Source organism: Haliotis asinina, chromosome 14 (assembly GCF_037392515.1).
Source record: "Haliotis asinina isolate JCU_RB_2024 chromosome 14, JCU_Hal_asi_v2, whole genome shotgun sequence".
Classification (NCBI taxonomy): domain Eukaryota; kingdom Metazoa; phylum Mollusca; class Gastropoda; order Lepetellida; family Haliotidae; genus Haliotis; species Haliotis asinina.
The window spans coordinates 13,095,331-13,167,419 of NC_090293.1; the positions used below are offsets into that span (position 1 = coordinate 13,095,331).

General features: G+C 39.9%; 3 protein-coding genes across 3 annotated transcripts; 2 read left to right on the plus strand and 1 right to left on the minus strand.

Annotated features, from left to right (window-relative positions):
- The first annotated feature begins 588 nt into the window (after window positions 1-588).
- LOC137260646 (uncharacterized) lies at window positions 589-44,855 on the plus strand. Its single transcript, XM_067798248.1, has 4 exons — window positions 589-686; window positions 2,683-2,770; window positions 5,624-5,761; window positions 43,247-44,855. The coding sequence occupies exons 1-4, from the start codon at window positions 589-591 to the stop codon at window positions 43,292-43,294; spliced, it is 372 nt and encodes a 123-aa protein (XP_067654349.1). The 3' UTR covers window positions 43,295-44,855.
- On the plus strand, window positions 12,811-53,976 carry LOC137261258 (beta-1,3-galactosyltransferase 5-like). Its single transcript, XM_067798981.1, has 2 exons — window positions 12,811-12,844; window positions 52,772-53,976. Exon 2 carries the CDS (start codon window positions 52,792-52,794, stop codon window positions 53,974-53,976), a length of 1,185 nt encoding a protein of 394 aa, XP_067655082.1. The 5' UTR covers window positions 12,811-12,844; window positions 52,772-52,791.
- An 8,904-nt stretch (window positions 53,977-62,880) lies between these two features.
- On the minus strand, window positions 62,881-66,308 carry LOC137260647 (beta-1,3-galactosyltransferase 5-like). The gene is made up of 3 exons (XM_067798249.1): window positions 66,231-66,308; window positions 65,496-65,666; window positions 62,881-64,080 (listed from the first exon to the last, which is right to left on the minus strand). Exons 1-3 carry the CDS (start codon window positions 66,306-66,308, stop codon window positions 62,881-62,883), a joined length of 1,449 nt encoding a protein of 482 aa, XP_067654350.1.
- Window positions 66,309-72,089: the final 5,781 nt, after the last annotated feature.

A 72,089-nucleotide genomic window follows, 5' to 3' on the forward strand; every position in this document is an offset into this window, starting at 1 on the left:
GTATGTTTGGTGATTTGTACTAATGTCGAATTTTACGATTTAAAAAATGTCATTTTGTCACGGTGACATGACGTAACGTTTCTTTTGCGACGTTGCGTTCTACAGGCGGCGATGTCGGACAGCCAGCCCAGTTTTGAAAGTAGATATGCGCTTATTTTCGTCAATTTAGCGACTTCATTATTAAACAGAGGATTATATTCGCGCCCATAACACGACATCCATGCCTAAGTATCGGTATATTCCTCGCTTGGGAAATGCCAACATTTAGGCATTCGTGTCGTAAACCAAAGACATATATTCACAGGATAGGAAGCCTTAGGCTATATATACGCCGCGGAAGCTGGCCTTGTTCACTCGTAGAGGGTGAGAACGTTCCTCCAACAGCGACTCACGATTGGTCAAACTGACAATCTGCGCTTGCCAATGTTTCCTTAGTTACCAAAATATCCGGATAACGCAGCTGTCAAACTTTCACGACGCTAAACGTCATGTGTATGTGTGTGTCCCACGTCTTATACCTGCATGGATGATTTACTCATCTATTTCCGATAAACGCGATCGTTATCCATCTACCAACAAACAAAGACGATGTCAGATTATTTGTACTGGGACGAATCCGATGTCGATTTACCGGCAATGTTGGGTGAATGGGCAGACTACGGATTAGAATTCGGCTCGGATTCATGGTCTGAGGACGAAGACCAAGACAAAAAGCACAGACACATCCTCACTAAAGAAGACACGTCACCAGAATGTATGTCTCAGCGTCAACGTAGTATGACTTGGGCATCCTCTATGAAAGATTTTGGAAATTGTTATGACGTCATGAACTTGATGACGCCAGAATGCCATGACATCGCTGCACTGCAAATCTAATGTGAGTGAGTTTAGTTTTACGCCGCACTCAGCAATATTCCAGCTATATGACGGTGGTATTTAAATAATCGAGTCTGGAACAGACAATCCAGTGATAAACAACAGGATCATCGATCTGCGCACATTGGGAACTGATGACATGTGTCAAACAAGTCAGGAAGCCTGACCACCCGATCCCGTTAGTCGCCTCTTACGACAAGCATAGTCGCCTTTTATGGCAAGCATGGGATGCTGAAGGCCTATTCTACCCGGGGACCTTTATGGGTTTAATCTAATGTCAGTAGTGTGTTCAGAGATTTGCGGGGGTTTTGGGGTTTTTTTGGGGGTTTTTTTGGGTTTTTTGTGGTTTTTTTATTGAAAACTAATGAAGAATGATTTTGGATTATAAATAGAATCTCACCCTAGTGTCTTCTGGTGTATCAAGTATATCAAGAACTGTATCAACTCATATTGATATAAATGATAACAGAAGACACCTGGGTTAAATTCTCAATGTATTTAGCAAGTCATCAAGTCTGACCATCAGACCGGGGCGATGGGGTGTTATAAAGGTTAAAGCGTCTACCCAAGTTCGATCTCCACATAGGTCCAATGTTGTTTAACGCTAAACTCGGCATTATTCCAGATATATGGCGGCGGTCAACACATCTGGGATACAATGACACGTGTCAACCAAGCCATCGAGTACCACCGCCTCCGACAACAGGCATCTTCACAGTTTATGGATGTTTATGAGCAATATTAGGACTTGCAACGGACGAACGTTTACAAAATATCCACCAGCGTTGGACAGGACTCGGTCGTGTCTTACATGAGCCCTCCACACGAGCAAGCACGCTCTCGGGTGCCAGATTGCTGATGGGTGTCGAAATCGGCCCGAATTTCACGTGCTCCATGCCACAGGCCAAATTATTGATGTCATCAATGTCTGCACGATTTTCATTTGCTCTATTTCACAGGCCAAGTTTTTCCATGTTATCGAAGTCAGCCCAAATTTCACATGTTCTATGTCACAGGCAAAGTTGTTGATGTCGTCAATGTCTGCGCGATTTTCACGTGCTGCAGACCATGTTGTTGACGTGGTCAAAGTCGGCTCGAATTTCACATGCTCTATGTCACAGGCAAAATTGTTGATATTATCAAAGTCACGTGGCTGAGGCCAGGTAGTTGCAGGTGTCAATATGAGTAATGAACTCTCTCTGTCACGTAACGAGCAGTGCTAGAAAAAGTAAGGAATTCATTTTTTGTTGTTGTTGTTGTTGTTGTTTTTGTGTGTGTGTGTGTGTGTGTGTGTCTTGAGTAATCTTTGTATAAATGAGCTACTGTCTAATAGGGAGTTTTCATGACGATCAGTGTCGGTAGATATTTTAAAAGTGCAGTGAACATCGCAGAACAGTAATTCATTATCGCAAATCAAATCTGAGTTTTAGTTTTTGGGAGTTCAGTTTCATGCTTAAATGGGAATAAATCGGTACTAATACAGGCCGCTACACAAATATTTGCATGTACACCACGATATCGAAGTGTGTTTCTTTGATTGTCGATGAAGCGCATGGGCGCTTTAATAATGAGTAAGCGAAGACACGCGCGTACCACCAGTAGTCCGTTTGGCTCAAAAGCGGACCGATGAATTGCAAACTCAACAAATAATAAACAAAGAATACTTAATGAAACACTGATCATAATCAAAATGCCATACCTACTCTGTGAGTTTTTTTGCAGAATTGCGCCCTAAAATTGAAATATAAAAATGATGTTTAACAAACTATTATGAAAATATTGATGTAGTTCACTGTTTGTTACTAGGGAGGAGTGCAGAGAAAGGGACCGCCAGGTGTGGAAGTCGTTGCATGTATCGTGCACACATCGGTACAAGGTTAAGGACAAAAGGAAGGTTTGTGATATCTATATTTTGCAAGAGTTTAACAGTCTAAAGAACCTATGCCTTTTCAACATAATTATAAGACGCGATCATGTCAAGATATATTTTAAACAGAACATCAGCTATTCCTTTCTGCGACTATGCACAGACCGTTGACTACAAAATGTAATATCTCAAACAAATATTCACAAAAACAAAACCTTTACAGAATGGAGTGCATCTCAGGGGCTTGAAAGGAAGATATAGATTTTTCACAGACAACATCAGATAACTTGGTGTGAAATATGTGTCTTTAAATTCATAAGATAACGTACATGTTAACAAAAACGACGGAAACACAATGATTTTAGCCGAAAAATACGTTTACTACATATTGAAAATATTTTATCCAGAGCATTTTCTTGTTAGGTAGAAATTGAATTTTAAATTTTGAATAAATGTTTACGTTAATGATTGTTAAAAGCGCACGACTTTAAACCGTGCAGACGAACAAAAATATAACCTTTGATTGGAACAAACTCACATGATATACTTTTTCCTATTCATCTAGTTGTTCAATATTTGAATATATATCGAAGTGTTAACATGTTACCATACACATAAACATATGTTAGTACCGTGCGCTTGTTGAGGAAGTGGTGAACAGCTATCATTGCGTTGAGCTTCTTATAAAGTATGTTCATCTTGATTTCTTCGTGAGAACTGTAACATTGAGCATGTTGCTTGTCAAATGGCACATATATACAAAGGGAAAGCACTCTCGGCTATTGTGTGAACAACATTAACTACCCTTGAGTTGTTTCGAAGGTCAAGGGCACAGCGATAGCCTGCTCACACGAGTCGATTTTATCTGTCCAAAATCATCGAAAAGGTCTGTTGTTTCACATTTCTTTCACAATGATCCATGCTAAACATTATATTTGTGGATTATTGGTTAGATTTCCAACTGTTACATTATCATGGTATCCTAGGCCGACAATATTTTGAAGAGTAGGGCCGTTTCCTATTCTCGCGGTAAACACATTTTCTGCCGAGGTCGCCGGTGCGTGATACTTAGCGGTTGTTTACATCATTGACCAGTGACTAGGAAGTGACCCAAGTCTGCGAATTATCAAAATTTTGCAATATAACGAATATTCGTGAGTTTTAACCAACTTGGAAAAATCGTAACTTTCCCCCGCCCTTCCCGATAAGATTCCCGTTCCTTACACCTAATAACGTTACTTTCTCGTTGTACCGCGAGGATAGGAAACGCCTCGAAAAGTCAGCGGCGGACAAGCGATAATTCAGTTGATGGATCAAGCAGTTGATAGATGCAGATGTTAGAGAGGGAATCTCTTCATTTATAAACAACAAGCATACATACGAAAAGAACGGTTTATCTTATTTTTTCAGACGATATTCGTAAGTACCGCGAGAATGAGAGACGCCAGTATAAATCACGACGATCAACAATTCGTTTCCGATCATTTTTATGATTTTACGATAAGCTGAGGCTAAATAGTTTCTAGTTCATTAGGAACAGGATCGTAACCTTAGACGCTCTCAGAATGCAGATGTCACATATGAAGTGGAAATGTCTGGCATTTGATTGTCCTTGTGGTAAGGAGTTTGTTCGCGCTCAGTTTTCATCCCCCATAAAATACTAAAACGTTTTCCTTCCTTCCGATGAGGCAATGTGTGCCCTTATATGAATAAACAGTACTGTTGGGGCGATTACAGTCCATTTCTCAAATGCGCACGGTTAGGTTAGGGTTTAGGGTTACTGCAGTAGGGTTTTAGATTTAGAGTTAGGATTTAGGGTTAGATTAGAGTTTGGGTTTGTGTTAGCCTTTCTTTCTTTTTCTTCGATGTTTTTTTATTTTAGTTTTTGTTTTTTGTTGTTGTTTTTTTTGTTTTGGGGGGTTTCTTTGGGGGTGGGGGTGGGGTTTTTTTTGGTTGTTTGTTTGGTTGTTATATGGTTGGTCGGTTGGTCCTTTTGTTGTTTTGGTGCCGGTTGAAGTCAGGGATTTGAAACACATACAAAAGTAGGGGCGACCTAACACCGGAATCGAAGCTTTGACTCACCACGTTGGTGAAATGTTAGAAGCTTGTGAGTTTCACGTGGCTTTAAATTTGTTGGAACATTTCCGAAAACGGGAAATACCTACTAACTCAATAATGTCAAACGTTACGAAAACAAAGTTTAAGAGTGTAATTTACATACTTAACAATATTCAACTAATTTTGATAGGTTGTACAAACTTAGTCTGACGACTCTTCAGCATCATCACAGCCCCCAGTGTACAGTACACAACCTTGTGCACTTAAAATGACCCTTGAATTTGTTGGTAAATAACCAAATCAAAATTAAGTTGCGGATACAACAACGTGCAGTAAGCGTGGACAAAGTACTGTGTCTATGAGTCCCAGTTCACCCAGCTGTGAACAGATACCCCATAACGGTCTCCTGTATGGGTACCCCATAACGGTATCCCGGAGGAGTTGTCATTGAAAGCACCATGTGCCGTTAGAGGCTGACATCCAATGATCGAGGGAAAACAAAGCGCCTTTTAGAAGCTGAGTTTAGAGGAAAATATCAAAGTGAAAAAACTAGTGTCATCAGTCCAAACATTTGGCAGATTTTCAATTTCAGAGGTGCAATAATTATCAACAAGAGTAATCCGACTCGCTGTAGTGCCTCGTTAAGACTACACTCAGATTAGAATTTGGATTGACATTTACATTACCCTTACAAAAGGCTTTTTGAACAATAGAGTGAAAAGAACAATAAAGTTTAGTTCTACAGTTCAGCTGTGATTATGTCAGCGATAAAGCCAACATACTTGACATTCCGTGTCCATATACACATATATATATCACCAGGTCGGTCAGCTGAACCGAAGTGGTCAGATATGGACGGTCAACCCTTACACCATGGAGGCAGTGACCGGACAAGGTCTGGCGGAGTGCTCGAACACGGTCACGGGATTCCATGTATGTTACCTGCTCAGGGGCCTCAAGGTAAGATGGTTGTTTTTGCTAAAATGCACTTCTGCACAATATTGAATGCTAATTGAACAGGAAAGATGAAGACATGCAGTGTTGCGACAGAAACAATGCATTGCTTTCATTTGCAGTGGCGAGTCACTAGTATCTCTGTAACCGTCTATGAATGATCATTTTTTATGGTTGTCCTGCTTTCTTCGACTCAGAGCACTAACAAAAAGGGAGGTAACTCAGTGAGTACTGGGGTGTGGTAACGCCTACTTCGTCTGCAAATTCCGTGAGTGACGGGTTCTACCGTTTGAACAGAATCACGTATCATTTTCTCATATACCTGGTGTCGCACGCCAGAGTTTCATTGATCCTTGTGGACAATTGTCGTCGTGGATTATGTTGAGGACAAATCTATTCAAGATTGTTAAAAAACTTAAAGGATTTGACGTGGAGCATATATTGTTTCATGTGTCTTGTGCTGGATCTTTAACGAGCTATACAATAAGCCCGCTATATGATGGCGGTTTGTGTATAATCGTGTCTGGACTAGTTAATCTCGTTATTGAAATTATAATCATCGATCAGTGTTTTTGCCGCAACAGCGATGACAGTGTGACTGACAACCCAGCCGTGTCCCCACTTGCGAAGTGCGGGTGGGTGGAAATCAATGGCAGCCTAGATAGCCTCGGCAATTTTCGTATGTCAGTCCACGATGCTTCTAGATTAGTTGTCTTTCCTTGGAAGGTCCTCAAAATACTGACGTCAGTGTACAGCTGTCAATGACGGGGTCTTAGCACTGATCCTTTTATATAGAGCTAACATCTCAATCAGTGACAAGATTCAAGCCTTTCCGTTTTAAACCCCTGTCCTTGGATAAAGGTGAAATAATCTGTGTGTTGTGAGTGAGTGAGTGTGATTTTGTGATGCTTTTATCAATATTCCGACAGCATCACTACAGGAGGACACCAGACATGGGCATCACATACTGTATCCAGCACAGTGAGGAACAGCAGATATCAAACTGTAAAATACAATACTGTTACGTTATTTCCTGTATGTTCCTGTTATTGCGTTTTGATTACCAAGCTAAAGCAATGATTAGTTTTACCTCATACCAGAGCTATGTGCATAATGAATTTAGAGTGGAAACAAATATGAAAGGAATGGTATACAATTAACAAGTTTGTTATTAAATTATCTAAAGCATTTGCAGATATTTACTTTGTTACCCTGTTTTCTATAATGAAACATAACATTGGGTTTTTACAATTATCTCACGTGGCTTCTCATCAGGTGTTATTGTCCCAGCCTAGGTGGTATAGTAAAGGTGGGGTGGAGGTGTTAGGTTTTGTGCATAGTGCCCAGGTAAAAACGTCAGTTAAAGATACGCATGGTTATTAATGGAGAGTCCATGGGTGAGTAACCCTGTCAGCTTGAGTCCTGGCAGTTTCTGGGACCTCAGCTCCGCCCCACAATGAAGCACACGTGACACATGTGGTCTCCCTTAGGCAAATAGGATTGTTCCAAAATTCCTCTTTTCACCCAGCTGTGAATGGGTACCCGGTGGAATAAGTCATGATTGTTAACCTTCTAAGGCTTCACTTCCAGCTTAGGTTAACTGGGGTATTAAATTTTGGTACCTTGAGTATGCACAAGCGCAGCCAAATATTACTAATTCATTTGTGTTCGTAAAATACATCACACACTTCAACATTAAGCGGCGGTCTGTACTGCTTATAATTACTATCTTCCCAGTGAAGTGTCATTCATTTGCGCCTTTAGTTGATATATATGTGTCAATGACATATCCTTATGTGCTTGTTGTTTCAAATTCTGTTACACCAGTTTTACATCACATTATTAAAAAGAACGAAGGAAAAAATCATGTCGACTTTGAACATAAAAATGCGTATCTTGCTGATGAATATCTCATACTGTCAAATTTTCTGGGTTTTTTTTTTATTATTTTTTTTTGTTGCTCTTGTCAACTTAACCGGACACCCTTGTCGGACTATTCCAAAAAGTCATGTCCGGCTTCTCCGAACAGGGGCAGTGGGGTAGCCTAGTGGTTAAAGTGTTCGCTCGTTACGCCGAAGACCCGCGTTCGATTCCCCACATGGGTACAATGTGTGAAGCCCATTTTCTGGTGTCAACCGCCTTGATATTGCTGGAATATTCCTAAAAGTGGCGTAAAACTAAACTCACTCACTCACTTCTTCGAACAAACAGTGTACCATAAAATGTTTGTTGTGGGCGAAGTGCCATTGCTTCGACGAATTGTCGATAAATATGCTTAAAGACACAGTGTCACGCTTTTTTGACAATATATTACTCTGTTATATCTGTATTGGGACATGTGCGCCCAATAAATTAAAATAGCTTCCATTGACGCAATAAATGATTTATTCCAAGGGACACCATTGTGTGTCACTTTAAATAAGCGACTTAATGCAAGGTTGCCTCAATTCATTAGAACCTTTTTTAATTTCATATTGTAGTTTTATTTCGTATTTTTTTCGAATTAATCATATGGTAGCTTGGCTGGGGGTTCATGTTTGCTATCAATAGGAGATACGCGCTATTGCATCTCGGAGAATTTTTGCTTTATGTAGAGTCCTGGGTGTTCGCTGTGTTCAGTGACGAGGATAGCGTTAATGTGACTATATTTGCAAACAAGATCAGGAAATGTTTCTATCAGGAAGCTGCCGGGGGCTATCTAAACGTTTTGAACGGTCTAAACTACTTCTCTGACGTACATGATAATAACAACTGTATGATTTTGAATAATGATTTATATCATTCGCATGAAACGTAATATTGACACGTGCCTCCAGATTTTGGTCACGTCACATCTAATCACATGTTCTCATTTTGAAACGGCAGTAATGTATACTGGACAAAATAAGTTAGGAATTTAGTATTTTTATGAGTGATATCTTGAGTGTGTCAAAAAATACATATATCACTATTAAGGATTTCTCAATTCACACATATATTATGTATATAAATCTAACTAATTTTGCCCGGTATATTTCCTTGAGTATAGGCAGTCATAAAGTTTTTATGAATGACGGCAGAACAAGTACCCCATGGGACACAGTTCTGGTAGTGACCGCCTCCATGGTGTAGTGGTTAACCAGAGCGTACCATTTAAGAGGTCGCGGGTTCGACCCCCGGCCGCGCCATACCAAAACGTTTTAACATATGGCGCTCGGAATTAATGGGTACAACAAGGACTGGTCGACTCGGAGTCAGTATAATGTGTGCGAGTCGGGTATTCATGCTGAACTGTGGCATAGTATGTCAGTGAGCTGGCACAAAGAAACCAACTGACGTCTTTGCTAATACAGGCGGCCACACACACGCATGCATGTCGTCATATGTATGTGAGAAATAATCTTAGGTGCGACGTCCGACCCCCTTTCACCTCACCTTACTCCATCACCTGATATTAGTGAAATATTCATAACGTGTGTCTATTACCTTTCGCCTGCCAGTAGCAGTAACCAACAACAGAACAACAGGGATTACTCTAAGTGAATGAGTAAGGGTTTACCCTGCTTTTAGCAATATTCCAGCAATATCACGGCATGGGACATCAGAAATGGGTTTCACACATTTTACCCATGTGGGGAATCGAACCCGGGTCTTTGGCGTGACGAGCGAATACTTTACCCATTACGCTACCTCACCGCCCCGTGATTACTCTAAACTTGAGATTGACGTAGAAACCTACACGAAAACACAAGCTTTACATACAACCGCGAGTAACTAACACAACGCTCTTATATCTGGCTGAAAGGGAAAAAGAACAAATAATCCATTGCCGAAGTCAAATTACTTCTTACTTCTACCAGAACATGTTATGCAACCACATAAGCCGATCATTGAAGGATACTGAACCACAAGTTAAGTCGTTGACGATAAGCCGGATTTAGAATTTTCCAATAGGTCGTAATTTGTCATACATGCGTTACAACATCATTATCGATTATCACTGCAGGTTCCCTTAACGTGAACATGAAAGTGAAAATCTGAGAGGTACTACAAGTACTAACTTATTTCTGGATTTACTTGAAAAATTGAGGGAGACAGAAAAAAAGTACTGAGGTAAGATTGTGATTAAATATGCATGAAAGTTGTAGTGTTGGTATGTACGTAACGCGATATGTTTGGACTATGTGTTGTATGACACTTTATAAATAATTAACAATATAAAAATCAATGTACAGACTTTCATCACGGGTATGACTTTCCTCAGAATGAACACATTGCAATCCATAAACACTTGAACTGATAACAATCTAACACTACTAGTACTCGAGTTTGCGTCTGCCCAAACGTGACCGTTCTCTTTGTTTGTTTGTTTTAAAGCCGCATTTGGCAATGTACCATCTATATGGAGACGGTTTGTAAATAATCGAGTCTGGACCAAATAATCCAGTGACCAACAGCAGGAATATCGATCCTCGCAATTGCGGACGCTTTAACCTCTAGGCTAATCCGATATCTAGTTCGAGACAGCAGCTGACAGGAATGCACACTCCGGAAGAGCATGTCAGTGACCTGAGTCGGCGAGGATACGATCGCTGTTATGCATAGTTGCATCTTTCAAGTTTCAGCATGTCAGTTGGGATTTTTCGAAAACTGTTATTTTCGGGGAAGGCATCTCATTCAATAAACCGTTGTCTTGTTTCGAGCGGGGCTCTAATGATAGAGTTTGGCGTAAGCGCTAGCAAGGCTCTGAAACTCGTTATTTACACGTTATTTTGATTACAGAGTGCTATTTAGAAAGTGGTCAGATGTAACATGTGTCATATTTAGGGTTCCACTTCATTAGTAAAGTACACATACTAGCACTACCAGTTGTCCGACTTCCGTTTTATGGAAGTCGCGGTGGCTGAGCGGGTTAGGCGGCTGACTTGTGCTGGCGATTAGGTGCCTGACTCTGAGGGTGCGGGTTGAAATCCCGAATGGGACTCAACCCAAAAGGTACTATAATTTGTACTTCCGTAAGAGACCCGTGAAGGTCCGGGGTAGAATAGGCCTTCAGCAAGCCATGCTTGCCATAAAAGGCGACTATGCTTATCGTAAGAGGCGACTAACGGGATCGGGTGGTCAGGCTCGCTGACTTGGTTCACATGTGTCATCGGTTCCCAGTTGCGCAGATCAATGCTCATGTTGCTGGTGACTGGTTTGTTTGTTCCAGACTCGATTATTTAAAGACCGCCGCCATATAGCTGGAATATTGCTGAGTGCGGCGTAAAACTAAACTCACTCACTCACTTCCGTAAGACAGCGTAATCCCAAATATGACATGTTATACGTGTCATTTCGTTTACTCCTGGATACTGCTGGGAGGTTAGTCAGCAAGGACATGTTGATAGCACGATAAGCCCGAATGTCACAATGGGCATTTTGTTTATTTTCTTTTTATGTTTACTTTATCCATTTATTTTCTTTTCAGTTTTACATATATTTTTTTTCAGTTTCATCTATCATTTTTCTATTAATTTTTCATTTTATGTATGTATTTATTTGTTTGTTTGTTTGGTGAGGCTTTTTACGGGCTAGGGGTCGGTAATGGTAACTCCGTGGGTGTCAGCTTTGAAGCCAAGGACTAAGGACCAGAACAAGCTGCGAGACTCGCACGCATGCACTCACATAGTTACAGAAGACGACGTTAACCCTTTAAAAATACATTCCCTCGACGCCATACTGTGTGTCATTGTGACTTGTAGCGAGAAACCGTTGCTCATACTATCAGTAACCGGTTTGCCCACACAGGCAGAGATTGCAGTCTGAGGCAGTAAACATCACTCAGTATTTTTGGATCAAACACAAAACCACAGATCCAAAAGGACCCCCATACTCATTTCGGCACATCTGCTACGTATTCATCCAAATCGCCGATTTTCCTCTTAATTACTATGTTTCACTTTCACTCTTTCGAGTCTACATACGTGACTCGAAATACATATGTTGCAGGCCGCATTAACATTAGAGCCATAAGCGATGCATGTCTTTCCTATGCCTATTAACCCCCTGTAGTGCAGGATGTTGTTCGGGTGGGTATTTAGAACACGGCGTGAATCACATCAGTCAGAGATTACTGTATCAGCAAGTAGAAGCCGATCTGCAGGATTTGATGTGGGTTGACCCAGGAATAAACCAAGCCACGATGTTGATTGTACAGAACTAGGCCCACAGGTGAAATGGACATGGTTGTAGATTGACGTATTATTAATCAGGTTCGTTGGGATACATTCATACTGGATATACGGATTTATTGATATACTGAAAAAAACTGGCTGTACTTGTATTTTCTACTGTGAGTGTACTTGCCCATTCGGGTGTACAGATACATTTTCAAAAACTGACACATGTCCATTCACTTTGCATGCTGATTGGATGTACTGATACACCGTGATGCACAGACACAGTTGGCTGTATTGATAAATTGTGATGTATAGGCACAGTTGGATGTACTGATACACCGTGATGCACAGGCACAGTTGGCTGCATTGATAAATTGTGATGTATAGGCACAGTTGGATGTACTGATACACCGTGATGCACAGGCACAGTTGGCTGCATTGATAAATTGTGATGTATAGGCACAGTTGGATGTAGTGATACGTTGTGGTGTACAGACACAGTTGGCTGCATTGATAAATTGTGATGTATAGGCACAGTTGGATGTACTGATACACCGTGATGCACAGACACAGTTGGCTGCATTGATAAATTGTGATGTATAGGCACAGTTGGATGTAGTGATACGTTGTGATGCACAGACACAGTTGGCTGCATTGATAAATTGTGATGTATAGGCACAGTTGGATGTACTGATACACCGTGATGCACAGGCACAGTTGGCTGCATTGATAAATTGTGATGTATAGGCACAGTTGGATGTAGTGATACGTTGTGGTGTACAGACACAGTTGAAAGTACTGATATATTTTGAAACACAGACACGGGTGGATGTACGGATACATGCGATATACAGGCACAGGTGGATGTACTGATACACTGTGGTATACATTCTGAAGTAGTGACAACTGAATGAACTGGATCGCTCACGTGCGGGTCATACGAGGAGTGGTAAGTTGAACAATGACATGACACAAAATATTCACAAATCGTTGCCAGAAATATGAAGCATGCGCGACCCTCGATGAATAATGCATATGCCGCGACAAGGATTGGTTCACAGTGCGTGAGTAGAGTTAAAAGCCGTTTTGAACTTTGTTTACATTGTCAAAGTGTGTCTAAAATGAGGAATGTTAGGAAATCAGTAACACGCAACCAAATATGTCCTTTGCTCGGTGTCCACCTGCGAGTGTTAATTTAAACTGTCATGCGCGTGTACCCACCCATCTAGATTAGATTTGCTCCTGTTGCTCTTCCTGCACACATTTGTTATGAGTCTTTTCCATACACCAGTCATTCTCAAAAGATGCAGCTTTTTCACGTATCAGGATTCAAACTTCCTTCATTAGCAATACCTAATCTATCTTGGGAATTTTTTATGACAAACAAAATGACCAAATACTTTTTATTTTATTCCTTTTTGTAACAAAGGATAATTTTATGCATTTTGTCATGTATCCGGGTGCAGAAACCTGACATCGGGTGTCTGCTGTGCACGAAATTGCATTTAAGAAAATAGTTTCTGGAGTAGTTGAAAAGAATAGACCTTTTCCCATTCCCGGTAGATGTTTTTGATTTTCAAGCTGAATTTTAAAGTAAAAAACAATCTTTTTCTTTTGTATACAAGAAAAATGTGTTTCCTGTAACAGTTCCATAAAAGTATGAAATAATCAGTGATCTCTCATCTTGTGAAAGAGGAACTCCCTATCATGCTCATTAACAACTTCTGGTTGCGAGTGATAAAGATGTGGCGTTAAGTTCAAGACAAACTTTTAAAGAAAATCAAGTAGAAAAGGTAAATATTTGCAAGTATTTTGTATGGGTGTCTTTTAAGTAACATCAATTAGGAAAAGAAACAAACAACTTTCCAAAAATATGTGTTTCTCTTTGCATTTGGAACCATAATTACAACACAAGGATGTTGTCTGAAATGGGAAAGGGAATAGTCATTATTTTTTTTTCTGAATATACGTTTGCAATTTGTCTCTCAAATAAGTCTTTTCTGTAACAGCTATTTTGTTATTGGAAAGACCACCAGTGTTACTTCAAAGAAAAATATCTTGATTTGTCACATATTCTTTTTATTTTAATGTCAATGTAATTAACAGCTTAATTGTGATAAAGATCTAACGTGTATATATGCAGAAACTGAAACATGTTTTACACTTTCTCTTCTGAATGCAGCTATACTTATTTTTGTTAGAGGTTGTTACTAGAGAGACAAGTTATGTAACTGCAAAGACAATTCAATACAAATTTGAAAATACCCAATATATCTAGGTCTTGGTTCATCTAGATTTGCTATGTCATTCTATTAGGACCGTTGAGTTTATATTTGAAGTAGCAATTGAGATTTTCCTTAGCAATTTCAAAGATACCTGTTATTTAAAGGACTTATGTTGTTACTGCAAGTTTAGTTTTACGCCGCACTCAGCAATATTCCATCTATATGGTGGTAGTCTGTAAATAATCAAGTCTGGACCAAACAGTCCAGTGATCGACAACATGTGCATCGTTCTGCGCAATTGGGAACCGATGACATGTGTCAGCGAGCCTGACCAAACCATCCCGTTAGTGCGCGGTGGCGTAGCCTACTGGTTAAAGCGTTCGCTCGTCACGCCGAAGACCCGGGTTCGATTCCCCACATGGGTACATTGAGTGAAGCCCATTTTCTGGTGTCCCCCGTCCTGATATTGCGGGAATATTGCTAAAAGCGGCGTAAAACTAAACTCACTCACTCCCTCACTCGATGACGTTAGTCGCCTCTTACGATAAGCATAGTCGCCTTTAATAGCAAGCCTGGGTTGCTGAAGGCCTATTCTACCCCGGACCTTCACGGGCCATATTCATGAAAATTGTGAAATATAATCAGTAACGTCATTTCAGTTACCCCGTCCCTTTCGAGCGTCAAAGACAGACATGTACGTACATTTCAAGCGGATCTACCTCTGTAACAATCCTAAAATCATTTGGTTCATGCGGGGTCTTGGGGGAATGTTTTCACGATATTGAATTTAACAATAAGTCATGAAGTCTGAACCAGACAATCCAATGATCAACAGCATGGGCATCGATCTGCACAGCTGGGAACCGATGGCATGTGTCAACCAAGTCAGCGAGCCTGACCACCCAGTCCCCATAGTTGCCTCTTAAACATGGGTTACTGAAGGTCAATATTCTAATCTGGACCTTCAATGAGTCAAATCAGTTGAAAAATTAAGAGACGCTGGGCTTGACTCCTGAGTTTCCGAAACAAATGCCACATGGACAAAAAAGAAGACATAAAGCGTTGCATATGTGTTATATAATGGTAAATAAGTTGGTACGGGAGTCTGGGCTCTCTGTAGTCCCAGAGATATTTAGGAAACATCTCTAATGTACAAACATTAAGTAAAAAATGAAAAATGCAGTTACTCAAAAATACTTAAAAGTAGTAACATGTGTGTTTCACCTCCGTCACCGCGATTTGCCTCAGCAGCAGACCCCGCAGGACAAGTGCATAGTCTTCTAAAAAATTTCCGACCAAACCGTCAGAAAACATACCAATCTTTTAATTGAAAATGGAAACAATCATTAACTTGTACGCTGCAGCCTAGCGTAATCCAACAATATGGTGGTGGTTTGTAGATAAACGGGTCAAAACAATCAAGTGATCAATAGCATGAGCTTTGATCCATGCAATTGGGACATGAACGAAGTGAGCTAGCGAGTCTGACCACCCGATCCCGTTAGTCGCCTCTTATAAGTGTGCGTTGTTGAAAATCAATTCTAACCCAGATATTTACGGGTGCTAGGCAACTTGTTAAATCCTCGAATAATGTCCCTTTTACTGCCAGTTTAAAATGATATCGTATTTTTGAACTGAAGTTACTTGAGGACAAATACGTTATGTATTTCAAATACTTTAATAGTAGGTGACGCATGCTTGTTTACCAACCGTGTTAAAAATTTGCTCAGAAAAAGTAATGATTTTTGACTGACTTGGAGAGGGCCATATATCCCATGGTATTAGATTCGTCATGATTAATTGCCACGAAATCATGTACAATGTGCTGGTTAGTGAAAATCTATTGCAAGTACCACTGAACTAAATCATATCACCCAACCACATCTCAAAGAAACACATGGCACGCGACAAGGGGCATAACCCTGTAACAAATTGTAACACGGTTTCCGTTTTCGAACCCCATCACTTCATTCATTTCCTGAAAACGCATACCAAACCTGGTTTCCCTACCTATACCGGTCTCGGACAAAATCTGAGATTGACGCCATGCGATGCGATGACAGGGCATGTGTTTTTGGCATAACATGACTGACAAGAACTGTTTGTTTGTTTGTTTGTCTGTCTGTCTGTTTGTTGTTTAACGCGGCGCCTAGCAATGCTCCAGCCAGATGTTGGTGGTTTGTGAATAATCCAGTCTGGGCTACACAATACAGTGATCAGCATCTTGAGCATCGATGAATAGATTTCATATGATGCGGTAGAATACTTAATTAACACCCCTTGTGGGGTTCATTAATTCTCCGAACTGGCTTGACCCGTGAAATCAACTCGTTAAGCTACATAACTCTTCAAAAGATCCTTTGTGGAGTGATGAGGGAAAACTGACCATACGAAAAAAATGAAAAATATCTCAATGCTAGATTATCATGCTACTGACGGAAACATCACAGTTACCGAAACATCTTAAATACATGGATAAGTCTGCCAACCCGTATGAGACAAACTATAGCAAAACAATGCATGGCAAAAGTATGCGATTGAACTGTTCGTGAAGCATTCGTAACTACTCGCCTCTTTCCGTGACCTACACGAAGACTCGTTCGTGAAGATGCCAAGGTGTGCCGAAGTTGGCCGAGCTGTGCCGATTGTCGAGCAGCGACGAGAGGGCGAGCCAAACAATTCCTGTACAAATTTCCCCAATGTGAGCGGATACGTTTTATAGCTTCACAATTTATAAGAAAGAGGAAGCAGGAAATAGTAGGTAATAAGTATTCTGCCATACACATACAACAGCATTCCTGAACCAAACAATAGCATTCCTGAACCAAACAATAGCATTCCAGAACCAAACAAAAGAAATTCCTTAAGGATCAAAACACATTCCGTAAGGATCAAAAGAAATTCCTTAAGGAGCGTAGAGCAGGACAAAAGAAATTCCTACAGGCTCAGCCTAAAAAATGTGGGATCGTAGGAGTAACCATAGGGGTGAAAAAACATTCCTTCAGCTGTCATCTCAGGTGCATACAGGTACGCTAACTCACATTCTATAGATATGGGATTTACACAATACACATTCCTTCAAATATCAAATTCCTGTAGTTTTTCCTCGTTTTATGTAAAATAAGCAATACAAGTTGTGTTACACTCCATTTAATCATGCTCACTTCAAAAACAGTTTTACATGTAGATAAGAGACGTGTAACTATGCGTTGAAAGGGTTAATCGCACTTATTCATCATACGCTCGAACGCCATGTTTACATAACCATAAAATGTAGGCCGCCTCATCTTCACGTTTCGTACACAATATAGTTATAACCTACCTCTCTAGTAGTGCATAAAATTCAAACACAAAGTATACTACTTGGACAGTGAGTTGAATTCAAGTCATAATGCAGGTTGTTTCGTCTTACATATTCATACTTAGAATTGTTTACTAGAACAATGAGGTAAAATCGGCTTTAATAATTTAGTTTGTTCTACACTCCTAGTCGTGCTTATTTAACACAGCCAAGTGCATTCACACCTCATGCTGTCATCACTTGCTTTCATAACGTATATGATATAGTTCGCTTTGTCACTCATATAGAGTATCGTTATATAATGTTTGCTTGCTATCAGTTCAGTCATGCATTTTTAGAACTGATAAAGTGGATCATCTGCAAAGTAAATAGGGTCTATGCGATACAGGAAGTGAATTGAAAGAAGTGTAAATATCCAACACTTACTGAACCGAAAACTAGACTTGCAAAGTCCTTAATATTGATATAAAGTTCATCACTTTTAGTTTAAAATACTACTTTCATAGAAAAGGAAACAAATAATTGTATTATAAATTTACCCACATTGAATGCATACATAGGTATGACAAATCCAGCATCAATACCAAAAATCTCATTCCCTTTATCCAATCAATCCAGTCACTGCAGATCAAATCCCCTTCCGTGGAAGAACAAGCATATACTTGTAGAAAAACAATCAGATAAAAGGTAATAGCAGTTATGTTGTCTTACTCAACTAAAAACCACAATGACAAGAGAAAGAGAGATTTATCAGCTCATGTGAACCAGCAGACAATGTCAACTTGGTGTTGAAATGTTCCCATAAAGTATACAAGCTTATGATAACTTATCCTGTTACCTTAATGTTCACATGACTATTATAATGAAACAACCATAACTGAGAGATGATATAACAAAATGTAGAAAGTAGAAACCCCTTTGCTCTTCCAATCTTTAACAGAAAAATCGTCCTCCTGATGGGAAACATCCATCTCCTCCTCCTGATGAGAACATTCCATTCCCTCCTCCTCATGGGAACATCCACGCCCCTCCTTCTCCTCCTCCTCCTCCTCCTAATAGACACACCAACTCCCTCCTCTCTTGATGGGAACATCCACCCTCTACACACTTACATATGCATACTCTGAGGACTGAAGTAAACCTAGGTCTTTAACAGTCCTGTACACGTCAAAAGAAATAATAAAACCTCACTGCTATCTAGCAAAGAGACAGTTTTATGCTTTCCAACTTAGAGAAAGGACATATTGTTGAACCATGAGGACAAATTCAACAGCTGATTTATTTGGACCTTTATCATCACAGAGAAGGAGAGCAAAATCATGTAAAAGAGCATCGTGGAAGAAAAGAAAAGATAATTTAATCTACAAGAAAAAGAAGAGGAACATGAGAGACAAGATAGGAACAAAACCTCCACAGAAAATACAACCTGTGAAGACAAAATATGTTTCCACAACACAAGCTGTGTTGCAACGAGCCAAAACTAAATTGAAACGAGCTCTACAAAAATTGACACATAACAAGATGGTTGGTGGGTATAAAAGACTGCTTCAGACTCATAAATCTGCTCATTTGTAGTTGGAACACCATGGAAATGATCACCTGTCCTGAATGTGGTAAGACATTTACAAGAAGCGATAACCTACACAGACATCTGAAGCAATTTCATAGGTCGACACAATTCTTTACTCCTCCGCCTGGTAACATAAACACTCCTCCTCCTGATCAGAACACTCAACCTCCTCCTCTCCCTAAGAATGTATGCTCACACCAGGAGAAAGAATTCAAATTTGTAATTCCTTCAAATGTTCTTGTTGTTGGACCAAGCTCTTGTGGGAAATCAATGATCACATATCATCTTCTACGAGATGGTGTGATTGAACCACCTCCAGATCGTACTGTTTGGTGTCATATGCAATGGCAACCCTTATATCAAACTATTAGTGAACAACTACCCCAAAAAGTTACTTTTGTCATAGACCTACCCTATGATATCACCGATGATAACTACTTTGATGCAAATTTGAGGAATGTTTTGCTATTGGACGATTTTTTGGCTCAATCAAAAGTTGACAAGAAAATATCTAAACTGTTCATTCAAACTTCTCATCACAAGAATGTACTGATTCTTCTTCTTGTTCAAAATCTGTTTCCAAGAGGACGAGAATCCAGAGACATTGCACTGAACGTTCATTATGTCACCCTGTTTCATTCACCAATTGACAAACAACAAATTAAACTTTTTGCTCGTAGAATCTTTCCTGATAATATGGATTACTTTTTGTCTATGTATGAAAAGATTACAGAAAAGCCATATGGTCAGCTTGTCATTCATTTAAAACATACCACAAAAGACAGGGACCGACTGCATGTGAACATCATTAAAGAAACAGATGAGGGAGCAAATGCTCAGTGTAAACGTGAACAGCCTAGGAAGCAGATCATTGTCAGTCCCAGCAAAACAGGAGCCTGACTTGATAAACCTGTCCAGACAAGCAGCAAACCTGAAGAACATAGCAGAGCTGATCATTACCCCTATGCAGAAACAGATTCAGACACGGATAGCAAGACGGCTTATGGCTTATTGCTTGTGCTGACTGTGGAGTGTTGATGGATAATGTAACAGATCTGCAAAACCACATCAAGATCTGGTGTCCTGTCAATAACCATAAAGCCATTAGGAAACGAACCAAATGGTCTGAAATCAAGTATGTCAGTGATGATGATGATGATGATGATGATGATGATGAAGATGCCAATGACTCATCCTCTCAAAAGGGTGGAGGACCTGTTCCCAAGCGTCGTCGAGGTCAGATACTGCTCACCAACATGGAAGGTGAGGAGTGGCAAAATGTGGGCTTACAACACATCTGGAAGCGGATGTATGACTTATATCATGAGAATAGTCATCTCAAAAGACAAAAGGTACAAACAGAATGGTCGAACCGAGGAATGGATTGACAGAAAGATGAAACAACTGTGGGAAAATCAATTGACTAGCAGTCTAAACAGCGTTATAGAATACACCCAATACTTTAAACAGGCACCTCTGTTTCAAACGCTTCTAGACAGCCTAGAAGAAATGAATCCCTCTACAGATCAAACCATCATCCAAAGTAAGATCAAACTCTTTCTTAAACCGAAAATGAAAGAGATAATGACTCGTATAGATATGCCGGACATGGAGAGTGATGCTGAATCTGACATGGTTACACAGGAAGAACAGAAGGATGGTGATGATGACCAGAGTGAGCAAGAATGAAATGTATACGTGTTCAGGCTATTTTCTTTGTCATTTGAATCCATGACATTGAAGGAGGAAGATGCAACCTAAACCTAGATCCAGCTTGATTCATATTCTGAAAAAACATTCATAGCCAGAAACGGGGTCATGTTAGACAAAGGAAAAAGAAGATTTCACTCTATGTGAGAGGACTTGTAAAGCTGTGACCTCCTGGAGTGACATCATTACGAAAAATGTCTGATAGCAAATAACACAATTTGCACAAGGAAATGATGTGTTCTTGTCATTCAGACATGTTGTTTAAAATTGGACTTTTTCATTTTATTTGTCGCAGAGAAAGATTTTATGACACAATTGCTACTTGTACATGTTCATGTAATCAGTGATTTTGTGTCTTGGGAAATTTATAAACATGCTTCATGTCAAGGTTTCAATAAAGTTTGAATGCAAACTCGCCTTGTTTGTTTGTTTGTTCATCTTGTGTCAGAGGGTGTGTGCCCAACTCATTCTTTTTATCAGTAATGAATTGAATTACACCCTCAGCAACTAATGTATAGAAGAACATGAAACAAACGCTTAATTTCAACTAGAATAATCTTTTATTTCTTTTTTAAAAAACGTTTCTGTATATGTATACGATAATTGATACATACATAAACACATGAATACTTGTTGTCATATGGTTACACACTATGTATTATACACAACCCATACACAAAGGCTAACAGTATTTAGAATAACAACAAATATATTAAGATATGACATAACAATCGACAACATTAATAAAACTCCATCTTGATTTCAATTTGTTTTGTTATCTTGAGGTTCACCAACCATCTGAATGTAATCTCAATGAGGAGACAGCCTAAAATGTTCACTCATGGGATCATCTTCTGGTATCCACTGTGATGTACGAAGTTTACACTTGAAGCAGTACACTTTATCAGATTGTCCTGTGTAAATAAATCCTGCTTCAGCCATGGATTTAGGTGACTGTTTCATCTGGATGGGCCAAGTCTTGAACGAGGCCAGTCTATCAGTAAACTTTTGTCCATCAGGGGAATTATGTGTCACACCAACACAATCTGATTCAAAATCATTAAAGCGTCCACAAACATCCATAGCTCTGTTCAGTTCAGAGGTTGTAAACGAAATGGTGTATCACATGCATGTGTGTGCTCACCAGTGTATTGTACTAGTGAGTTAAAACCTCACATGATATCCTTTTTATACAAAGAACAACCACAGGGTTTAAACTAAACTACATTTTATTGAATGTTTTCTTTCCATCGTACAAATATGATACATAGCTTCATTGGCAACCAAAACAGGAAGGAGTACAATACTTAAAATAGTGACAAATATCCTGAGATACAATCATATCATTCCAATTGAAGTTTTTTACATCAAACTGATGATAAAAGTGGTGAAAAGTCCAGTTAGCTTTAAATGCACACAACAGATAATACAGACAATACGATCCACACACATTTGAATCTACTGATTGTAAACGTATGCTACTGTAGGTGTAGAATTGAACATATGACTTTAAATAATCATCAAATGTTACACTGACAGGTTCGGCTAAACTGTCAAACAGTTCTGCTCTATTGCCTTTCAGATACATAACAATCCAATGAGACCATCTTTACTTATCACATCAGTATTAACAATAAGCCCAACACCTCTCATCAACATTGAAGATGTTAGCACAGGTAAAGTGTCTCTAGCATACACTCCTAAGACATGGTTTCTAAGCACAGGATCACACTGAATAGCACATAACAATTCTGTAGCTTTCATCTTCTCTCACTTGACATATACATTCCTTGGTATATGGTCAATTTCTATCAGTGAGGTCCTTTGAGTCATGACAATACAGCTCAGTGTTTTGGTTAAGGCAGCATTGAACTGAATTTCTAGTGATACATTTCCCCGTCTTACTAGACTCAGATGTTCAGTCCCAGTTTCGTTCAGTTCGAACACAAAAAGGGCACTTCCAAGTAAAATTCTTTTCTGCTGATGAAGTTGCCTTTACTTAACTCTTTACATTCACCCCATCAAAGAGATTCAGATAGGTATCTGCGTCATCTGCACTGGATGCTCTCCCAGGGAGACTGACACCATTTACATTCAGAGTAACCTTTTTGATCATACTCGATTGAAAGTTGTATGGATTCTTCACCAAAGAAGCAGACATACTACTGCTCTCTTGACTTTTAGCAATGAAGTCACCACGTTTCAACAATCCATCATTACCACCAGCAACAGCATCAGTTGATTCAATGTCATCATTGTCATAGAACTGAATTGTCTTTATAGAACAATTGTGATGTCAACTGTGAACTCTTGGCGTCTGCTCCATAATGTCAACATGCTTTTATAGGGATAGTGATTATTTGCACTCGATACCAATTGATTTCCCAGGGACACCGAAACTTGAGAGAACAGGGACTGTAAAAACAAGTTGATAGGCCCCACTTTCCCATCCTCAGCCAGTGAAGATGATGTAGCATCGTCATGCACCACTTTAAGTTTCACATGTAGGCTTGTTCTCTTCAAATCAATGCACTCACTACCCTGATTAGGGATAGCAAATTCCAATGGTGATTTGGCTTAATGGACGTACATCGTTGAAATAGAACATCTCTGTGGTTGTTGTGTAACTTGGGAGCGAAAAAAGAGACTAAGAATCTGGGAGATATTCCGAAAAGTTACTGCTGGATAAGAGTGCCATTGTGTTAACTGAAAATATCGTTTCCTACAACAGGTGTGCACGTTAAAACTTTAGGTGTCTTAGAAGGAGTAGTGTTGTCTGTCTGACGTATCCTCTTAGAAGTGATGATCTGTTCTCCTGCAGCTCTTTTTAAAGACTTGCGACGTCTCTCTTTGGCATCTGCTTTCTCTACTGTGCTCTGAGTCTCTGATGTCATTTGCAATTCAACCGAAGGTCCTTCTTCTTTTCTTTTCACTGTATGAGATGGTATTACTTTAGCTGGTAATTTTCCATTGTGGTATTGTTGGTGACTTGTCCTCAGTTTCTTGAAGTAATGTTTCCAATTTTCATAGTGAGGTACATAGAGAGGATAGTCTTCCATCTTAACTTGCAAATGGATATCGCTGTAAGTGAAGTGTTGCACTGGTCTCCTCGCTCAAGAATGACAAGGCTGCTTCATCACTGGGTTTTATAACAATTTCTATAACAGGTGATTCTTTCAATACCACATGAATATTATATTCGTTTGCAAAAGTGAAGTTAGGCCCCAACCTCAAGTCAGTGCGTCTCAACAATGGTAACTGAGCATCTCCTACCAGAGAACTATCACACAAGTTGCACAGTATGTTTACATACGGATCTTGGATTTTGTCCACATCCGGCAGTTTCCGTAAAGTCAACTCTGTTAATGAAACAACCCAAAATCCGCCAAACACCAGTCTTTGATTCAGTTTCAAACGGAAATGATAGGGGCTGTTGTCCTTAAATTAGCTTTCTTTTGAATCTGAAGACTTAAGGAAAATATATTTCTCCATCACAAATCTTTCAACTGGCTTTCTTCCACATAAGAATCAAACGTACTTGGCCATCCTAACCATCGCACAAGAACATAGGTTTTACCTCCTCTACGTTGACGTTTCAGGATTTTTTCCACCTGCGACTCAATGTCCTCACAGTTCTTGAGTATAAAACGTTCCTTTAATTGGCTGATGACGAAAGTCTCTAATTCTGTACAAGGGTATTTCTTGCCTTTTGTAGCGATGAGCTATTTTAAACAATTCTTGAGTCCAGCGTAAATCAAGTTCCTTACTGAATGGTTTCCTCAGATATGGAATGCGAACAATATCTCCAACCTTATATTTGAATTTCTTCACTGTATTATACTTGAAATTACTCTTGAGTTGTTTCCTCAAAGGTGTGACATACATGTGTTGCCATACTTTCAATTCGTTGCTTTTATTCACTTGTGCTGGTGATAAATAAGGCAGTGATGAATGTAAAGTGTGATTGTAATTCTGTACCAGTTGAGGCAATATAGGAAGGTATTCATTGGTGTTGTTATGTGTCATATAACGTGTGATCAAAGATGTCAGTGTTCTGTTGAAACGTTCCACATAATTGCTTTTAATGTTTTCATTACGTGTGATGATGTGGGAGATGTTTTCCTTTTTCAGAAATGATTCAAATTCTCCGCAAAACTCAGATCCGGCATCAGTACGAACTTTCTTTGGTCGTCTTAATTTGAGTATTTCTTTGAAAGATTTCACCACTGTAAGTGGTCTCTTATTCTCCAAAAGCGAGACAAAAGCTTAGCGTGAAAGAATGTCTACAACTACCAACAGATATCTGACCCCATCATTCCATTTCATGTACCTTGTCATATCTGCTAAATCTGAATCAAACATTTCATTCATTGCATTAACTCTTCCTTTCATCCTTTTAAATTTGTGTCTGACTGGTTTGTGTAAAATGTAAGCATCGTGCTCATTCACAAACCGTTTCACCATCCTCAACCTGATATTGTGTTGCTTGTTTTTCTTCAATTCATCATGCAGATGGTCCATAGAAAGCACCTGGTTTTTGTGGGTTGAAATATTACTTTTCTAATGCTTTGTTCTGCTTTAAATGACTGTTCTTCGTTCGAGAGCTCATGATGAATTGCAGAAAGTTGACATACACTCAAATATATACAACAAAAGGAAATGAACAAAATTTTATTTCCCCAAAGCACATTCGATACATAACAGTTGAACATAGCAATTGTCATACACAATAAGATAAGCACCAGTGATAGTCATCTCAGTCGTATCTCTTCTGTTGGAATGCAACAACTTATACTGAGAGGATATGTCCGTGAAAGTCTTGAGATATCATGTCATCCACCATCCCCTTTGGCTCATGATAACACATACAGTTCATCAGATCCATATGACACACATGGCACTGAACCTGTCCACTATTGCAACTCATATATCGCAACATATCATTATGACAGCACACACTACAATTCTTTTGAAGAGGAGTGAGTTTGTGTTCTTCATAAGGATCATCGTCTACTGCATTTGACTCTTGTTGCTCAATATCTTCCATGAGCTGATTGTAATCCTGCCACCAAGCGTTTGGGGTAGTAGATTCAACAGGTTGACAGTCAGCTACGAGAGTGTCTTCATCCATTAACAAGTTGACTTCACTGGAGACATCTAAGTTAGCTTCAGTTGGGGGTGTAATAGGTTCTATAACAAGCGATGGTTGACTTGTGTTGTTGTCCATTACCCTACCAACAAAAGAAAAAGATATGAATATAAAACAAAAATTGATGTCGCATGTGACACAAATATATACTTACTTTGCTTTCTTAACCTGCTGTTTCTTTGGTTTTTTCACGTCGGGTTGAAACAGATCATACTCCATTGTTTTTCTGCTTCTCTTCTTATTCTTAGCAGCAACTGTTTCCTGTGTTGTTGCTCTCTCTGAAGTTTGCTCCTGAGCAGAGGAAAAAGATCCTATAAGATCAGTGTAATCCGTCAACCATTTCAAGAAAGCAGGTGACATTGGTTGAAGCTTCCCTTCTAGTTCTTTGGTCTTCTCCAACATGTCCATATAAATGGTTCTGTACAACACACTCGATCTCATCATAACTTCATGTAGATAAACTTGACTATCAAGAATATCCTTTACTTTCAGAAATGTATCATCAAATCTCTCCTCTGACGAAAAAGAGTGAGTGAGTGTGTGAGTTTAGTTTTACGCCGCACTCAGCAATATTACAGCTATATGGCGGCGGTCTGTAAATAATCGAGTCTGGACCAGACAATCCAGTGATCAACAACATGAGCATCGATCTGCGCAATTGGGAACCGATGACATGCGTCAACCAAGTCAGCGAGCCTGACCACCCGATCCCGTTAGTCGCCTCTTACGACAAGCTGACGAAAAAGAAACACGATTCACATCCACACTTTTCTGCGTCATGGCGAATATATGTAGGAAATAGACGATCTTCAGCACCTTCTAGCTCCACGGTGGTGATAAAACTGATTTGAAATAGCTAAAACGTTTGAGTGTAAGATAGGATTGTATAGAATGGTTTGTCTCATTGGTTTATGAGTTATACACATTCAGTTTGATTGGTTAAGAGATATGGAATGATAAGATTTTTGTTTCAAGCGATTGAAATAGATGCAAGCTATACCATTATTCCGTTATAAACAATTCTTTGATAATATTTTAAATACAATAAAAATTTGTTATTGTATAGAATCTTTTCAATTTAGTATAGAAGGGATGTGTATTGTGTAAACGTGACACCTGTGGAATGTGAGTTATCGATTCTGTACACACCTGGGGGACATCTGTAGGAATGTTTTCCGACCCCTAAAGTTACTCCTATGCTCCTTAAAAATTTCTTTTGCCCTGCACTATGCTCCTTAGGAATTTCTTTTGTCCGGCACTATGCTCCTTAGGAATTTCTTTTGTCCTGCACTATGCTCCTTAGGAATTTCTTTTGTCCTGCTAAGGAATGCCTTTGTTTGGGTGAGGAATTCTTTTGTGTGGCTGTGACGAATGCTATTGTATGTGTATGGCAGATTACTTATCACCTACTGGTAATAGCGATTTGGATGGACCTATCCGACACATAAGTGAGTTCTTAGATTTTCATATTGTCCTGTTTGTGTACATGCATTTTGACTAACTTGGCATCACTATTAACGGAATAACAGTCGCGTCTCCAAATGTAGCGAAATGACTGCACATAATGCATAATTTTAGCTGACGTCATCAAATGTTTAGTGCATTTTGTGACGGAAAAGGACGACATTGGGTTGCGCATCAGTATGTATCTCACCTAATTTCCGTTAATTGTTTTAAAAGTGTAGACTGCTTCAACATTCTTTTTACAAAACGTAGTGGGTTGGCCTAGAGGTTAAGCGTCACGCCAAAGACCCGGAGCCTGTTTCACGGGCCCCCGGTTTGATTCCCCTCATGGGTGCAATATGTTAAGAAATTGTGGTGTCTCCCGCTGTGATATTACTGGAACATTACCAAAAGTGGCGTAAAACTAAGGTCACTCATGTAATTTCTGTGAAGACCAAGCCGCACAAATACCGCATGCAGTACGCATGCAGTACGAATACAGTACTGTCCATTCAGAAAGGCAATCGAAGACCCACGTTATAGATATTAATGAACGGCGAATATGTGTTGTATACATATATTATATTCTATTTCATAACTTCCCGACTGCTTTATTTTACGATTACGTGGTATCTTATTACTTTGATACTGCATACAATATTCGTTAAGGCATTCATATTTCCCAGCTTCAGTGTCACATATCGATGTATAATAAATTTTAAAAGTAGGGGATATTCCATTTTGCGAGCATACCACACTAGCCAATACCAATACGTATGGGATATAATTTCTTCAATTCCGATCGGCTTCACACTGCCAATGTGATGGGTCAACATTACGTCAACATTGTTGTACATATTTGGCAGTTTCTCTGAAGGTTGGTGAAATAAGAGGATACCCAATCACCATATATCCCACCATTATCAGTATCTCAATGTAATCGTTCTGATCTTTCATTATCTCCATTTAGCCTTGTTCAAGATCATACCATATATGGGTATAGGGTGTACGTGTTTTATTCATTGAAAGTGTGTTTTTAATACTATATTTACTAAGGAAGTTGACACATTTAGTGCAGTAAACCACATACACATCTTTACACTAGTATTAAGAGATGAAAAGTAGACATCATGTACTTGTACAACATGTATTTTAGCTCTATGGTGTGCATAGTTACAGCATCATATGTAACTCTTCAACAGAACAATTCCCTTTATGGAAGTCCAAACCACCATACACTCAAACCTTTCATTGCTGAACTGTCTTCATGAAAGCAGCGTTCGCCAAGAATACCATTTGCAAGTTAACCACATTGTTAAAAAGTCAGCGGCGGTCCTCAGGCGTGTTAACTTACCGTGACGTTAACATCTGTTAAGAGGGTTTTGAACCATAAGATAACCCCCTGTTATTAGTTAATAGTCGGTTAAATGTGCTTAACGGCTGGTTAAAAGATATCCGAGTTTTGAACAACCGGGTGCTGAAATGCATTATTTGTCAACCTCTCGTAACTCGTCCCGCGTGTTCGGTAGTCTGGGTGAGATGAGACTAAACGACGTTTAAGGAATATTTCGTTCATATGACGACGTGCATGTGTTTATATGTGGCTGTTTGTACTATCCCAGACTCAAGCTGGTTATACAGTGCAAACTCACTGAGAGACCATGTCACGGTTTAACATAACTTCCCCGCTCAGACACATTATTGTGGCTCCAAGCCGACCAATCCTTCTTGTACCCATTAATGCCGAGCGCCAGGGTTGTTTTTTGGTATGACACGGACGGGGATCGAACCCACGATCGAACCCCTCTCTCCGTACGGACGTACAAACCACTCCACCACGTAGACGATCGTGGCAGCCTAACGGTAAGACTGTCCGCTGAAGGTCCGGGTTTGATTCTCCATATGGGTACAGTGTGTGAAGAACTTTGAGGGTGCCCCCTGCAGTGATGTTGTTGGAACATTGCTAAAAGTGCCGTAAAACTGTACTTAGTCGTCCTGCTTGAGATCAGTTTGACGAGCTTTTTCAGTTCGCGCTGCAAGTAATCACTCTTAAAACATTTGGATCCATACATCTTTGGTAGTAAGTGTTCTTCATATTGATAATGCACGTCAGGCCTGTCAGTTCGTCGTTTGACGATTATAGCAAACCCGTCGTCATAGCGACATCAACACACACACACCATTGCGTGTCGGCATCACTCAGGTGAGGGCAGGTAATCAATAAGCTGTGATGTTCAGTTCAACCATTTGTAATGGGAAATATCCACTGTCAGGGCTAACATGATCGCAGTTTAGCCCGAAATGAGCATTTCACAGTGATCCACCTGTTATCGTAGCTGTCAGTCACTCTGTGTCGAGAATGGACTGGGGAAGTCAAGCATTTGCATCTACCTCTTGAACACAGGTACCGATGAGGTATCAGGTTTGTGACGAGACGTCATGGAACTTCCAACCAAAGGTATTTTACCCTTTCTTGAATTTCAGCCATTTTCAGTTTCCGAGTGGGTGTAAATTGCGTGTAGGGATATCTTTCTTGTTATTTTCTGAAACATTTAGGGTCTGCGTGGTAGCACGTTAAAGCGTGCAAAGGTGTGTGGTCATGGTGAGCAACAACCAAACCACACCAATCCAACGGGGATGGGTATTCGTGTCGCCGTAAGTAGAATCGTCCAGGACGGGACGCTATATCCTATCTAAATGGGTTGATCATTAACCTGCTATACTGCAATATAGCTCTTTTCGTAATCGAATTTACATGTACCATCCCGACCGATGAATCACTGCATTAACATCCTGTTATCCCCAAAATCTGATAAGTTTGTCAATTTGCACATTTTAGATGCGAATTACGCAGCTGCCCTAACACTCGAACTTTTAACTCGCTCGCCCATAAAAATATCGCCCATAGGCAAAACCAGTTGGCCGAGAATATTGACTTTTACTCCAAATACATGTTTTTCACATGTTTTGGAGAATGTAAGTGAATGAAAGTACCTTTATGAGCATCCTGACACAAGCTTCAACTCATTTTGGTAATTGAAAGCGATTTTTTAAAAATCTCGCCCATGGACGAAAAACATTTCGGCCCATGTACAGGAATATTTACTTTATCTAAAATGAATGTATTGGAGGTTATAAATGAATGGGGGTATGTTTATAAGTATCATGGCACAAAATTCAACTCATTGAGTTAATTCCGCTAATTTTCAACAAGTGCAAGAATATGCACTTGCACTCAAAATACATGGGACCTTTATTGTTTTGGAGGTTGTAAATGAATGAAAATGTTTATAAGTATTATGGCAAAAAAATGAAATCATTCTGGTTTTAATTCGACTAATCTCGCTCGTGGACGAAAAATTTTCGTTTTCTTGTTTCCTTTATTTTGCAAACATATGGTCAAAAATAGATGAAGGTATACTGTGACATATTTCAATTTAGTTTAGTGAGTGAGTTTAGTTTTACGGCGCACTCAGCAATATTCTAGCTATATGACGGTAGTCTGTAAATAATCGAGTCTGGACCAGACAATCTAGTGGCCAACAGCATGAGCGACGATCTGCGCAATTTTGAACTGATGACGTGTCAACCAAGTCAGCAAGCCTGACCACCCGATCCCGTTAGTAGCCTCTTACGACGAGTATAGTCGCCTTCCATGGCAAGCATGAGTTGCTGAAGGCCTGTTCTACCCCGGACCTTCACGGGTCAGAGAATTAGTGGATAATCATTAATGCCTTTGAAGTTGTACTGCCACTCTCATACCTGTGTAATGATTTGTAATATGTTTTGAAGTTAGTTAACTGTGAATCACATCACATTGTTTTGTTGCTTTATGAGATCACATCAAGTCCTCTATTGTCTGATTCCCAGTCAACTGCTGCATTAGTCTCAACATTGAGTTGGTTGAGTTGAGCTTTACGTCACTTCAGCGTTATTCAAGCCATATACTGACAGTTTGTACAGAAAGTGTCATAGCATCAGATTCCAAAGCAGGCAATTCGTTATTTATGTCTTCAGGTATGTTAGATATATCCGATAGGACACTCCACCCACCCATCTACATGTATTTGAGATATACCAGTTAGAACCACCATCCCACACCGTCTATGTCTTCAGGGATGTTAGATATATCCGATAGGACACTCCACTCACCCATCTACATGTATTTGAGATATACCAGTTAAAACCACCATCCCACACCGTCTATGTCTTCAGGTATGTTAGATATATCCGATAGGACACTCCACTCACCCCTCTACATGTATTTGAGATATACCAGTTAGAACCACCATCCCACACCCTCTATGTCTTCAGGTATGTTAGATATATCCGATAGGACACACCACCCACCCATCTACATGTATTTGAGATATACCAGTTAGAACCACCATCCCACACCCTCTATGTCTTCAGGTATGTTAGATATATCCGATAGGACACACCGCCCACCCCTCTACATGTATTTGAGATATACCAGTTAGAACCACCATCCCACACCGTCTATGTCTTCAGGTATGTTAGATATATCCGATAGGACACTCCACTCACCCCTCTACATGTATTTGAGATATACCAGTTAGAACCACCATCCCACACCCTCTATGTCTTCAGGTATGTTAGATATATCCGATAGGACACTCCACTCACCCATCTACATGTATTTGAGATATACCAGTTAGAACCACCATCCCACACCCTCTATGTCTTCAGGTATGTTAGATATATCCGATAGGACACTCCACTCACCCCTCTACATGTATTTGAGATATACCAGTTAGAACCACCATCCCACACCCTCTATGTCTTCAGGTATGTTAGATATATCCGATAGGACACTCCACTCACCCATCTACATGTATTTGAGATATACCAGTTAGAACCACCATCCCACACCGTCTATGTCTTCAGGTATGTTAGATATATCCGATAGGACACTCCACCCACCCCTGTATATGTACTTAAGTTTGTTTGATTGAACATGCATGTATTCTATTCATGTTTGAAAGGGATAGGGATTGAAGGAAGACACGGATGCCTTGATTTAGTATGCTGAGTATTCATCTTACTTTCATTAAATTGGAAATGTTTATTTATTTATTTTTATTTTACTTTTTCAGATAATTTCAATTTAAATGATGGAACTGAATTGGTATATTTCATTTTTGGGGGGAGAGATTATTCCATTACCAAGCTCATTCAATCTTACATACATGACTTTTGAAGAACTTTGGTTCCAAAATTTGGAATAGCCAAGTTAGACTTTTTATGCAAATTGTATTGAGAAATAGTTTCAGAAGATGGCAGATGTAAGTCTACAGTCAGGAGCTTGCATGTTGACAATTTTGTAAAACGTTAAAAGTTTCTTATGTGCATGTGTAACTTATGAAGGTGAGCCAACTAGTTATACTGTACAAACTAACCCTTGAAGCGAATTTTGGCAGACCAGTTAACTTTTTTCTGCCCCAAGCTGAACCATTTGAAGTTTATCACAGATATCTGTGGGACAATATTTTATTATCTCAGACCCCAGAGGCATACTCTAAGATAGGTCTAGCGTACATTTTATAGATGATTGATAAAGAATTTTTCTTAGTAAGACGTACTTAAAGGACCATAAAGAAGGAACTGTTTAAGTGGCTTTTTTCTACTACGGCAGTTACAGATTAGAGTTGTTAGGCTTAAACGTAACTAACCACTTTTCTGCCCACTTATTCAGTTTGACTAAAGCATAGCTGAGAGTGAGTTTAGTTTTACGCTGCACTCAGCAGTATTCCAGCTCTATGGAGGCGGTCTGTAAATAATCGAGTCTGGAACAGACAATCCAGTGATTGCGCTATTGGGAACCCATGACATTTGTCAACCAAGTCAGCGAGTCAGACCACCCGATCCCGTTAGTCGCCTCTTACGACAAGCATAGTCACCTTTTATGGCAAGCATGTTTTGCTGAAGGCCTATTCTACACCGGGACCTTCACGGGTCAACGATGCATACAAGGGTCAAGTACGGACCAAGGCTATATCCTTGAGGAGTCCCTGCAGTAACATAAATGTAGTTATCTTGATAGAACTGCCGTCTATCAGATAGGTAGTTAGTCGTCATCTATCAGATACATGGTATGTTAACCCATTCAGTACGTTTCCTCGAACACCATACTTCTCTAATTTGTACACAAACCCTTTGTCCCAACCCCAGTCAAAAGCTTTTGAAATGCCGCAACATGCCATACAGTAAAGGTGACGATTATCTGGGACTGACCATATGTTATGATAAATTTCTATGAGTTTAGATGTAGTGGAATGACTAGCAGTAAAACCTGACTGGAATTTACGTAAAATGCTTTGATCATAGAAATGGTCGTGCACATGTTTTTTCATTATTCTTTCCAGAATTTCACCCGAGATATATAGTAAACTGATAGGTCTGTAAATAGTTGGGAGGGATGTACCTCCTTCTTTCAGACTACGAGTAACATTACCCCTTTTACACTGTATAGGAAATACAGTCACATAGTATATTATACGACAAACTGAGAGGTTTGGCTGTAGACGTGCACATTCGTTTTAACACTCAAATGTTAACTGCTGTTACGTCCGCTAAATGTGTTTGCTGATAAAGTTATAATCATATCACATACTTTTCAATTACAATGTCATTTGTTATACTGTGAACACAGCCATGGCTAACAGGTGGCAAAGTCCCGCAGCCCTCATTAACATCTGAAACATATACAAAACATCCATGTTTGAGCTTTATTAAAAGCTGAAGGTATCCCAGACGCAAGGTTGCAAGAGGAGAAAACGTGTTGTACCTTTCAACCCAAAATAAGGAACATCCAGTATCCACATCATGGAGTAAAATAATAAATAAAATAAATAAATATATAAAATATAATAAATAAATAAAGGTTTCCCTGGCTATTGTTTCTAGAGTATTTACGTAATCCTTTGGGGGGTTTTTTATTTATTTTTTTCTATTTTTTTTTTATTTATTTTATTTATTTTTTGGGGGGGTTGTTTGTTTGTTCCTTGTTGTTTTTATGGGGTGTTCTTTTTGTTTTTGTATCTAAGTAGATCAGAAACATTCAGAGATCGAAATGCTGTTTTCCTTATGCGTTTCTTATAAGAATGTTACGAGGGGCGTTGGAAAAATAGCTAGACCAGCTATATTCTCGATGTTCAATATTTGGAAATGTTTTTTTAAGGAATCATTAGCAAAGTCATGTCCAGAATTTCATATATGTGGGTAACGTGGTGATCGAGATATTGGGGTAAAATATTTCTTAAAATAATGCAGAACATGAAAAATGATCTGTCATTTGCTACCTTTTGCATAATGGTATGTGGGAATGAGGCAGTTCTTTTTCCCCATTTATAAAATAAACGAAAATTCAAAAGAATTATGTCTGAACATTTAATACACCCAAACTAAAACAAAACAGTAAAACCAATGAAAATTCCTTACACTGCACATTCACCGATAATGTGAATGTTAAGACTTCTGTATAAATATGTCTTCCCGATAATGGAAGTTATTTCTGAATAGTATTACTAACTTTAACTTTATCCCCACTTGCTGGTACTCCGTGCGGACGTCTTTGTCCCTCAATAAACACCTAACCAATTGGCAGCGTTCAACGTTTTCATTAACGTTGTCGCCAGCCATGGCCACGAAATGCACGGTATATTTCCACTCACGTGCATGTACGCATAGCGACAGGTGCATTCGGGCGCGCTGATCAACGCTAGAAACCATCAGTCTCCTTCTGTTCATACCCCTCTCCTTGACAGACTCCTGTCAACACAACACAAGCATTCAATTCCAATACAATGCTAATATCTATAATATCTGCAATAAACAGAAATTAAATACTTTCCAAACTTACAAGCTGAAATCATTATTATCCAGTAATCCTCGAATATCCCACAATGTTTATAACAAGTTATAAAAATGTCAAACAGTTCATATAAAACATTTCACAATCAAAGTTCAAGACTCATAGTTCACAATTCAGATATCATAAAAATCTGTTAAATATGTTTCCGCGTCGTAAACAAAACTCAAAGATTTGGATTGCTTGATTTATGTTTTAGACGGGGATTGTTTCTTTTAAGGACGTCCCATTTTTATCTTTCAAAAACATTTTTTACAGATGTAAAATATATTGAGAGATGAGACTTGTGTGGCCATTCAGTATTTAGTTTGAACCCTTGCCGTCAAGTATGAATAAGTGAAAACATTAGAATAACTTATGTCCTCATTACGTCATCCGAAAGGGGTGGGTAGTGTCTCCAGAACAAGCTCCTTCAGTAAACATGATGGGGGAGTCACTTGAACAAGCGATTGTTGTTTCAAAGATTGAGTCTAGCTGACTTCTACCAATCTCAAACATACAAAATGTTTCTCATACATTTTGAACCTATTACAATTCAATGTTTTGTTTGTTTTGTTTTGTTTTGTTAGTTTTTGTTTTTTGTTTTGTTTTGTTTTGTTTTGTTTTGTTGTTTTTTTTGGGGGGGGTCTTAAAAAAGAAGACAAGTACTACTGATCACTTCGTGTGTTTAGAATCATTTGTCAAAAATGCTGTATTTAATAAATAGCATACAGTGTCCAACTTTTTTTATCTAGGAAAAGCATACAACATTAGATGAGTAAAACGGTATTTTAAAATATTTACATGGCTTTGGATTGCAAAGCCGCTTGCCTCATTTTATATCCAAATTTGTAAAGTAGTAAATTCATGTACGAGCCGGTTCTACCAGTGTCTTTAATACTTTAATTTGCCAGTTATCCATCGGGGCTTGCTCTCGCTTACAAGCTCAAACCTCTACAATCCCTATATGAAATCTGCAGGTCGTCTTTTCTTTAAAATCAAACCAATGGACACAAAATAGATTACACCATACACAATTTCACACTGTTTTTACAAAATCATTCAGGGAAGGCCGTTGTGTAGAGAGACGTGACAACTGCGTTGACATGCCTGTGCGGAAAGGATGATATACGAATATTCTAGCTGAAAAGAAAATTGACAGATACTTGAATGAAAGTCACAACGGCCTTCAAGTATTTTAAACTGCCGGCCCGATACAATGACAGCCGGTGCTGGACCTCCGGGCTGACGGTTATTTCGAAAGCTGGGTTCTACCCTGTCTGATCAATATAGTCAGGATCAGGGTGTTCCACGAGCTAGTATTTTAACTGTTCAATTGTTTAGAAGCAAGATTAACATTTTAGCCAACGTTTTAAATTATTCATTTGATGGATGACTTAACATTTCTTGTCGGAGAAAATATGCATTCCATTTGAAGACAACTGCAACTTTTTCTAAAACAAGATTAATAAATTGTGCTTGGAAAATGGATATAAATTTCCAAAATCAAAGATAAAAGAAGCAAAACTCTTGGGTTTAATGTTTGATGAGCTCTTGGCCTTTCGACCTCAAATTAAATATTTTTAAAAAAGCTCGAAGGCCTTTGATTTGCTAAATATTATCTCTGAAAAGTGGATAGGTGATCAGAAAGCCCTCCTCAAACTTAATTGACGATCAAAAGAAAGTTGTCACATGGTTAAGTGCTCTATAAAATAAAAACGAACACCCAAGAAATGTTGATGTAAACAAATATTTATGTCATTAATATGTTGTCACTCTTGCCCAGGATCGAGGGGATGGACTTATAAAATCATTAGTGACAGTTGCCGTAAAACACTGGGGGTAGAAAATGTCGATTTTTGACACAACCTGGAATAGCAACTGTGGTTAATAACAGTGAACCTTGTGACTGAGGACTTGAGAGACGGCATCAATACCTCGTGTGACCTCCTCTAGCAAGAATGCATGCTTCACAACGCCTTCTCATGGATGACGTCACCCGTCGGATGACGTAAGCCGGTATGCGTTGCCACGTACCGTTTAAGGCATTCTCCAAGTCCTGAAGATTAGATGGCTGGTTGGGACGCCTCAACTCTCTACCAAGATGATCCACCAGGGTGTTCTATGGGAAACATGTCGGGGGAACGTGACGCCCATGGCAAGACGGCTACACTGACGTTGTTGAGAAAGTTTTGAGTGATCCTTGCAGTGTGGGGACGTGCATTGTCTTGTTGCAGAAGGGTCCCCTTAGTTGTTGCTGCAGGAATGGCACTGCCACCGGTCTCAGGACTTCGTCAATATACCGCTGTGCATTCAGGTTGCCACGGATAACAACCAAATCATCATCACAAATCCCACCACCGCCTCTTTGGGTTGGACGTGTTCCCCACAATTTAGAGTCAGTCTTTCATTTCTATGGCGGTACACCCGGACTCTCCCGTCTGCATGGAGCATATTAAATCTGCTTTCATCAGTGAACAGAACACGTTGTCATTCTCGCCGCCGCCAACGTCGTAAACGTCGTGCCCACTGTAGTCTGGCGAGGCGATGTTGGTCGGTCAGCGCCATCCCGCGGAAGGGACGGTTCGCCCTGATACCCACGTGACGAAGTCGTCTTCTCACTGTGTGCCGACTTAACCCGTGACCCAATGCCGTTGCTGCAGATTACGTCACTGTCAGGAACCGATCGCGTAGATGTAATGTGCGTAGATATCTACCTTCTCCGGCTGTTGTGACGCGTGGTCAGCCACTCCGAGGTCTGTCATAGGTTCTGCCAGTCTGGTTGTACCGCTGGAACAACTTAGTGATGGTCTGACGTGAGCATCCACAGGTTCTTGCAATACTTGTCCTTGGCGTCCCAGTCATGACCACTCTCTCCCTCTCTTCTGCACTTAAACGTGGCATGGCTTTGATGTTTTTGGGGTTGCTGTGACAGTGTGTGACCATTTGGATTGAAATATAGTGGTATCTGCATGGAGATTCCATGGAAAAACGAAAAACGTATTCTTGGTTTTAGGGTCGCAGCCTTGACGGTTGCATGAGCTGTGTTCAAATACATATAGTGGTTTATTCTGGACTTTTAAAACAGTTCGCTATAGCTGTCAATTCGTTATATCCCTGTTCGTTATAAAAGTATTCTACTGTAGTTTGATTTTGTTCGCATGCAGTTTTATCCATATCTCACTGACGTGTTCTCATCCATTTTGGGACTATTCGCAATTTCAAGGTGACAACTTTCTTTTGATCGTCAGTTTATACCGAGCACTTATGTGCTCCAAACGGAATAATACGTCAGGGCTGATGAGCCTTAAAAGCATCGCCGTATCAAACTATCTTTGCGGTATAACCTTAATTGTTTTCCCGAATCAGTCCAACCTATTTTTTAAATGTGTATTTAATCCTCATCATGGGGATCTGTACAATAAAAATCTCTTATTCCTCCTCCTGGAATAAGAATAAAACCATTTCTTTCTGATTCTAACATTTACCTAAATGACATCTCTCCTTCCAGCCTGTTTTAATCTCCTAATTAGCAGTCTGTAAGGCCACAGGTAGACTCAATACTGACCGCATTAAAGAAACCTGAAGCAAATGAAGTACAATACAGACACGAATATAATCAATTCAGAAATAAATATTTAACGTACGAATTCCTATTTATGGACCGATCAAAGAATGGTGGCGCAGTCACCTGTGCCACTGTCACTGGATCCAGAACAATATCTTTTCAATTACCCGATAACAGCTCTGTCTTTAGAACTGAAGCAAATGCAATATTTACAGGCATAATACATAACAAATATATCAATAAATTAATAATCAAACGTATCAATATCATTAAATAAACAATACGTAATGTTTTCCGACTCTCTTTCGTGCGCACCCTGGCTATTAAAATGTGTCTACCCAACATCTACTTTTTTATTATTTCATTGATGCCTACATACACTTTTAATAGAAATTATTCAATTGTATAATGGTGTTGCGGCAGGGAATTTCTGGGAATGCAAGGGTCGATTCTGTCAGTCCGCATCTGAGGAAGTCATATTGCGACGCCACCCTTTTGTAGCACTTGTGATGAAAGAATCACGGTGAAGTATGTCTTGCGTGACTGTATTGATTTTTCCCTCACAAAAGGTAAGCATTTCAATGTAAAAACTGTTAAGGATAAGCTTGCTGCTGTAGATTTTTATTCAGTTAGTGGGGTTTTGTTTGAGAATAGAATTGTTGCACAAATAGAGATTAATACTAGAGCATATTAATGATATCTTAAAAGGAAGTGTTCGTATTGAATTAAAGATATCTTGAAATGAATTATAGATATCTTAAACAGAGAAAATCTATTGAGGAATTACTGCAATCAAATGCAGAACACCTTACAAAAGCAGACTATAGAAATTTAGCCATTGCCAATCGTGAAATGTCAGTTCGCTGCCGTTGACTCAAGAAAACACGAGGGATATGTAGAGAATCTTAGTAGGATCAGGGATAATCTAAAACTGCATATAGTTTCCCTGGTAGGATTTATGAAAGTGGCCGCGATGCAGGAACATGCCTTGACTGAATAGAACCCACGTCGCGACTTTCGGCTGGTACCAACTGTACCCCGCTTTTTTCCAAACCAGAAGTATTTACTGGTATTTAGCTGCAAGTATTTGAAGATATCTTGAAACCGTTTCCATTCATGATATCTTTAATTCATCTATTTGATTTAAAGATATATCTAATTCAGTTCGACATATCTTCAATACAATCAAAGGTAGCTTTAAAATAATTTAAGATGTCAGTTATAGCAAGAATTAAATATCGAGATATCTCTAATTGAACTGAACATATGTGTAATACATTTGTGGGTATGTACCGGTCGTCTGTTTTTTTATTAATTTCATCTAGCCACGTCGATTGAACCTATGTATGGCCAATGGTTTACTGTATTTTATTGGTTCGTTCTCGTAGTAGTGAAAATGTGAACGAAAAAAGTAGTTCCACATTCTAATGGGTCATGAAGGTCATGGTTGGATAACTGACCGATGAAATTCATCTGGGATTGTTCAGGGCTGTGTCCTCAATGAGGATTAAAGTACAATAAAATATTCTCCTCCTCAAAACGTTCAAAGTAAATTTGTGCTTACTACTTACAGCATACACGTGACTATAATTCATTCATCTGCCGCGATGGAGTAACACCATCTGGGGTCCATGCAGGAAATACATGTACTGTAAGTCCCCACGGTCTCTAATATGGTGATCTACCTTCAGTTGTTGGTAGTCTGCAACCTGCTTCATATTGTAGTGTCATTCATAAAGAAAATTCTTTAGATTTAATTACTAGTTTTAAGTTTATATGTGTAATACTCTGGTTGCTTTACACGTTCGACTTATATGTTCAACTTTCTTAGTCACGATGTAACTGAAATCCTGACGATGTGAAATTGAATGTTAACTAGCTCACTTATTCTTAGTTAATCACCGAGGGCGCCGAACTGAAAGTACACTACCTTAAACATTATCCTAGCTTATAAAAATAACACGTTTATGTAATCATACAGGTAAAATTTGTGTAATGTTTGTGTCGCGTTTTCTACTTCTACCGTGGTGGACCAGCAAAGTAGATGAAGTCAGATATGCTGTCTATTTGTGTCGTCAGGAGACGACTGCGTCAACATAACACATATCAAACGGTCTTTGCCTACCTCTCAACGTTCTGTTATTTGTCACGCAATCGTGGTTATGTGACACGAAAGCACCAGGGCCCACATGCACAAAACGATCTTAGCTCTACAATGATTGTAACTCCCATTTGGAAGGTAGGGTTAATCCAGTGAATATATAGTTGTTTGCTAAATACCAACTTCTACAATGCAGATCAAACAATTAGAAAGTTAGTTTTTTTTAACAAAGTGGATCAAGTCGGAGGTTAAACGACCCTGAATATGTTTGTCTCATAACTTCCAATTAACGCAAACCAATCTTCTTACATGCATTTTTACAAGGAACAAGGGCTCTAGCCCGAATCTCGAATCTGACAAATTAAATGGTCCCACAAGTGTTCAATTAGTGACATGCCAGGTGACCTGTAGAGCCTGTAGAAAATCCATGACAATATGTAGTTTATGAGGACGGGCTTTGTGCTGCAGGTACATGATCCAGTTACGGCGTTGACGTAGGAATGGTAGCACAACTGAACGCAAACTTTGATCACAGTATCCCTGAGCAGTGAGATTACCGTCCACTCATTTGGTCGAATGAATGCATAATATATGATTGTTACTGACTCTACCATCGGAAGGGGTTGGAGCAGCGAAACATATTGTCCTCCTAAGAGGGTACGCAATATGTTTGTTGATCATTGCCAGAATTTTAATCGTAGAATGTTAGAAGTAATAAATTAGGTCTAAACTGCTCAAAATTCGCAAACAGCTGAGAAGTTAACGATCTGAAGGTCGCCCATTTCAGTTGGCGTCCACATACCATCCCAACACACCTGAGTGTGTCATATGCAACGTAAAACAACGTAAAACTTTGGAGATTCTGGTACCTTTCGGTGTGTACTTACCAAAACAAATCACCAAAAAATGCCAAGTCAACCTTATAAAAAACGAGACGAAAAAAAGCCCGCGAAATCGGAGTTCAAACGATTCACTGATTTTCCCCCAGCGCTGGTCGATAAAGCAGTGTCAACAGCTATGCTGCGCTTCGCTCCTAACGCATGCGCAGTGAATAGGTTCCCGGAACCAGTATGCCTGCCCGGAGTATGAGGTCGTGAACAGTAGTCTAATCTTGGTTGTGTACACAAACAAGTAAATAATCTACTCGTTACACAAAAAAGACATGTTGATTGTGAGAAACAAACTGTGTCACAGAGAAATCTCAATGTCTAGTTTATTGGCACTTGTATGTCTGTCTGCCTGCCTGTCAGCTAATGACAATATGCAATGCACAACGTCAATCATTAACCACATGCAATTTGAAATTCACACCCATCGGGCTTATAAGCCATGACAAAACAGCCGGCTAAGCGTATCTGCAAATGAACCAGTGGCCAGTGCAAAGGCTTCGTTACAATTGAGTGCACAAACCACTGGTTTCGGTGTCGCGTCAGCTTCCTTTCGATAGAAGTAAACCCAAGTGTAAAAAAATTCCACAATCAGCAATGCATTTTATATACCATAAATAAGTGATAACTACGTTTAAATCATTTTTTTAAATTTTTTCATTGCAAGGAAAATTTGTCAAGTATTTCTTGAGTTATTTATAGTAGCAAATATTGTTGCTGTGATCTCGCCACAATTTCGTACTAAATTTCAATCAAATCCATCATATATTTTTTTACAAGTGATTATTTCAGAATGGTTTGCTACTTTTCAAACCATCTCTTGACCTCTTGGTAGTTTCTACGGGTGGTGCATAAAACAGTCCGTAGATAGTTCATAAAGTCTTTGTTAATAAACATTTTGGCTTTATGGAACCAAGATTTTCTTTTCCGACGTAATATACAGAGAAAAGTCAGATGTCCTACAAACACGTGCACAAGTGCCAACAAAGTTTCATTATTCTTTACTGTGCCATCTCCATCCTTTCTTGAACACCTGGCTGTTCCATTCTTTGAACTCCTCCCTCGTAGCAGAAATGGAACTGTGGAAATATTTTAATGACAGTTTGTTAAACAACTTTCTGTTAGGTAATACACTCTGAAAAACTGACAGAGTTGGTTTAACGTTTTGATTATCATTGAGTACGTTTGTAATTCATCGGGCCACTTTTGAGTATAAGGTGAGTGAGTGAGTGAGTTTAGTTTTACGCCGCACTCAGCAATATTCCAGCTATATGGCGGCGGTCTGTAAATAATCGAGTCTGGACCAGACAATCCAGTGATCAACAACATGAGCATCGATCTGCGCAATTGGGAACCGATGACATGTGTCAACCAAGTCAGCGAGTCTGACCACCCGATCCCGTTAGTCGCCTCTTACGACAAGCTTTTGAGTATAACATACTTAAGAATGTGTGTTTTATGCTAAATTTGTGGCGTATCTCTCCTTAAGTGCCCAAAATATTAACTTTTGTTATGTTCGCATTTCAGAAACATCGAAACAGGTCGCTATGTTTCCTCGCCTGGCTACGAAGATGATGAAAGCTTATTTTCTAGTGGTCATGGGCATATCAGTTGCTGCTCTTCTAGTGGCATTCAAATACTCAGAGATCTTTACACCACAAGACGGAGTCTACAACGACAAAACAAGGCCCATATCAGACAACGACACTGAACACAGCAACACACATCTACCTACAATTTGGACCCAAACTGTGACACCATCAGGAATTAGTGTTACTACTGACCATGACAGAAAACAGTCGAATAATATGCAGAGTATATCACCCAAACAGAAACCACAAATGAAAGTTCAAACTTGGAATCGTCCTAACGATAACCCCTCGTTTTTCAAGCGTCGGGAACACAAAGTTACTCCATTGGACTTTAAGTTTATAATAGCTAGTGACGTATGCTCTAATGGTCAGACGGATTTAATTATCCTTGTGCTGTCAATGACCACACACAGAGATTGGAGGAACTCAATACGTAAGACCTGGGGTAGCTTCACTCACAATAACACATGGGCAGGTACATCCTTATCGTTTGTTGTCAGACTTGTGTTTCTTTTCGGAGAAACTGGAAATGTTTCAGAAAATACAGACTTACGGAAGGAAGCTTCAGAGAATCATGATATAGTCCAGGCAAATTTCAAAGAAAGTTATTTCAATCTTACCTATAAAGTTCTGTCTGGTTTGAAGTGGGTAAAGGATCATTGTCCTGGAACCAAATTCATTATGAAAAATGACGAGGATTCGTTTGTCCACATCCCATGGTTGGTAGAACGTTTACAGTCAACTGACTGGAACAATAGGATTATCGGTCCATATTTTACCAATGAAATCCATCACACATCAGGGAAGTACGCGGTGAGTGATCAAGCCTATCCCTTCCGTGTATATCCACCTCATGTGAAAGGCAATATCTATATTCTGCCAACCAACACGGCCATGCAGATCCTGGAAGCTGCAGAATACATGCCCTATGTGAACATGGAGGATGCTCATATCACAGGGATCCTTGCGAAGGTTGTTGGGGCGAATCATAAGGGTATACCCAGGAATGAATACAATCCATATGGAAGGCCAGGAGTGTGTGATTTTGCAAAGAGAAAGAAATTCGTTGGGAGAGATGTATCAGCAAATTATGCAAGAGACATATGGGTTAAATTAGAAAATCCTAAATTGTGTAAATAAAAGATGGTATAAGAGATAGTGTAACTCTGAACATCAGTGGCACAAGAAAGTGTAGAATGTTGTGCCCTCTATCTGCAAAGCTATCGACAATACGTTACCACTGTCAGCACAGGATACTAGTGAGACCGAGTGCATATGTTCGCTGACTTGGTCGATAAAGTTCAAGGCTCATGACGTCATTCACTGGATTGTCTAATTCTCACATCGACGGCGTGAAGATGGGATGTGACTGAAGGCCACGTTAAACAAGTAAACAAACATGTAAATCGATTCAAGGAACGGTGTCTCTACTTCCAAGCACGTGCTTGTGATCTGATTGTCTACCAATAAGTGTCTTCCAAAGATATGTGCATTGGTTAAAACATATTTCTGAGAAAAATTATCAAGATATTTTTTATAGAAAATGTTATTGTTGTTGTTCTTTTTAGGAGGGGCGCTGGAGTAGTCTAATGGTTGAAGCATTCACTCTTCACGTCGAAGATCGGTATGTGATTCCCCATATGGGTACAATGTGTGAAGCCCATTTCTGGTGTCCCCGCTGTGATATTGCTGGAATATTGCTAAAAGCGGCATCAAACTTCACTGGGCCACTGTCATAAACAACGCATCAGTAACCCAACAAATAGAGTTGCTGTCTAAAATTCCCAAGTCAGATCTGTGACTGCCCCCAGGTTGATGTCTATAGTCTGTTTGGCTCAGGAGCAAACCGATAAATTGCAAAACCCGAAAACTAACAAACATCATTGTAATAGCCAATGAAACGCTGAACAAGACATCAGACCTACTCTAAAGTTGTTCAATGTTGACATACATTGATTCTTGTGATAGTGACAAGGTCCCAGCTTGCAGACAACAGAGCTAAACGCTTCGACCTGATTTGGTATTTACACGTACATCTGAAAGATGACAAACCTTGTCTTTCGAACACCTTCCTTGCATTACTGATTGCAGCTTACCTGTAACGTTTCCATTTTGAAACACGGGAACTTATTGTAGGAAATAGACTCTCTAAGGCATTGATTTGTAGTTCAAATGATATTTTCAAAAAAAAAAGATGGATAATATATGACGTTAACATATGTTGCACTGTCCTTTCATGCAGTGTACGATAACAACGGAGAAGTTTTTTCCTGTTCACTATTCAGATCTTATGTGCGTGAGAAAATGACCCGGTGCGCTCTTTCAAAATTCATAAATATCCATTAATATATCTTTTTGTAGTGATATGAATAGTATCCTCTCTGCAAAGAAATCTATGAACTGTGACATGAAAGCAAATAATATTTTTACCAGTTTTATAATTTGACACGAGCGACATGTAGTCCACGAGGGTCTTAGTAGGATCAGATATAATCTACAACTGTATATAGTCTCCCTGGTAGGATTTATGAAGGTGGCCGCGATGCAGGAACATGCCTTGACTGAATAGAACCCACATCGCGACTTTCGGCTGGTACCAACTGTACCCCGCTTTTTTCCAAACCAGAAGTTTTTCGGGTATGTAGCCGGAAGTATTTGAAGATATTGAATTTATAATTTATAATGCATTAATGTACACTATGATCTTAATTATTTTACAGATATCTTTAAGGCATTTAGAGATATCTCGAAATATGCTGTTATATCTCTATAAGATTTTTTAGATATATGAGTAGTTCTATTTGAGATAGACCCGTACAGGTCCGTTGTAGAAGTAGCCTTCAGCAACCCATGCTTGCCTTAAAAAGCGACTATGCTTGTAGTAAGATGGCGACAAAAGGGATCGGGTGGTCAAGCTCTCTGACTTGGCTGACACGTGTCAGCTTCTCCCCGTTGCACAGATCGATGCTTAGGCTGGTGATCACTGGATTGTCTAATCTAAACAAGTCTTCAATTATTAACATATATCTTCAAAGCATTATTGATATCTTTAAGTACATTATCTTAAGCACAATTCACGAGGGAAATTGTGATTTTTCTTACGTGAGTTTCGTCAAAACAATATGACACACTCGCGATTTTGTTAATTTCTTTATTATTAATTTGTACTTTCCATTTCTACACAACTAAGTCCATGTAAAATGAAATCAACAAGTTCTCGCTTGACGTAAAGGTGAAGGTCGCGTATGAATACAGTGAATGGTCACAATTATTTCAAAAGTTATACGCCGCGAGTCACCGAAAACAGCTAAGCTCTACAATTGCACACAAAAATCATGGATCACCCACGACAGCGAAAACGTATCTTTTAGATTCGTTCATTAATTCCATCTAGCCACGTTGATTGCACCTATGTATGGTTAGGGATAATCAACAACATGTTTGTTTACAGAATTGTTGTGGTTGTATTGTATTGGTTCGTTCTCATAGTAGTGAAAAGGTGTGAATGAAAAAAGTAGTTCCACATTCTAATGGGCCATGATGTCATAGTCGCATAACTGACCAATGAAATTCGTTTTAGGGTTTATTTCACGTGTGCAACATATGAGTTTTACGTACTCGGTTATGTTTCACTATTCGGATGATAAATTCTGATATGGTTTGTAAATACATATTTCATAATTAGTAGATTACATTATCAACTGGGATTGCTCAGGGCTGTGTCCTCAGTGAGGATTAAAGTACTGTAAAATATTGTCCTCCTCAAAACGTTCAAAGTAAATTTATACTTACTACTTACAGCATACACGTGACTATAATTCATTCATCTGACGGGATGGTGAAAAACCAAGTGGAAGTAAATGTACTACCTTCAGTTGTTGCTAATCTACAGCCTGTTTTATATTGTATTAACATTCATAGCTAAAACTACTGCAGATTTAATTACTAGTTTTAAGTTTATATCTGTAATAATCTAGTTGTTTTACACATCTTTTAACTTATATGTTCAACTTACGAACTTATGTCACGATATAGCTGAAATCCTGGCGATGTGAAATTGAATGCTTACTAGCTCACTTATTCTTAATTAATCACCGAGAGCGCCGAACTGAAAGTACACTTACTTTAAACATTGTCCTAGCTTATAAAAATATATCCACGTTTATGTAATCATACAACTAAAATTTGGGCAATGTTTTTGTCGCGTTTTCTACTTCTGCCGTGGTGGACCAGCACAGTAGATGAAGTCCGATATGCTGTCTATTTGTGTCGTCAGAAGACGAGGGTTAATCCAGTGAATATATAGTCGTTTGCTAAATATTTGACCCACCAGCTTCTACAATGCAGATCAAATAATTAGAAAGCTAGTTTATTAACAAAGTGGATCAAGTCGGAGGTTAAACGACACTGAAAAGTTTGTCTCATTAATTCCAGTTCAGGCAAACCAGTCTTCTTACGTGCATTTTTACTGTATATCGCATTTGTGTGTATTAATTTATAAACAAGATCATTTCTTTATCATAAACTGACGGGCAAAAGAAACGATACCAAGTCGAAATCACTGATTACAAACCGACAAACCACCCTTATGAAAGAGGACAGTGAAATGTAATGACAGATGTGTGGGCAACATGCACTCGTCATTTCCTTTCCAACAATTGTCCATTGAGTCACTGTATAACTAAAGGAATGAAATATCCAGTATTCGATCACACATTTAAACTAATGAACTCACGTTGTCAGTATCTGATATGTCCACCGTGGGCATCAATGCAAACCCTACCCCTACGACGTCAGACGCCGTATACCTTGGACAGAGATTATTTGCCTATCCACTTGAAGGGCTTGACCAAGCTGACGTCCGTTTCCAGGAACAGGAACCCTGGCCCTGATCTCGAATATGACAAAACAAATGGTCCCACAAGTGTTCAATTGGTGGCATGTCAGGTGACCTGTAGGGCCAAGGAAGCACATTAACGTTGTTTCTCAGTAGAAAATCCATGACAATATGTGGTGTATGAGGACGGCCGTTGTCCTGCTGGAACGTGATCCAGTTACGGCATTGACGTAGGAATGGTAGCACAACCGGACGCCGACCTTGATCAAGATATCATTGAACAGTGTGATTGCCATCCACCGGCATATATGCCGCCCCAAACCACAAAGCCGACGTCAACAAACGATTCTGCTTCTTGTACACAGCAACGTGCATCTGTAGACTCCAGCCATACTTCCTGAACAGCTGGAACCTGCTTCAGGCTGAGAACATCACTCTCTGCCTCTGTCTCTTTTACAACTGGTGAACGGTGTATGGCCGTCGAAGACGTTGACGTTGAAGCGTCAGCGGCACACCACTGTAGGACATCTACCCTTTTTGCCAGTATTACGTGCTGGACCAATTCTCCAACAGGTTTAAGACTGTCATATCGTTAAGATCGGTGTGTGTAAGTGGGCCCAGATATGCACCTTCTGGAATTAATGTTGTGTCGCATTTCTTGTTGCTCACGAGACGGAACCGTGATAGAAAGATACGTGTTCGACATGCAGTAGGACACGCAACAAACTTTTTTCCTGGTCCAAATTGTTAACGTGCATTGTCGTGTAGAATTTCTCAGCAGCAGTAAAACTGTCAGCCAGTCCGACACCATCCACCCTCCAGAAAATCTCGTTGCATTGGGACTAGCCACGGAAGATTCAGGTTATTGAGAACAAACAAGGTATGTGGACGTGGGTGACAAGTATCCAGTTTGATATTAACAGTGTAAACTGTATGACAATGGTTCAAACTGTAGATTTGCTGTACATAAACAAAAGAACAGGTTTCAAAACACGAGTTTAAACATGAACCAAGGAAAGGTATAAACTTTAATTGTACATAGGGTAACTGAAATATTACTATATTCGGTTAAAGAGAGCATATATACACTCCAGTCAACAACCGTTCACTCTTATCTCTGATCGATCGTTTACTGTAATTAGTATGTTCCTTATAACTTTGGTCGAATGAATGCATAATATATGATTATTAGTGACTACACTTTCGGAAGGAGTAGAAGTAGCGAAAAATATTGTCCTCCTAAGTGGGTACGTAATAACACATCTTCAATGTTTGTTGATCATTGCCAGAATTGTAATCGTAGAATGTTTGAAGTTTTAAATTAGGTCTAAACTGCTCAAATTCGCTAACAGCTGAGAAGATTATATAAATCCAGCAAGGTCCATACAGGTCGCAAAACTAACGCTAGCCCTGTTGATCCCAAGCATCGTGATTTATCCTCAGTTGCTGGCGATCTCTAACCCTATTTAACATTTTACACTGAATTCAAACTATCAATGTGTGATAGTCTAGTCGTTATTCTGTCCTTCTCTTTAATACTGTAATATATAAATATATATACACACACACATATACATATACATATACATATACATAATAGCTGGAATATTGCTGAGTGCGGCGTAAAACTAAACTCGCTTGCTCGCTAAAAAACTCGCTCACATATACATATACATATACATAAATTATATATAATAGTGTACATCACCTAGTACTTACCATTTCTGATATGGCTGAAATATTGCCGATGTGATGTAAAATTTTAACTCACTCGCTCACTCGCATATTGTATCCGGAAGTTTGTGACGCATGTATTTCAGATTTTGCCTTTATTGGAGTACCAAGACAAAAAGTCAACTTAATGCGGACCGTGAGACTGGAACGTAGCAAAACATATTTGAGGTTGACAGAACATAATTAGCACATAAAAAGCTGCATTTGTATCCTATCCTAGGTGAGGCTGGCTACATTTTGAACACCCCACGTACCACCCCACCTGTCAGAACCCCAATGCCAAGTCAACCTACAAAGTTGAAAAAAACGAGACGAAAAGAAGCCCGCAAAATCGGAGTTCAAACGATTCACTAATTTTCCCCCAGCGCTGGTCGAGAAAGCGGTGTCAGCAGCTATGCTGCGCCTCGCTCCTAACGCATGCGCAGTGAATAGGTTCCCGGAGCTTGAAACAGTATGCCTGCCCGGAGTATGAGGTCCTGAACAACTGTAATCTTGGTTGTTTGCACAAACAAGTAAATAATCTACCCGTTACACAAAAAAGACATGTTGATTGTCACAAGCAAACTGTGTCACAGAGAAATCTCATTGTCTAGTTTATTGACACCTATATGTCTGCCTGCCTGTCAGCTAATGACAGTATGCAATGCACAACGTCTATCATTAACCACATGCAATTTGAAATTAACACCCATCGGGCTTATAAGCCATGACTAAACAGCCGGCTAAGCATATCGGCCAATGCAAAGGCTTCGTTACAAAGGCTTAGTGCACACCCACTGTCTCTGACTGCTTTCGGTATGCCGGCTTCTTCGTTTCGAAGGAAATAAACCCACGTATAAAAAAATGTACTTTTGATTTGCAATTATAAGCTTATATAATTTTGTTTATTTGTTGTTGATTTTTAATCAGCAATGCATTTTATATATGAATAAGTGATAACAGTGTTTTAAGTATTTTTGATATTTTCCTTGCATGTAACACTTTAAGGAAAATTTGTCAAGTATTTCTTCGTTACAATTGAGTGCACACCCACCGTCTCCCACCGACTGGTTTCGGTATCGCGGCTTCTTCGTTTCGAAGGAAATAAACCCACGTATAAAAAAATGTACTTTTGATTTGCAATTATACGCTTATATAATTTTGTTTATTTGTTGTTGATTTTTAATCAGCAATGCATTTTATATATGAATAAGTGATAACAGTGTTTTAATTATTTTTGATATTTTCCTTGCATGTAACACTTTAAGGAAAATTTGTCAAGTATTTCTTATCGCGCTAACAATATTTACAGTAGCAAATATTGTTGCTGTGACCTTGCAAACTATCTGGTGTTGGTGAATCTTGCCACAATTGCGTACCAACTTTGAATAAAATCCATCATATATTTTTTTACCTGTCACCCAAACTACCTTATATAGTGTATGAAATGCAACGAAATATGCACACACTCGTATTTGCGAATGGTTAAAACTGTTATAACAATTTAAGTAAATATTTATTACATTTTACCGCGATTAAAATTATTGCAATTTACATAATAATTTGGGTATAACACTCAACGTTCATTTTTATCACAATTTACCTCAATTGTCATCACAATTTACGTCTTTATTACAATTTATGTCACGGGGTATTTCAATTCGCTGCATATATAACAGTTTACGCCGTGTCAGTTATTCTTGGGCCACTGACAGTGTTCCAAAATAATCAAAATATAATCCAAAATAATATTCCTTGTAAATATTCGATATTTCGATTTAAACCGTGCACCAAAACAGTGCCGTGAATGGTGATTTTGTTGTAAAAAAACTTATAATATTTCCGGTTCTGTAGTTAAGCCTTCTTGCAATATGCGGATGAAGCTGGAAATTGACACAAAATTTAAAACTACATGTACATTTATGTTCGCGCTGCTATTTGGATATTATTTCGATATCAGAGGATTGGAGAGGAGGGGCATATATTTTAACATTCAACGATGGCTAGGTAGATATAGAGCGTGTATTTTTGTGATTTTCATGTTACATATTTTGTACAATGCATATGTTTCCGAAATCGCGACGTCATGATAGTGCAGCACTGAGCGGCACATTAGATCAAGTCAGCTGACGGCCAGACACCATGATGGTTAAAAAAGCAGGCTGCGTATCGAGAAACCACAAACCTGTAGATCGAACCTGTAGATCGAGAAACCACAAAGTTTAGATAGAGAAACGGGCCTTACCCAGGCGTATGACCTCATTTATTTATTTATTAGCACCAGTGACATTTTAAAAGGGACATAAGCCATGGTGTGTTTAGTGAGTGAGTGATTGAGTTAATATTTAACGTCACATCGGCAATACTTCAGCCATATCGTGACGGGAACTTAACACTGAAATGGAATATATGTGTAACCATGGTGCGTTTATGTCACAAATAGAACTCTATGTAAAAGTGCAAATCACGCACTGCAAACTCACCGGGTGGTGCATAAAACCTTCCTTAGATAAAGAGTTCATAAAGTGATATACAGAGAAAAGGAAAGTCAGATGTCCCAGAAACACGTGCACAAGTGCCGACAAAGTTATTGATTCATTATCCTTTACTGTGCCATCTCCATCCTTTCTTGAACACATGGCTCTTCCTTTCTTTGACCTCCTCCCTCGTAACAGACATGGAACTGTGGAAATATTTTAATGACAGTTTGTTAAGCAACTTTCTGTTGGCAATAAATTCTGAAAAACTGACAGAGTTGGTTTAACGTTTTGATTATCACTGCGTAAGTTTGTAATTCATCGGGCCACTTTTGAGTCTAACATACTTAAGAATGTGTGTTTTATGCCTTATTTGTGGCGTACCTCTCCTTAAGTGCCCAAAATATTAACTTTTGTTATGTTCGCATTTCAGAAACACCGAAACAGATCGCTATGTTTCCTCGCCTGGCTACGAAGATGATGAAAGCTTATTTTCTTGTCGTCATGGGCATATCAGTTGCTGCTCTTCTAGTGGCATTCAAATACTCGAAGATCTTTACACCACGAGACCGAGTCTACAACGACAAAACAAGGCCCATATCAGACAACGACACTGAACATAGCAACACACATCTACCTACAATTTGGACCCAAACTGTGACACCATCAGGAATTAGTGTTACAACCGACCATAACAGAAAACAGTCTAACAATACGCAGAGTATATCCCCCAACCCGAAAACAAAATTGAAAGTTCAAACTTGGAATCATCCTAACGATAACCCCTCATTTTTCAAACGTCGGGAACACAAAGTTACTCCATTGGATTTTAAGTTTATAGTAGCTAGTGACGTATGCTCTCATGGTCAGACGGATTTAATTATCCTTGTGCTGTCAGTGACCACACACAGAGATTGGAGGAACTCGATACGTAAGACCTGGGGTAGCTTCACACATAATAACACATGGGCAGGTACATCCTTATCATTTGTTGTCAGACTTGTGTTTCTTTTCGGAGAAACTGGAAATGTTTCAGAAAATACAGACTTACGGAAGGAAGCTTCAGAGAATCATGACATAGTCCAGACAAATTTTAAGGAAAGTTACTTCAATCTTACCAATAAAGTTCTGTCTGGTTTGAAGTGGGTAAAGGATCATTGTCCTGGAACCAAATTCATTATGAAAAATGATGAGGATTCGTTTGTCCACATTCCATGGTTGGTAGAACGTTTACAGTCAACGGACTGGAACAACAGGATCATCGGTCCATATTTTACCAATGAAACCCATTACACATCAGGGAAGTACGCGGTGAGTGATCAAGCCTATCCCTTCCGTGTATATCCACCTCATGTGAAAGGCAATATCTATATTCTGCCAACCAACACGGCCATGCAGATCCTGGAAGCTGCAGAATACATGCCCTATGTGAACATGGAGGATGTTCATATCACAGGGATTCTTGCAAAGGTTGTTGGGGCAAATCATAAGGGTATACCCAGGAATGAATACAATCCATATGGAAGGCCAGGAGTGTGTGATTTTGCAAAGAGAAAGAAATTCGCTGGGAGAGATGTATCAGCAAATTATGCAAGAGACATATGGGTTAAATTAGAAAATCCTAAATTGTGTAAATAAAAGATATAAGAGAAAGTGTAACTCTGAGCACCAGTGGCACAAGAAGATGTAGAATGTGCCCTCTTCAAAGCTATCGATAATAAGTTATCATTGTCAGCACAGGATAATAGTGAGATCGAGAGCATAGGTTCGCTGACTTGGTTGATACAAGATACAAGTTGTAAAGTTCAAGGCTCATGAAGTCATTCACTGGATTGTCTCATTCAGATTTGATAGTTCTCACATCGAAGCCGTGAAGATGGGATGTAACTGAAGGCCATGTTAAACAAGTAAACAAACTTGTAAATCGATTCAAGGAATGGTGTCTCTACTTCCAAGCACGTGCTTGTGAACTGATTGTCTACCAATAAGTGTCTTCCAAAGATATGTATCTTGGTTAGGAAATATTTCTGCCAAACATTATCAAGATATTTGTTATAGAAAATCTTGTAATTGTTGTTCCTGTTGTCCCCTTTTGCAGGGGCGATGGAGTAGCCTAATGGTTGAAACATTCACTCGTCATGTCGAAGACCAGGATTTGATTCCCCACATGGGTGCAACGTGTGAAGCCCATTTCTAGTGTCCCCCGCCGTGATATTGGTGGAATATTGCTAAAAGCGGTATAGAACTCAGCCAGTCTCTTCACTGGGCCACTGTCACTGTTGCCGCCTAAACAGTAACCCAACAAATGTGTTGCCGCCTAAAATTCCCAAGTGAAGTCTGCAGTCTGACTCATCTCCAGGTTGGCATCTGTATTACGGAGAGAGCGACCCCCATAAAAATTACACGTTCTCTGCCCTGTGAATCCATTTGACCTAAAATATATCCTAGTGCAGTGTCAACAGCCGCCACGTCTATAACACACTCACGTCATGTACATTTCAAGTCAGCCTCAGTCAGTAAGGAATGTGATTTCCCACACCAAAAGAGGTTGGACAATGGCGAGCATTGATCCAGAGTTTAACTCCATAACATGCACGCATCACTCAGGTGTTATCTGAAATCTACCCCTAAACCCACCCATGAGTGATCTGGTAGTCACAGAAACACGACACCCCCCACCCCTCCCATGTCATCTAGTGAGACAACATTTTGATGCCTGTCACTGGGGTGTCAATGTAAATCCTAATGCTTCGTTATATTCATGACATATTTTGGTTCGTTGTCACACTAAATGTACATAGCGTCAAATTTCCTTTCGACACTCGGTTATGTGCGAGGCTGCTCCTTAAACTGGCAGTCAAGGAGACTAGATACAGGCAGTGGAATTAATATTACGGTTATGTTTAGTTCACAGTTGGGGAGATAAATCATTGATGTCGTGGTCATTATGGAGGGATGGGCAAGTGGTTAAAGTATTAGCAAATTACACTGAAAAACTGGGTTCAAATCTGGATACTTACTTGTTTCAAGTCACACAAAGGTATTATGTCTGTGCTAATATGTGTACCAGCATGACAATAGCATAAAACCCAACTCACTCACTCACCAAACTAAGTCATTTAACTCAAGCAAATATGCATTATGTCAATCGCATGTAACGGAGAAGCTGTTTTCCACTCCATTACATGTGATTGACATAATGCATATTTCTAGAACCTACATAATACATAAAGTAGTAATGGTCTTGTTTGGTCAGGGGATGCTAGGATAGGTGCAGTTGTTAGAGCTTGTTTCAGCTTTTCAAATGCCTGCTGACAATGGCTGGACCATTCAAATGACTCTTCTTTTTCCAGAAGATTAAACAGTGGGGAAGCAATACCAGAAAAGTTGGCTACAAATATGCGATAATATGATGCCAATCCTAGGAAATGTTGGACGTCATGAACATTTTTAGGAGGTGGGATTTGTATGACTGAGTCTATTTTTGAAAATATGTCCTAAATAGGTGACTTATTTGCTGGTGAATTTGCACTTGTTTGGCTTTAGGGTGAGACCTGCATCTTTGATCTTTTGAAATACTGCCCTGAAGTGACTCACATGTTCCGAATAGGTTTAGGAAAATATGATGATGTCGTCAACATATATTAATATGTAACGCCAATAAATTTCTTTTAGTGCTTCTGAGACTGTTTGCTGAAAAATTCATTGGGGCACTTTTGAGAGCAAAAGGCAGGCAATTCCATTCAAAAACGCCATCAGGTGTAATGAATGCTGATTTGTGTTTTGTATCGGGGTGAAGTGGTATTTGCCAAACACCACTAGCACAGTCAAGAACACTAAAAATTTGGCATGGCTATCACCTGCAGCATTAACAACATGTTCGAAACGTGGTAGAGAGAAACATATGGGCTTGGTGGTCGTATTCAGGCGTCTATAATCTACGACAAAACGATTAGAAGAGCCATGTTTCTTAACCATGACAACATGGGATTGCCACTCTGAAGAACTAGGTTGAATGATATTAACTTCTCTTGTGCTTGTCCAGAGCATTCTGTCCAAATGGCTGCATTTTGTCTGTAAAAGGGGAGTCTAATGGGTCTGGCATCACCTATTTTTTCTATTTTTTATGATGTAAGTGAGTGTGTCCTAAGTCCGGCCAGTCTGTGGCAAAAACTGACCTGTGTGATTGTAAATGTTGTCGTTGTTCTTGTGTGAGATCAGCTGAGATCAGCATCGCTGAGATTGAAATCAATGTCTTGTGAATGTGATGTGTTGCTACTTGTAGAAGAAGAAGTGTCAGAATCAGTAGTGTCAGGGTTCAAGGACAGATGTAGGGTCAATCTCTGAGGCAACAGCAATGACAGTTTAGTGTGACATGACTGTCACCTGTATTAGGTAATCTCATGCAAACTGACGTAGGATTGTTTGTAATGAGACATTTGGCACCTTGGAGTTGCATGTCATTTAGTGTTGGAATGGGTTCCAGGAGAAAAACTTGACCTTGTTGACAATGAGAAATTTTGATTGGAATGTCAGCTTGAGAGTGTGGAGGAATAACAACAGATTTGGATGGTCTTACATAACCTCCATTGATTCATGCCAAAGAGACAGACACAAGACCTTCATGTATGTGTAAGCACTTTGAGGGTTGGTCTATGGTAACTTGGTTGGACTCAAGGAAATCAATGCCAAAGATGAAAGAGTGATGTAGGTTATGGAAGACGTGAAAGGTTTCAGAAAGATAGATGTGACCTATGTTGATGTCAAGAGAAATAGAACCTAGAACAGAATGTTTTTCACCTCCTACACCAATGATTTCAGTAAAGTGAGATGGACCTAAATGAAAGGGTTTGATACCTATCTTGTCTAAGTAGTTCATACTGACACAGCTAACTGAAGCACATGTGTCAACAAGGGCTATGGTTCTTACTTGTCTCACCTTAACACGAACAGTGTTATTTGTCAAAGGTGCCACAAGTGAAACAAAATCTGTCTCTTGCCTGACCCAAGAGTGCTGAGGATCAGGTGCGAGTCCCCATTGTGACAGCCTACCCTGAGTATAATACGCACGCAAACAAACTTTATCATGGTGACCTGTTAAACCACAGTGACTACATATTGTGTTTCTGTGAGGGTAATTGTGAGGAAACCGAAAACACTCACCACATACGGGACATTTGCCTCGAAGATGCTGTGGCATTGACTGTCGCCTTTTGCTGGAGCTTGGCTGGTAAGGGAAGGGTTACTGCTGCGCTGGGCTGTATGGCTGAGGATGGAGAGCTGAGGCTGGATACTGCTGTGTGGGTGGTGCTGGGTGGTTTGGCTGCAGTCGTGGCTGGTACTGCTGTGGGGATGACTGGTACTGCTGACCAGTTGAAGGTGTGGGTGACTGTACAGCACAGGCCTTGTTTGTTGTGATCAGAGTGGCCACCAAGTTCGTTAACTGTTCCACTTGTTGGACCAAACTAACCTCTGCTGTGCTTGGGGCCTGCGACCGTACGGCCAGCTGTGCCTGGTGGTGAACCTCATCCAGGGTTGTGGGCTTCTTTGTGTAGACCCACTGCTTAATCTGTGGGAGTAGCCCATTGATTGCAATAGCTACTATCACAGATTGAGGCAAGGTGGTATGTAACGTCAAATCTTCAACCTTTTCATGCTCCTTCTGCGACATGTGGAGAAGACCCATGTCAAAGGCCGAGGAGCGCTGGAACCGTTGATGGAAGGCTGACTTCAACAATTGCATATCCAGTTGTGTGGTTTCAGGTAGGTCTTGAAACCACACCTTCGCCGCCCCATCCAGGTAGAAGGGCAGAATTCTACAGGATCTGTGTGGAGGATGTTGAAGTTGGCAAAATCTGCCCACCAACTTTCAGCATCCTGCTGTCCATTGTACTTTGGGAGGTGTACTTGAGCCATTGATGTTTGATGTTGCTGGGTGTTGTCAGACGAGCTGGCAGTGGACTGTGATTTGATGTCTGACCTCATCTTATTGAGTTGATAAAGGTGGTGATGGTGTCGTCAGGCGTAGTGTTGTGTCAAATTGTGGAGGTGATGTTGCGAGAGGGGACTCTGGTGTGTGGTATCCTTGCAGTCTCCTCGAGGAATGAACGTCTCCACCAGTTAAGACAGCTCGCTTGTGCCGGTTAGGGCAACCTTTAACTTTACTAGGCTAAAGGGGCTGTCAAGCCTTGATTTGGGGAATTAGCTATCGGGAGCGAACCTTGAAACAAGAAAGGAGAGAGCTGTGAGTTTCCTGGGTTTATTCAAGCAAGTGTGTCTGAGATGGAAGAACCCAGGATTTTATAACCCGCAGCTCTACCGGTTTGTCGTTATCAAGTTTCTCTGATGTTCGAGTTTCCTATATGCGTTATCTACCCTATGCTGACAAGGTTTACTATACAAGGTAGGTGGTAAGGAGATGATTACCTAACAAAACTTGATTTTCTTTATAGTATAGCCATGGCCAGCTTGTGTCAGCTGCTACTCCAAATATTTGTCTGTGCGTGGTCATGGCATATACGACAAGACAAAGAGGATGGTACGATGGTAAAGTTGATTTTCGATTACGACCTAGTTGGTGGTATACATGCTCCTGCTGAGATGGGCCTACTTAGCTGCACTTGACTATGGGATGTAGCCGAGAAGAAAGGCCAGTGCTGACACAGCTCACTAATTTCATCTGTGATTAATTATGATTACACAATGCCATTTAGAAAGTGGTCAAATGCAACATATGTCATGTTTGGGATTTCACTTTCTTAGTAAAGTACAAATTCTAGTACTTTCTTTGGTTGAGTCTCTGATGAGTGAAATCCCAAATATGACATATGTTGCATTTGACCACTTTCTAAATGGCATCGTGTAATCATAGCTTTCGGTCGTGGAAGCTGTGCCAATTTACACCCATCAGAGGGGTACACAAAGTACGCAGTCTAGACTACCAGTTGTCCGATTTTCATTTTGTGGAAGTCGCGATGGCTGAACGGGTTAGATGGCTGAACGGGTTAGGCGACTGAGTTTGTGTGCTGGCGATTAGGTGCCTGACACTGAGGATGCAGGTTCGAATCCCGGATGGAACTCAACCAAAAAAGGTATTAGAATTTGTACTTTACTCAGGAAGTGAAATCCCAAATATGACATATGTTATGATTAATTAGTCAAGGCTGGCATGGACGCGTTGCCTGCCGCCGTGCTTGACAAGTTGTGTCAGAAACAAGATACACTATGCACAGAGACTTGCTCCTATACAGAATTCCTTTGTTAAGAATATTTTTTTTTAAAAATATATGCAAATGTAGGAGGCAATATATGCACTGTAATAATATCTACAATAATTCACAAATTCTCCTCACATTGTGATCAGAAGCCAGCCACTTCTTCAACCTGCAACCAACCATACAGGCATACCCTCTCAAGAATGTACTTATTACACCTGACATTCACATTATGTAGTCACATTTCCCGTGCTTCCTGTTCTGCACTCGGCCCAACTTGCATCAGCATGCTTGCTTTTCGCTCCTTCCTACGCCATACCACCACACAACCACGACATACTTTCCAACCACCAACCCCACATGATATATACATTCAAACAAGGTAACTAACAATGTTATATTGACGCTGAAGATGAGTCAGAATGCAGATGTGAGTAGTTTATTTTTACCACGTACTCAGCAATATTCCAGGTATATAGCAGAGGTCTGTAAGTAAGCAAGCCGAAGCCAGACAATCCAGTGATGACTTAGGAATAATAGGTTTGTGTTCTTAACAAGTTGGCTCGTGTTCTTTGACATATATCATGTTTTTGTCAGTTTACATGTATCGTTTTGATACGATACACACACGATGCACACGCCCGTACACACACGCACACACTGAAATCTGTCGTTGTATTAATAACGTTTTCAACTGTTGTTCTAGAACAATACAGTCGTAGCCTTGGTAAACTACAGCTTTAACATAAAAAATAATCAGTAGGACAGTCGCTTGACAAATATTATGACAACATTCTCCACAGCTGGTGTGTAAATTGACAAAAATTCGATTCGTTTCAAAAACAGCTTGTCAGGAACACAAGCCTATCAATGCTAAGTTATATCTGCAGAGACCCGTGAAAATCCGGGTTATAACTGAACTTCGGTAACCCCTGAACTTCGGTAACCCCTGAACTTCGGTAACCCCTGCTTGTCGTAACCCATGCTGTTGATCACTGGCTTCTCTTTCCTCGGCTCGATTATTTACAGACCGCCGCCATATAGGTGGGATCTTGCTGAGTACGGCGTAAAGCTAAACGAAAAGCAAGGAAGGTGTTTGCAAGTTGGCAAAAGTGCAGAAGAGGAAGACCGGGAAATGTGACTATATAATGTGAATGTCAGGCGTAATAATACAGTCATAAGAGGGTATGCTAATATAGTTGGTTGCAGTATGGCCGGTTGATGAAGTGGCTGGTTTGATCTCATGACGTGAGGAGAATTTGTGAATTATTTGTAAATATGCATCATCACGCAATACGTTCCTTTAAATGTGCAGATAGTTTTGTGGCATGATGAATTATCAAATGCACTAGCACTTATGTGTAGTCTCCGAAATAACAACTGTCCCATTAGAACGTGGTTCAGAAAAAAATCTTCACAGTGACTAATCCGATGGCTAGTGAATTTTCATGGTGTCATTCTGTAAATATATCACCCTGTCAGACTTGCTCAGCTATAATACACTTTTAAATGACTTGATAAAGATGTTTGTCATCATCAAGTTATTTTATCATTTTACAAAAAAAATTTAACGTTAGCTATTCTAATGCAATAATCATTACGGTAAGTGTAATCATTCTGAGCGCCTGTGTGGACCATTCCGAGTGGTCATTTTAGACCAGCGCAGATCTGTACCCTGGAACGTGAAGTCCTGCATCATGTAACGTAAGTCCCTGTGTAGCCTTGTGTTCCAGTGCGGTTCTCTATCCTGTAATGGGAAGTTCCTGTGTAGCCTGTGCGGTCTTTATCCGGTGAGGGATTGTACCTGTAGCCTGTGTCCACCAGAGCTGCACTGTATCCTGTAACTAGAAGTCACCGTGGACCAGTGCGGTCCTGTATCATATAAAAGGAAGTGGCTGTACGTACCATTCCGATTCTGTAACCTGTAAGGAGAAATCGCTGTGTGGCTTGTGTATACCAGTGTTTTACTCTATCCTGAATGGGGAAGTCCCTGTGTAACCTTGTGTACGAGTGCGGTCCTGTATTGTTGAGAACGCCATTGACATCTTTGGTCAATCGCTCTTTAAGCTTATGTGTTGATCATCACCATTCCGTGACAAAAGGACCCGTGAAGGTCCCGGGGTAGAATAGGCCTTCAGCAACCCATGCTTGCCATAAAAGGTGACTATGCTTGTCGTAAGAGGCGACTAACGGGATCGGGTGGTCAGGTTCGCTGACTTGGTTGACACATGTCATCGGTTCCCCATTGCGCAGATCGATGCTCATGTTGTTGATCACTGGATTGTCTGGTCCAGACTCGATTATTTACGGACCGTCGCCCATATAGCTGGAATATTGCTAAGGGCGACGTAAAACTAAACTCACTCACTCACTCACTCACTCCGTGACAAAAGAATGTAAACATAATGAAAGTGTTTATTTTTTGTATGTAATGTGTAATGTTGTTCACTTTCATTTGTTCGACAGCATTGACCACAACAGGGTTTGGGTGAAGTTGGTAAAGTGTATGCATTATCACAATTCAGTAACGTTCAAAAGGGTGAGAACACATCTAAGGGAAAAGAGATAATTTGTTTTATACAACTCAACAAAAGCGTAGAATCACCTTTGCAAAACTGTTATAGCAACGCGAATGGTCATCCGAGTAATTTAAAACTTTCGTGTAAAACAAGCCATCCCAATCAAACGTTCATACACAGTACTGGAACAAACAGTGAAATGATTTTTTCTATATCTTTAAGAAACTTATGCATGTAATTCTAAACTGTCATCAGGTGGTACAGTATACCCTGTGTATTGATGTTCACATCCTTTTGTTCGGCAGTATTGATACCAGTAACCACTCGTTCCACACCACACTGAATACATATTGCATAAGGTCTCTCGCAGATGAGAAGATGCTGACTGAGGTTTGTGCCGTCTTTAGCTACGTTCTGGCAATATCATGACGGGGACACCAGAAATGGGCTTCACACATTGTACATATGTGGGGGATCGGGCCCTGGTCTTCGACAACATTCCTTGAATCGATTTACAGATTTGTTCACTTGTTTTACCCGGACTCTAAGCTACAGCCCATATTCACGGCACTGGTGTGAGAACTATCAAATCTGGATCAGAGAATTCAGGCCATGACTTCATGAGCTTTGAACTTTACAACCGGAACTTGCATCAACCAAGTCAGTGAACCTATACACCCGGTCCTGTTAGCAATCCTCTGCTGACAATGATAACTTATTGTCGATCGCTTTTCAGGCAGAGGACACAACTTTCTACATCTTGTGTCAGTGGTGCTCAGAGTTACACTATCTATCGTCTCCGCCATTTTCTATTTACATACTTTAGGATTTTCTAATTTAACCCATATGTCTCTTACATACTTTGCTGATACATCTCTCCCAGCGAATTTCTTTCTCTTTGCAAAGTCACAAACTCCTGGCCTTCTATATGGATTGTATTCCTTCCTGGATATACCCTTATGATTTGCCCCAACAACCTTCGCAAGGATCCCTGTGATATGAGCATCCTCCATGTTCACGTAGGGCATGTATTCTGCAGCCTCCAGGATCTGCATGGCCGTGTAGGTTGGCAGAATATAGATATTGCCTTTCACGTGAGGTGGATAAACACGGAAGGGATAGGCTTGATCACTCACTCCGTACTTCCCTGATGTGTAATGGATTTCATTGGTAAAATATGGACCGATGATCCTGTTGTTCCAGTCAGTTGACTGTAAACGTTTTACCAACCATGGGATGTGGACAAACGAATCCTCGTCATTTTTCATAATGAATTTGGCACCAGAACAATGATCCTTTACCCACTTCAAACCAGACAGAACTTTATAGGTAAGATTGAAATAACTTTCTTTGAAGTTTGCCTGGACTATATCATGATTCTCTGAAGCTTCCTTCCGTAAGTCTGTATTTTCTGAAACATTTCCAGTTTCTCCGAAAAGAAACACAAGTCTGACAACAAATGATAAGGATGTACCTGCCCATGTGTTATTGTGTGTGAAGCTGCCCCAGGTCTGACGTATCGAGTTCCTCCAATCTCTGTGTGAAGTCATTGACAGCACAAGGATAATTAAATCCGTCTGACCATTAGAGCATACGTCACTAGCTATTATAAACTTAAAATCCAATGGAGTAACTTTGTGTTCCCGGCGCTTGAAAAACGAGGGGTTATCGTTAGGACGATTCCAAGTTTGAACTTTCTGTTGTGGTTTCGGGTTGGGTGATATACTTTGCATATTATTCGACTGTTTTCTGTTAAGGTCGGTTGTAACACTAATTCCTGATGGTGTCACAGTTTGAGTCCAAATTGTAGGTAGATGTGTGTTGCTATGTTCAGTGTCGTTGTCTGATATGGGCCTTGTTTTGTCGTTGTAGACTCCGACTTGTGGTATAAGGATCTCTGAGTATTTGAACGCCACTAGAAGAGCAATAGTTGATACGCCCATGAGAGCCAGAAAAGGAAATTTCATCGCAGCCAGGCGGGGGAAGAACAGCGCTCTGTTTCGGTGTTTCTGAAATGCGAACATAACAAATGTTAATATTTTGTGCATTTAAGGAGAGATACGTCAAAAACACTCTCTAAAGTCCGTTTGATTCAAAGGTGGACCGATGAATTGCAAACTAACTCGAAAACTAATAAAAATAGTCAATGAAACGGTGATCATAATCAAAACATCAGACCAACTTTTTTTCAGAATTAACTGCCTAACAGAGAGTTGTCAAACTGTCATTAAATTATTTCCACAGTTCAATATTTGCTACGAGGGAGGAGTGCAAAGGATGGGAAAGCCAAGTGTTCGAGAAGAGATGGACACGGAACAGCAAAGGATAATGAATCAATAACCTTGTCGGCACGTGTGCATGTGCTTCTCGAACACCTGGCTTTCCCCTTCTCTGATCATCACGTCAGAAAAGAAACTCATGGCTCCATAAGGTTGCCACCCTTGCTGCCAAAATGTCTGTAAACACTGGTTTTAGGAGCGGACGTTATCAACGGACTGTTTTCTGCACCACCGGTAGAAACTACCAAGAGTTCAAGGGATGGTTTGAAAATCATTCTGAAATAATCGCTTCGTTACTTCATGAACAAGTTATTGGTCAGTTTACAGAGCGTGAGTTTAGGTTTACGCCATACTCAGCAATAGTTTAGCTACATGGTGGTGATCTGTAAACAATCGAGTCTGGACCTGACAATCCAGTGATCAACAGCATGATCATCAATTGCGGACAAATGTAACGTGTCAACCAATTCAGCGGGTCTGACAACCCAATTCGTTAATCGCCTGTTACGACAAGTATGGGTTACAGAAGACCAATCTTCTACCCCGTACCTTCACGGGTACTAAAAGTATGGAACAACTTCCGTCCGTATCCCCACTTACATTTTTAGTTTCAGTTAAATCATATCACCCGAAAATAGACATCTCATCTGATAAGAATCTGATAAGAATCTGATAAGGATGGGGTTTAGTATGTTTCTTTAATTGCATGAACATACTGAAACACTTTCAACTTATTATGCCACTCAAAGAAAGTTTTCCGCGTTGTTCGAGACAATAAAATAATGTTGAAAGAAATAAACTACTCAAAAAAGGAAAGGCATTGGCAATATTTCCCCATGTAACTTTTCGAATCTGAACCATTGGTGTCTATGTAATCAGTATACCTAAGGTGAACGCTGTCTGCAAACATTTCCGAGTTTGAATCCATTACCATTGAGGACAGCTCGCCAATTTTTTTTATCAATAAATGCAATAAATTGTGAAATTCCAATAAAATTCGGAGTATTTCAGTGCATAGGAAGACTTTGGCATTGCTACCAGGAGCAGGGGTCAACACGTGATCGCCCCAGGTCAGGTCGACCCCGTGTGACCACGCCCGCTCTGGGCAGGTTTATTCGGCTTCGACATTTACGGAACAGGTTCACCACAGCATCCTCCACAACATCGGTAGTGCCAGGACAGTTTCTGATCAAACTGTGAGGAAACGCGTACGTGAGGCTGGTATTCATTCCAGAAGACCGTTGCGAGGACCTGTCCTTACACGTCAACATCGGCAACAACGCAGACAGTGGTGTCGCCAACATCTCCCATGGCCACTGCAAAGGTGGAGAACTGTTACCTTCAGTGATGAGGTACGTTACATGTTGCGACGTCCCGACGGAAGAGCACATGTATATCGAGGTCGTAGGGAATGCTACGCAGCAAATTGTGTACAGGAAGTGGACATATGTAGTGGTGGAAGTGTCATGGTTAGGGCTGCAATCTCATACAGTTGCAGGACAGATTTCATTCAGGTCCAGGGCAATTTGACAGCTCGACGTTGCCGTGATGATATTATCAGGCCTCATGCCCTTCCTTTCATAAACCGCCAGAATACAACAAGAATAACGAGGGATTTCCTTGCCCAGAACAACGTTCAGGTTTCTTGATTGGCCCTCACGATCCCCGGATTTTAACCTTATTGGACATTTGTGGGACGAATTGGATCGTTGTGTGCGACAGCGTGACCTTCAACCCACAGACATCACCTGCTCTGTATGTGGCCTTGAGGAAAGAGTGCCAACTCATTCCCAGGCACTTCATCCGGAATCTGGTCCAGTCTATAGGACGCCGATGCCAAGCAACCATTGATGCTAATGGTGGCCACACAAGTTACTGACTACTCTGCGACCTTGACCTTGGGACACTTGTCGTTTGTGACGTACAGTTTCCTGCAGCATTGGACCGTCAATGTTCATTCGGGTTTTCTTCATGACTCCCCTGTATTACCGAACTTTAAGTGTATAAATTGATAAAAAAAATTAGCTATGAGCTTCATGTTTTGAGTAGTATAATTCCTGTTGACTTTGAAATCTGTTGAAAACAGTCTTGCGACTAGACAAGATCTGTATTGTGTTGTTAGAACGTTTTCGGTGTTAGTAGAAGTTTCGGTAGATGATGATTTTAAGGACAAGCATGCACGAAAATGCACCGTTGATTCTTGCACTTTGAGCATATTAGTGAGTGGGTTAATATTTAACGTCACATAGGCAATATTTCAGCCATATCGTGACGAGAACATGTTTCATATGTATATATTGAAATATGTATATATTATAGAAACCTGTCACCAAAGGACGGTAAAACAACAAGAATATCACAGTTACCAGTAAGACTAGTGTGGAACGTTAAAACTAGTAGCACTATTTGGGCAAAACAATATAAAATACCCGCTATGGATCGCCAACAACACTGGGGTCCATGGGGACTTACAGTGCCTCTGCTACCTGAATGGACCACAGGTGGGTTTACACCATCCCTTCAGCTGCTGGCAATTTGTAGGCACGTTTAGCCACAAATCAAATGTCAATAATACTACAACTAATACAGTGGAAGATGAAATTTGACTTCGAAATGTTTGGGATCTTACGTATCCTCTCAGGAGGACAATAATTTCACGGTACTTCAACCTCCCTTGAGGAAACACTAACAATCTGAGTTATTAATTTAAACTTCCAATCTTAAAATATTTACCTATTGACAAATCAGTCAACACAAATCTAATTCTTTTTAAAATGCAGTGGTTAAATGAGGACTTACATTACTGAAAAGATCCTTCATAGTTTGTGATTTAAAATATTTATCCCTTGTGATGGAATATTCGACACAGTCAAGCAGGACATGATGACCTCTTCTGGACCTCTTCTGGACTCACAACCCAAGCAGGTATAACCAATATAAGGTTTTATTGCATGTAATGTATTTATGCCCACCCCAGTGTCCCACTTTTTTTGCTTCAGATCATGGACATAAGATCTAATTATAGTTTTATTATCAGTGCATGGGATAAGAAGTGGTGTTACTGATTTGTTGAGTGCTGCCCTGGCAGCAAGATCGGCCATTGTGTTGCCAAAAATGCCTACATGACTAGGTAACCAACAAAAGGCTATGTCGAATTGGCCAGTAGCTAGTTCATTATACAATTTGAATATTTCTATTAACATATGTGAAAATAGAGTTGTTATCTGGAAACCTAGATGATATTGCTCTGGATCCAAAGACAGTCTCACAAGCAACTGCACCACCATCCTTGGACCAATCTGTAAATAACGATTTGTACGTACTGTAGTTACAAAGCCCTTTTTTTCAAGGTATAGGTACATGTTTATGGGTTCTATATAAGAAGCCTGCTGTTGGAACAATCATGGTGTCTAGTCGTGATCTGACTTGATCTAATGAGCCGTTCAGTGTTGCATTGCCATGACGTCGCGATTTTGAAAACGTATGCATTGTACAAACGTATGCATTGTACTCTTCAATCCTTTCATATGGAGAGAATATCCAAATCACGAACATAAATGTACTCAGCAGTTTTAAATCTTTGTGTCAAATTCCATCTTCTGTTGGGTCATCCGCATATTGCAAGAAGGGCTAATTTTGTAAAATCATGCACCGGAGATGTTGTAATCTTTTACCACAAAATCACCATTCAAGGCATTTTTTTTCTTCAAAATATAAATGTCGAATATATACGTGTAGTACTGAATGTAAAAAACGCATAAATGATCATGGGTACTCTTTTTTTATCAAATCACCGTTGATTGTTCTGAAACATTTTGTGAATGGTCCAGGAATCACTAAGGTTGTTTGAGAACAAACACGAACGCCGAGCGTAATTTTTATAAGCTGTTACAAGCTCACGCGACACTTATTCTGGTTCTTTTACGCCGATTACATCATGCACAATTCACACTCATCTTCCATTGCACCTGTCCCTGAATTCCTTCTTTATTTAACAGCATGCATAATTCACACCCGTCTTTCATTACACGAATCCCTGAATCCCTTATGAATTTTATATTAAATGACAAATGTGTCATCAATACCATGCGTGAAATCATGTTGTATTTTTATATTTTTTTCTTCTCGCGATTAATTTCACTGTTGGTATATTTACTTTTGAAAAAGACTTTGGACAAATGTGAATCAATTGACACCCATTACGCCTTAACACAAGGGAGGTAACTCTGAAAACAAACGTAAAATATTTTCTCTAGCTGTATAATGCTGATGAGCTATGCTAATGAGATCAGCATGAACAAAATAACTTGGTGCAGGAAGGGTGGGTAATGAGTTGGTAATCTCCATACAAAGACCCGTTATGACCGTGTGACTAATACATTAAATGATGCAACATTCTTTTGTTCTCATCCTTGATGTTATAAATATCGTATTGTCATTGAAGATTTAGACATAATATACAGTCACCTGTTTGGAGTGTCATACATGGTTAAGATATTACAAAAGTCGAACTTTCAGCCTCCGGACTGAAGAATGTACTCAAATTTGATGTCAGACATTAAGGTGTATCAGGGCAGGGTAATAGGGGATGGAGAAACCGGCTAGACAATTAATTTGGCCCCGTCCAAGCAATACTGCCATGCATTTGAATAACGAATTAAAAGTTCACGGTTTTGATAGTGTCAAGGGGGCGGTTGGGTAGCCGTAATGTTTAAAGTGTGCGGTCTTCACAATGATGACGTGGGTCGATTACCCACATGGGTACAATGTATGAAGCCCATCTCTGGTGTTCCCCTCTGTGATATTTGCTGGAATAATGGTAAAAGCGGCATAAAATGCAACACACTCTCTACTGTCAGATGATTCTATAGCCTACAGTATGTCTCCGTATCTTCCCACAAAGCAGATTTTTGGTTGCTTATTTAGTTTATCGATTGTAAGCGATCGATTCAGGATTCAGGACTGCGTGCGGCGCTAAACAACACACCAACCAATCTTTCAATTAGTGGAGACTCCGGCAGCATGGCCGACAACATATGGTGAGACGTTGTGCTGTGTTTTGTGTTGTCCCCCGCTGTGATATTTGCTGGAATAATGCCGAAAAGGGCCTAAAACGCAACCCACTCACTACTGTCAGCTGAGTTTATGGCCTATAATGCATTTCATAGCGCTGGATGTCATTTAAAAGAATAAAACATTTAGGTGAAGTTTTTTTTTATTATTCAGAAACGATAGATAGGAAATTAATCACAAGAGGATCATACAAGTTTTGTCATCAAAACTGAACCAGATTTTGAATGTTTATTCGCGTTTATTTGATAAATCCCATTGAGATATTTTATACTTACGCAACACTTGGCTCGCTGTAGGACAAAGCTGCAGAATTTCCATCTGAACTGTGCAAATAGACAAACATATTAGGGGTTAGGGGATAATAGGCAGTTAATGCAGTGTTTAATCTACCGGGACGGTACATGTAAATTCGATTACGAAATTAACGGTCGATCTCGCATAGAATATTGCATAATAGCAGCTTAATGATCAACGTATTTAGATAGGATACAGCGTCCCGTCCAGGACGATTCTACTTACAGCGACACGAATCCCTTTCCATGTCTGGATTGGTTTGGTGGTTGTTAACCGCCGCCCTTAGCTATATTTCAGCTGTAAGACGATCTCTAAGTAATCGCGTCTGTGCCAGACAATCCAGTGATCAACATGATATTGCGATATGCTAACATGCATCATCCGACCACCTGATCCCGTTTGTCGTCACTTACGCCACACATAGGTTGATAAAGGATCCTCGCTGACCTGGTCAAGACTGGGAATGTTGGTTTTATTGCCTCAGTCAACATAGAGATTTAACACCAATGCTTCGGACACGGCTTCTCTCCAAGACGGCCAGTCAGTTTTAACTCTTAACACCTAACATAAGGCAGGGATGCAAACAATATAATCTTTTAGTGTGTGTTTGTAACGTTGAAAGACACGCATACCTTCCCCGTTCTGGACAGACGTTCCAGACACTATTTCATGGAGGGATTCCACATAACAAGCTGCGACACGCCGAAGACCCGCGTTCGATTCGCCATAAGGATACGGCGTCTGGCGTCCCCCGCAGGAATATTGCAGGAATATTACTAAAAGCAGCGAAACCTCGTACCCACCCCTTGATAATGAGACGTAGTTAACCAGCATCTAAAGTGGACAGCCATGTAACGGTTCAATAGAATTCCTATGACGTTGAAATTGTGTGTGTGTGATTATAGTTTTACGCCGCTTTCAGACGCTGAAAATAACGTTTTTGGCAATATTTTAGGATGTCATCTTGCGGAAATATTAGCTAATGGTAACCATGTCATAGAAAGCCCTAAGCACATGTGCTGCAGGTCAAATACCTGTGTTTTATACGGATTTTCGTTTATTGAGGAATCAGTGTCAGTGACTAGTGATGTTTTAAGTCCTGCCAAACCCTAAAAGTAGCCATCGTCTGACTGGTTAAATTCGTTCGGCCTTATCGCGTTTGATTGGACAGTCAAAGGTCCCTCGAAGGTTACCTGACGCTACCTCCTGTTATAGTGTTTAATTCAAGGCAGCCATCATCCAAATATTTCTTAAAAAACAAAAACTTGCAGCCAGGCCATATGATAACCAGTTGTTATTATTTAATCTGCATTCTTAATCTTCATCACTACCGCAGAGTACATTGTCTTGTCAGCTACCCTGTTCATCTTTGTCACTTCCATTAATCACTGTATATGGCATTTATAGCCTTTATTGGTCACCCCCCTTGGATGTGTCTGTCATCACTGTACAAGGAATTGCTATTGTTTTTTTCTATCTGTCCATTGTTGAATCTTTGTCCATTGTTGACAAGTTGACAACTGAAGTTAGAATCCGGATAGGGTAACTCGTTAGCTTATGCCCGATCTTGAAACCTTTCTATGTGCCTGCCATTAACATGTATCAAGGATGATTCCCCAAGTTCTACGTCAAAATGAAGAGATTGCAAGCGTCTTGATCAACATGGATCCCCAAAGCCGCCATCTTGAATGGAGCACCATACAGCAACCACCTGATGACAACATACAAGTTAAGAAGGTGTAGCAAGTACATGCGTCTTTTCTACAGAGATCTGCCTACAGCCATCACTGTGGCGACCCTCTATTTGTATAGAAACCACATCACCGACATCTTCGATTCAAGATGGACATTGTGTACAAGACAGATCATCAGGACTTACGTATCTGTGTGTACTTAATGGACTGAGTGCAGGATATACAATGTGTTATTGTTGATAAGTGCAACCAGGTATGTTTGATCATAGACCAGTACATTACTAACTTCTTATGTCCATACCATCATGTATTTTTGCGTGTGAACAATGTGCTTCCAAGTTACCTCTGTAGAATGAAATCAGAATAGGGATATTCTTGGACCCAGATTTCTATAAACACGTTTCTATTTTGTGTCAGTATTAAGACACTAACAGCAAAGCAATGTTCAGCATCTTAGAATTTTGAAGTCAGAGTAGGGTTGTTATTAATTCTTCTTTATTTGGCATGGCACCCACAATGAATGGGTAAGCTCTGTCAACGACACAGGAATAGCACCCATTGTAGGAGTATTACCTTTTGAGGGCATAGCACCCACACTATATGGGAAAGCTCCGTCACAGACACGGGTAAAGTTAGACTCCTGGTTTCAAATTTCTTAATGTGAAATACTTGCTGAGA

Bases quoted from the DNA above. Each gene is read 5' to 3' on its own strand.
- LOC137261258 (XM_067798981.1), top strand. From the start codon at position 52,792: ATGTTTCCTCGCCTGGCTACGAAGATGATGAAAGCTTATTTTCTTGTC.
- LOC137260647 (XM_067798249.1), bottom strand. From the start codon at position 66,308: ATGAACATTGACGGTCCAATGCTGCAGGAAACTGTACGTCACAAACGA. The intron at 65,667-66,230 runs GTCAGTAACTTG...CCACCTTTGCAG, and splicing joins AAGGTCAAGGTCGCAGAGTA to TGGCCATGGGAGATGTTGGC. The intron at 64,081-65,495 runs GTGAACCTGTTC...TTCGCATTTCAG, and splicing joins ATGTTGTGGAGGATGCTGTG to AAACACCGAAACAGAGCGCT.
- LOC137260646 (XM_067798248.1), top strand. From the start codon at position 589: ATGTCAGATTATTTGTACTGGGACGAATCCGATGTCGATTTACCGGCA. The intron at 687-2,682 runs GTCTGAGGACGA...GTTTGTTACTAG, and splicing joins GAATTCGGCTCGGATTCATG to GGAGGAGTGCAGAGAAAGGG. The intron at 5,762-43,246 runs GTAAGATGGTTG...TTCGCATTTCAG, and splicing joins ACCTGCTCAGGGGCCTCAAG to AAACATCGAAACAGGTCGCT.